Below are 72,089 nucleotides of genomic sequence, written 5' to 3'. Positions count from 1 at the left end.
CTTCACTTTCACCTACATTACAAGCAAAAGCAATTCCTTTTCCTTTTTCGATTTTAGTTTCGATTTCGGGTGCTTTTGTTTTGAAAATCATTTCATGTGTGATCAAGGACCCTATAAGTTCATCTAGGTTCAAAGTGTTCATGTCCTTGGCTTCGGTGATTGCGGAGGTTTTGGATTCCCAAGACAAAGGTAGGGACCTAAGAATTTTAGTTACTAAATCTCTATTGGAAAATTGTTTTCCAAGTCCCCTTAATCCATTTACAAGGTTGGTGAATCTAGTGTACATGTCGGCAATTGTTTCATCGGGTGTCATTTGAAAAAGTTCGTATTGCCGAAAAATATGGTTCATTTTAGATTCTTTAACTTGATTGGTTCCTTCATGGGTGACTTCTAGAGTGTCCCAAATTTCCTTAGCCGAATTCAAATTTGATACTCTATTGAATTCTCCGGGAGATAGAGCACAAATGAGAGAATTCATGGCTTTGGCATTATAATTCGAAGCTTGTTGTTCGGCTTCGGTCCAATCATTTAAATTTCTTGTGGGTAGGATATATTCATTATTAATTGCTCTCCACATTTGATAGTCTTGAGTTAAAAAGATTTTCATTTTAGTTTTCCAAAAACCATAATTTGTACCATCAAAATAGGGTGGCCTAGTGTTTGAATAACCTTCATGATGTTGAGGGTAGTTTGCCATTTTTGAATCTTTACTCTAAACCGGTTAGGGTTTTCAAAAAAAAGGGAGACGAGGCTCTGATACCAATTGAAATAATCAAGAGGGGGGGTGAATTGAATTTAACTCAATATTAGGCCTTTTGAAAATTATCTATAAACCCTAATTGGAATTTTTCTTCACTTGAATAAATATTTGGTTAGTGCAAATATAATTGAAAGAACAAAGTGAAATGCCAAACCAAAACAATAATGGAAATGCAAGAGTGAGAAATTGACACACCGATATATAGTGGTTCGGCCAACGGCCTACTCCACTCTACTCAAGGTCGCACTTGAGGGATTCCACTATAGGAGACCTCCACGATGCCCGGCTCCGAGGCGGTTACAAATCCAAGGGATATTAAACAAGGATGCCCTTACACCTTTACAAAGACTCTCCTTCTCCGCCGAGTTCTAAGCGGTTGCTCTCTAGGGAATTAAAAAGGGAATGCCCTAGCCACCTACACTAGATTTGAAAGAGAATAGCTTGGCTTCTTCTTGAAAGCTTGATGCTCTTTGTAGACCCTTGATTGCTCTTCAAAGATGGTGATTTGCAAGTGAAAGCACAACTATATCCAAACTCAAAAGATTCACAAGTGAAAGGCAAGTTTGGGATGAAAAACAAAAACTCAAGCTAAAATGGATTGCAAATGTTTTTGATGCTTAAGGATGTTTTTCAAAGATCAAGAGAGAGTGAAAAACTTCTCTACATGTTGTATATATAACCACACCAAAGAATATGACCGTTTGGGGGTGGAAATATCAAAAACCAATAATTAATTTGAATCCCAACGGCTATTTTTTAGTCTGTCGCGAGGTTCTCGGAGTTCCGAGAACCATTCTCGGAGTTCCGAGAATTCTCGGAGTTCCGAGAAATATTCTCGGAGTTCCGAGACAACGGCCAGAAGAAATAAAATTTCTACTGGACCATTTCTCGGAGTTCCGAGAAATTGTCTCGGAGTTCCGAGAAAGTGTCCAGATGCTACTGGACCTTTTCTCGGAGTTCCGAGGGAACTCTCGGAGTTCCGAGCTCGGAGCTCCGAGAAAAATTCTCGGAGTTCCGAGAAGCCTAAAAATCCGCAGATTTTGATTTTTATTGCAAATTTGATTTTTAGCTTTTGGAACTCAACTCCTATGGTTATTTTGGAATGTTTATGAGGGTCCCAACATGTTGGTCCACCACATAACCATTCACTAATGCATTTTAAGTTCTTAAGTGTTCTTTGAAAAACAAGTTGAAAACACTTTGCCTTGACTTGGAAATCTAAAGAGAAAGGATGTACAATGATACCTATGCAATCTTCAACTTCTCTTTAGTCTTGGTCTTCAATTGATCTTCCATCTTGTGTATGCTTTGCTTGAGAGATGAGGTGAGCTTCACTTAGCTCCTTTGACTCTTGTATGGGATATCTCCAAGCATGACCATGTTGTGTGTTGGTTTCTTCAATGATCAATCCTATCTTAAACACAACACTTCAAAGCAAATTGATTAGTATTCAAAAACACAATCAATTATGTTTAGAATCATCAAAACAAGATAGGAGAGTAGACCCTTGGGCTTACAAAGGTTCTTTTTTATCGGATCTGGTCAACCGGAGCAATAATGACAGAGGTTAAGATTCCGGTGGAAGTAGCTGATAGCTGATGGTAAAACTTGATTAGAATCTTGGAGAGATCGACCGGTTTTGATGGAGATCTGCCGGAATCTATGGAGTTCTACCGGAAAAAAAAAAATTAAAGAAAAGAGGACGGATCTGCTCGGGGTTAGGGTTTGATCTACGGATTTAGGAGTTTATCTCTAAGGTTTGAGATGCTGAGAAGAAGAAATAAAAGAGGCAGAAACTAACAATAGAAGGAAGAGAGGCCATGGCTGGAAGTTTGCCGGAATCCGGCCGGAGCTCCGTCGAGATCTGCCAGAGGAGAGGATCGGAGGAAGTTAAGGTTAGAGATTTGGGGATTTTTCTCTTTCTCTCTCTAATTTCTGGAAAATGAGATCTCTCCTTTAAACGAAATTTTTTTTCATTTTTATAGGTAATATGGGGTGCTGATATTGGCACTCCAAAAATGATGGGCGCGCGGTTTTTTTATAAGGCGCGTGGAAATTGATGATTGCACACCCGACTCGTGTCCCATTTGGACCACAATCTAAACCATTCAGGAGAAATTCACCCCCCTTTTCTGGTTTACACTACGGTCCTCTCTTGGCTCGTTCGCTAAGCAAACACGCTCAGATTTTGACGAAATTTTGCAGGGACCTTAGTAGGATCCTACCCTAGCTTAGGGTGAATTTTGGGAAGTTAACTCATTGGTTTGATGGGGTTTTACTCAAACACGGGAGGCTTAGGGCATGGTCAAAATGGGTGTCTACAGATGCCCCTCTTTGGCAGAGCGCGCTTGTCGCACGAATGCCAAAGCTAACAAGACAACACATTTTGGCTGACCTGAGATTCCGGGTGAAACAAAAGGGTATAGTGAAAACGGTTCCAAGAAAAGGGTTATGGATGGCGCTATTCTAGCGTCCGATTGAAAAACTTTGGAGGGACATTGCTATGGCATCCCTTGCAAAAGGTTTCGACAGGATCGATTGGCTGCGAATGAGCTGGAAATATTGAAAGCAACGATTTAACTACGAGCGAGCTTTGAAATTGAAGAGAAATAGGCTGACTGCGAGCGAGTTAAGGTTGAAAGGTTAATTTGGCTGCGAGCGAGCCGAGAAGGATACTGGTTTGGTTGCGATTGAACCAGAAGACGGGGAATTGACTTGACTGCGAAGGAGTCAAAGAATCAGGGATGTTAGCTTGGTTGCAAATGAACCAGAAGATCGAATAATGGACCTGACTGCAAATGAGTCGGAAGGTCAAAAATTTGCTTAGTTGCAAACGAACCGAAAAGCAATGGGGTGACTTGACTACGAGGGAGCCAGAGTCAAGGATATTGGCCTAATTGCGAATGAACTATAAGACCATAATAATGACTTGGTTGGAATGAACCAGAAAGTTAGGAATTTGATTTTAGCTCTGAATGAGCTAAGAATTGGAAGATTGACTTGAGTGCGAGTAAGTCAAAGTCGGGGAGATTAGCTTGATTGCGAATGAATCAAGAAATCAGCAAGAAACTTGACTGCGAATGAGCCGAAGAATCTAAGATTTTGACCTGGTTGCGAATGAACCAAAAGGCCGGAATGATGACTTAGATGCGAACGAACCGAAGTCAAAGAGATTAACTCGACTGTGAATGAGTCAAGAAATTAGAAAATATACCTGACTGCAAATGAGTCAGAAGCCTAAAATTTTGGCTTGGTTGCGAATGAACCAGAAAGGTAATAACCTAACAAAATCAGAAGTTAAAGAATTAGCTCGGTTACAGATTAACCGAAAAGCTTGACTGTGAAAGAGTCCAAAGCTCAGAGATCAACTCGGTTGGGAATGAACCAGAAAGTCGAGGATTGACCTGGTAGCGAATGAACCGAAAAGGTCGAAACGATGACTTGGTTGCGAATGAACCAAAAATGTAATAGCCTGACAGAGTCAGAAGTTGAAGGATTAATTCGGTTACAGATTAACCGAAAAACTTGACTACGAAAGTCAAAAAACTCATAGATTGACTCGGTTGCGAATGAACCGAAAGGTCGAGAATATGAGCGAGACTGTGAATGAGTCCAAGGCTCAAAGGATTGACCCGGTTGCGAATGAACCGAAAGGTCGAGAATATGACCGAGACTGCGAATGAACCGAAGGCTCAAAGGATTAACCTGGTTGCGAATGAACCGAAAGGCCGAGAATATGAGCGAGACTGCAAATAAGTCAAACGCTCAAAGGATTGACCTGGCTGCGAATGAACCAAAAAGGTCGAGGATATGAGCGAGACTGCGAATGAGTCAGAGGCTCAAAAGGTTGACCCGGTTGCGAATGAACCAAAAGGTCGCGGATAAGAGCTAGACTGCGAATGAGTCAAAGGCTCAAAGGATGGTGAGACAGACTCTCAAAGGAATAATGAGACAGATTCTCAATAGAATAACTATCTCTTGCCGAGAATAATTGGGAGTATGAGTTCTTTACTGAGAACCAGACTCGGATAACTTGCTGGGATTTGGGTATTGACTTTCTCTATTCTTTTCTTTTTTTACACAGAGAACTGTATTCTGCTGGGGATTGAAGGTTGTGGGAGCAAATGCTAGACTCCGTTGGGAAAACTGATTTTCTTGGGAAGTTGACTCTTCAGGAGAGTTTAGAGGTTTGGTTCGAGATATACTCGTGCCTCTCTTATCTCAACTTGCTATAGACATTGGCACTTATTGCCTTTTGTGTGCTTGATATCTTTTATGACGCAAGTCACAAAAGATGCCCCTAGTATGTTGTGATTCCATGACAAGAGTCTTAAGGAAGCGGAACCAGGATAGGTAAGGGAAATTTGAATTTGCATGGGTTCTTTCTTTGAAATAGGAAGGACAATCTCTACAATGGCTGGGTCAGAGAATTCCTTCTGTCGTTGCTCACTGCTTGAGGCCTTGATGTCTCTGGTAGGTCTGAACAAGATGTCTCTTGCCTCTCTTTGATTCCTAAACCAGGATTTTCTTTGAATTTTCTTCGCATTTTGGAAGGTGTACTCTCGCTCTCCAGTTCCAGACAACTTTAGACCTTGAGAACTTTACACCTTGAGAGAAACATGGATAAGAATGAGGAATAGACTTCTAATGACTCGATCAAAGATAATTTATACGATTCAAGGGACGACTCACTTTTGATTCACCCTTAGATCCAATGTATTATCTTTTATGGTAAGGCTAGCCGCTCTCAGAGTAATTTCGAAAACCATGTCAAGAGGCACTAATTTCCTCCATCGGTATTTCCGTCATGGTTATTACCCCTCTTCGGATTGCTCAGTTTTAATGCCCCTAGTTTAGAAGGGTATCAAAGTAAGTCTTGCCGACACTACTTAGATTCCGGGATCCTGCCCTGTTTGAAGACTGCTTCTCCATCTCTTTGATTCTCCTTCTCTCCAGGAAGTCAAACTGATGTCTTCCAGGTTTTCAGTCTTGCAGACCACTTGTCTTGATTCTTGCTTTGAGTTCTCATTCTAAACTCAATTTCTGAAATTCTCCATAACTAATGAGCTCCTTCGGTATCTCACCAACTTTCTGTCTGTGGGAAGTCTTTGCTGCTGACTAGATTGCCTTCTTGAATTTTTCAATCTAGCAAACCGCTACCCTTACTTTGCATAACCCAACCTCTTTGGTTGTTGACTTAGCAAGAAAAATGATTCTCACTTTTCTCTAGGCCGCCCTTTCAGGTTTTCAACCTAGCAGGTATTCATACTATCGTTCTTCTCTTTTCTTTCTGTTTTTATTTTTGTTTGCCTTGAACATTTGCTTGCTTTACCAGAAGGACTTTCTAAGTAGGCTTAGGTTCAAAGGGGTAGGATGTTTCTTTGGTTCAAATGATTTGGACCGAATCTGGTCTAGCCAGACTACCTACGTACCTCAAAAATGGAGGATCAGATCCGCGTAGTTCGCTTTGGGGTTTAACAAAGAATGGTTTAGCTTTTTAGCTTCAAAATTTTGAAAGGGGGATGATTTAGCTTTTATCCCCAAGATTTGACAGAACCTGAGTTGATCAGGTTGCCTACGTACCCCCGAAGAGTTGGGGATCAAGTCATGACGTAGTTCAGGTGTATAAAATGCCCCTGGTTTATAATATGGTTGAAAGAATTGTTTGATTTCAAAGTGTTGGCTCAAAGGGCTCACAAAAAGATTTTGTTTTTTTTTAAGCGTTGGAACTTTTGCTATAAAGGCTCAAACGTCCAAAGATGGCCTCCTGGTGTGTTGACGTGCAAGCTTTTGAATGTTTAAGGTTCAAGACTTTGAATATTTTTGTCGAGTAGTCTGGCGGTATTTGCAAGCAAGACTTCAACCACGGTGCTACACTTAAACTTATGCGCTTCTCAAATATCTTGAATTTATGCTCAAGGTTATACAGCTCTCGATAGTCTCCAAATGTTGGAGACAATTCTGATATTCAATCTATCCCATAGACTCCATCACTTGGGTCTTTAATTTTTCTAAGATGTTGTGTTAGGGACACATTCCCTTCTCCTTCGTGTCTTTCTTTGCTTTTAGACATTAGGAATGTCCTTACTCTTAAAGTATTCCACCTTGGAATCTCATTGAAAATATGTAGCTCAAGTGCTCTTTTCGGGCTCGAATTGATGATTTCATTTTCTGAAAGTCTTCGCTAAATTTCTCATCAGCTCGACTGGGATGTCTGATGTTTCACTCTTTTGAATTTTGCTTTACGACTGATATCTAAAGCCGATGGAGTCTTGCTTTTCATCACAACAAGGTATTCACCTGGTTTAACCTCATAGGATCAAGCAAGACCACCTCAAACCCCTATAAACAGGTTTATCAATTCCTCGCTCTCCTCGAGAGATAAAGTTTTGCCAATCCATTTTTCCTGAGTTTTGGATTTCGATACCACTATCAACAGCTTTGATTTCTTCTTTGAGTGACTATGCTCGACGTTCTTCCTCTCATTTGATCATGTTTCAGATCTCGAGGGGAATTTCGTCTGCATTCTCATCCGAGAAGGGTGTCTTTAGTTATTTAAACATTAGATCTAAGAGTGAATCGTTGAATATTGAAGATAGAGAACCAAACTTTATTGAATTGAAAACTTTCAAGTACATCAATAGTTCTCAACACGCCTCAATGGGCTCTACATCAGACTTGACAGAAAGCAAAATACTGACTCTAAATGAGAAAGACTGACAGACATGACACACACATTTTTTTTTTTGATATTGACACTATGACTCACCAACTTTCAACACAAGAGTTGGTATACACTTGATAGAAACATCTTGAAATATGACACTTGGAACATGACTTTTGAACAGAGACAAGGGTTTGGCACTGGAATTCGCGAGTAGCACGCCTTCCTCCATGATATTGTCGACTAAGGAGTTCGACCCTGGTTTAGGAACCTTGGAAGAGGCAGTCCCATGTAATTTTGTCTACTGGCCCAAACTGCCCTTGAAAACCTGCTGGTGGCATCATACTCTCTGCCCTGACATTCTTCAGAGGTTCAAATTCTGACATCTTTCCTTTTCCTTTCGATTCATTTCTCTGCTTTGAGGCGGCATAAGCGGAGGTGGTGGACCTTTGAAGGGTTGAATGGGTCTAACCGGTGCATAATTCACGAAAGCATAGAGTTCAGGAAGAAGGGAAGAGTCTCCATCTATCTCGTCCTGAATTTTGTGTTTCAATGCCAGGCACTTTTCTGTTGTATGACCAATACCTCCGTGGTACTCGCAATACTGATCTCTTATCCAGTGTTTGGGGAGTGGGTTAGGAAGAAGCTTCGGATCTAAAAGTGTCAAACGACCTTCACTGACCCATTTCTTCATGATGACTTCCTAAGAATAAGGTAGTTCAGTTTCTGGCCCATCCTTTCTTCCACTTCTGTTGGCTTCTTAAGGGGTTGGTGAGATGGTTCAATATTCTTAACCTCACTGGAAAGAATGACAGGCTTTGTCCCACTATGCAAATCAACATATCTGTCAAGAATTAAACTCTGAACTGATGCTTCTTCTGTCATAGTACCCATATCGGCAAACTGCTTAGGAGCTGAATCACATCCGATAGACAAATATCGTATCTGAGTTTTCATCTCCCTCACTTCTTCAGTTAGCATGGCCATCTGACCAAAAAGTTTAACCATCCAGTTTTCCATTCTGATGAGGGCCGACCTTTCAAATGATTCCTCTATTGGTCGAAAGGTTGATGGAACAGGTGGTGTATCTGAAATAAGACGAATAAGGGATGCAGGATCCAATAATGGTTCGTCCATAGAGATAGCTCCTACCATAGGTAAAGGGCCAACTGATCTTCGCACTGGTTTTCTGGTAGCACTAGGTTCTCCAACAACTACCGTACCATCCTTGATAAGTTTTAGGATCTTGTGTTTCAAGGCTTGACAACTGTTGGTTGAATGTCCATGAACTCGATGATATTCACAGAAGTCTTGTTCATAAAAGTTGCTAGGAAGAGGATATGAAGGAGGAGAAGGTTCAGGAAGTTCAAGTTTACCCACTCCGACCAATTCTCTCAAAGCTTTTTCAAGATTCTTTGGCAATGGAGGAATCTCTTTATTTGGTTTCTGAATAGGCTTGTTTCCTTTCTGGGTCACCTTCTTGAAAGGTTGACGAGAGGTCTCCACATTGCTGATCTCTTTAGCTGCTACCATAGTCCTCTTTCCGTCTCTAACATCAATTGAGGTCCTTGTCTTTAGGCCTTTGGCCAGTGCATCCTCCACTCGGGTTCCAATTTTGATAAGGTGATTGAAGTCAATGAAATACTGAATGGCCATGTGATGGTAATGCTGCGGAGACAGATTCTAAACCACAATCTTGATCTGATCTTCATCGGACAATCTGTGGTCATCTGAGCTGCTTTCCTTCTCCATCTTCGGATGAAGGAAGTGAAAGTTTCATCATGCCCTTGTTTCAACATTTTCAGATCCCTTTTGGTTACATCTATCCTTCCTCCATGGAAAACTGTTCCACGAACTTGTTGGCAATGTCTTCCAAAGTTCTGATCTCATCAGACTTCAGACTCAAAAACCATTTTTTAGCAGTTCCAACCAGTGACCTAGGGAATACGAGAGCAATCTGCTCTAGAGAAAGTTCATGTTGCTACAGAAGAGGAATGACGGATTTCAGATGACTTGTGGGGCATCCCGTCCCATCATACTTATCAAGATCAGGTACTGTGAACTTCGAAGGTAGAACGACTCCCGGGACTATCAAAAAATCGGCCATGTTCAGCTTCTTAGGGCCTTGGAACCTCATGCTTTCCATTTCTCGGGTTAGCTTATCCAACCTATCTACAATCACTTTGCTTTTATCAGTTCTATCCAGATGGGGAAGACAATTCTCTTCTGCGTACTGCTCTTCATCAAAGTCATCCTCAACTGGAAATACAGCAGGCCTAGCTGCCACCGGGGGTGGAGGAGGTATAAGCGGAATTTGATGGGGTGCAGGTCCTTCAGAAGCAGAACCTCTATCACTTTTCAGACGGACTATCTCCTCACTCATATTATTCATTTGTTGGAGCATAGACTTCATCAATTCATTCATTTCAGCCAGAGTATTTCCGGATTCAGCCATAGGTTCTGGTGTGGGTTGAATAGAAATAGGTACTGGAAATGAGTGAAGTCAACAAGGTCAGACTCGCGCCATGGAATTGACAAACACTAGAGTTCAACATGGGGTAATCAAATGAAAATCCCATATGCAAGTTGAGACAAGAGATGATGTGAATATATCTTTCCCATGGATAAAATCCGGCAGCATAACATCTATGCAAAGAGATATGGTAAGATAAGCACACAGAGTTTATCAACAAGTCTAAAGGATAACGACTAAACTCAAGGTATTTGGAGAATAGCAGATATATAGAGAGGGTCTAAAGCAGCTAATCACAGAGGGTATGCCAACAGGGTTAAGATAAAGTAAGGCTCTCGACAAGAACACACACTCGAATGAATGTCAGCAAGATAAACTCGCAATCAAACAAGTGGAACATAACCATATCAGAATCAATCATAAGAGAAGGATACAATAGGCAACACTGAATTTTTCATCCATGATCAAAGATGATCAGTAGATTAGAAAAAAGACCACGGCCACAAAATGACAGAAGTAGGTCATAGACCGGGTCTAAATCTTGAAGATGGATCGATAGGATTGATCGAATTAGATAAGAAAACCTCATTAAATATGAAGGTTCTAAACTAATAATCAAAATAAATAGGCATATATATACATATATATATATATATATATATACCCTAACCATGGGCACCATCCCTAGTCTAATCTAGTGGAGTCAAAGTGGTCTTGACTCATGACAGACTGGTGAGTGTACGAAGATTGCGTCTGTAGCCACATAAAGCGAGCTACCCTAGTCTAAAAATAGGATAAGGCCCCTAACTCTAGGCTCCACATGTGTAAGCAACACATATGTTCGTCCATAAATGCAAACAAAAGGACCATGCAATATATAGAGAAAGTAATGTCGCGAGGTCCACCTGGCCGGGTGCATAGTTGCTTGTATGCTGTGACTATCGCCCAGCATACGAACTATGTCCGTTTTACACACAAGATGTCCAGGTGTTGAGATACTACTGGTGCGGTGGCACTAGAAGGCGGGTATAGCCCTCACGGCTCCTACTTATAGTATCTCTCCGAAAGTAACCGGATAGTATATCCACAGCAGAAAAGTAACCACAAAACAGATAATATATGTAAGGGATGAAAGTGAGTGTGTGAACCCTTGTTTTATTTACGCACTTATTTGGTGCCCCTGGATTCTAACGGAAAAAGTTTCCATTTGAAATGATTTTAGCCCAAATTTCTTCAAAATTAGTAAAAATGGCATTTTTACAGAGTTAGGCAATGTTCCAAGAACTCCCCAGCAGAGTCGCCAGCATGTGAACCCCGATCCGAGAGAGGCGGGGGACGGGACCCACACGAATCTCAAGATCATCCACGTGAATGGAGAACTCTACCAAGGAACTCTCGAAAAAAGTGTCTCTCACAACATGATTGGCGATATAAGGTGAGATACCTCTCGAATCAGGGACTAGCCCAGATTCGAGGCGTACCTTAAACAAAGAAGAGTCGTCATCCAAGGAAGTGGGCCCTGGATCCCATACTATGCTCTGTTGCAACGGATAACCAGAGATATAAAAGAAGGTTCGTGCCTGGTTACGAATTTGGAAGATCCGAAGAGCACCTCATCCGCCCAAGTGCAAACACCTGGTCTCTTATGCCATTTACTTATTGATTTTGAAGAGTTTTTGGGCGAAAGTCATATGAAATAGGAACGAATATCTCCGAGAAGACGTCTATCTAATCATGCATGTCTCGGAGATGAATAATAAGCACACACAAAATAAATGAAAGTAGTGTCGCCTAAGAATAGCTAGGTTATGAGTTTCATACCTAATTGGTGTCTAAGTTCTGGTGTGCAAACACATGCATGCTACAGCTAAAAGTATAGGATCTGTACATGAAAGTAAGAAAACACAACAAAACACACAACACAATTCAACTCTATACACGACTCGACAAGATGAATCCTAAAACTCTAATGCAATGCTTGACTCGGACCAGAATGGCCATCCACCCTGGCTGCTCTACGTATCCCGGCCTCGGGAAGAATCGGAGTCAACGTCGTTCGATGACCTATTCTAAACTACGATGCCTAACCATCTAGAACCGCTATCCTAGACTCGATCCACTAGACTCGACTGATTTTTTTAAGCTTTGTATAGGATTGCTTAAATTCAAGTGAATTGTAATTTTTTAAGACTCTCTATATGCCCTAACTAATGCAAGTTGATTAGCCTTAAGCTAATGCAGGTGGGCCCTACATCCTATGTGTAACTAGGTCGTGCATCCTAAAGAAAACCAAGGGCTGACTATATGCTTCTTAGTCTAGCTATCGGTTCCACTAAATGTCTAACCGATCAACTTGAGGCCTCCTAACTCTAGGGACACTCACACGACAGGACACACCATATCAATACAAATCAGGACAGCCTCCTAACTCTAAAACACCCCAAATATCTAGGACAGACTCCTAACTCTAGGGGAAGATCTCTTTGAAAAAGGTTTTGAAATATTTTTGCATTTTTTTGAAGGTTTGAAATGTTTATTTTTGAAAGTTTGGCTGGACCTGGGATAAAGATCCCAAGCTGCACTACGTACCCTGTGGAAAGGGATCAAGCCAACGTAGTTCGGAAAAGAAATTCCTAACTACTCCTAATGACTCAAGATTTTTGAGATTTTTGGTTTTTCAGATGTTTTTGATTTTTTTGGAACTTTTGACACAAGAAGACAGAATCCTATCATCATAAGGGTAGGACAAACTCCTGAATATCCCACAAAGGTTGGACAGCATCCTATGCTTTGCGGGGAAAAAGAACAGAATCACAGCTCTGCAAGGGTTGGACAGCATCCTATACCTTGCAAGGAACTGGATAAAATAACATGACTTGATGAGGTTGGATGGAATCCTAACCCCTATGACGATAGGACTGACTCTTGAAAGAATGACTCTCTGACTAACAGATCTAAGGTTTTTTTTTATCGGATCTGGTCAACCGAAGCAATAATGACAGAGGTTAAGATTCCGGTGGAAGTAGCTGATAGCTGATGGTAAAACTTGATTAGAATCTTGGAGAGATCGACCGGTTTTGATGGAGATCTGCCGGAATCTATGGAGTTCTACCGGGAAAAAAATTTTGAAGAAAAGAGGACGGATCTGCTCGGGGTTAGGGTTTGATCTATGGATTTAGGAGTTTATCTCTAGGGTTTGAGATCCGGAGAAGAAGAAATAAAAGAGGCAGAAACTAACAATAGAAGGAAGAGAGGCCATGGCTAGAGGTTTACCGGAATCCCGCCGGAGCTCCGTCGACATCTGCCAGAGGAGAGGATCGGAGGAAGCTAAGGTTAGAGATTTTGGGATTTTTCTCTTTCTCTCTCTAATTTCTGGAAAATGAGATCTCTCCTTTAAACGAAATTTTTTTTCATTTTTATAGGTAATATGGGGTGCTGATATTGGCACTCCAAAAATGATGGGCGCGCGGTTTTTTTATAAGGCACGCGGAAATTGATGATCGCACACCCGACTCGTGTCCCATTTGGACCACGATCTAAACCGTGCAGGATAAATTCACCCCCCTTTTCTGGTTTACACTACGGTCCTATCTTGGCTCGTTCGCTAAGCAAACACGCTCGGATTTCAACGAAATTTTGCAGGGACCTTAGTAGGATCCTACCCTAGCTTAGGGTGAATTTTGGGAAGGTAAATCATTGGTTTGATGGGGTTTTGCTCAAACACGGGAGGCTTAGGGCATGGTCAAAATGGGTTGTCGACAGATGCCCCTCTTTGGGCGAGCGCGCTTGTCGCACGAATGCCAAAGCTAACAAGACAACACATTTTGGCCAACCCGAGATTCCGGGTGAAACAAAAGGGTATAGTGAAAATGGTTCCAAGAAAAGGGTTATGGATGGCGTTATTCTAGCGTCCGATTGAAAAACTTTGGAGGGACATTGCTATGGCATCCCTTGCAAAAGGTTTCGACAGGATCGATTGGCTGCGAATGAGCTGGAAATATTGAAAGCAATGATTTAACTGCGAGTGAGCTTTGAAATTGAAGAGAAATAGGCTGACTGCGAGCGAGTTAAGGTTGAAAGGTTAATTTGGCTGCGAGTGAGCCGAGAAGGATACTGGTTTGGTTGCGATTGAACCAGAAGACGGGGAATTGACTTGACTGTGAAGGAGTCAAAGAATCAGGGATGTTAGCTTGGTTGCGAATGAACCAGAAGATCGAATAATGGACCTGACTGCAAATGAGTCGGAAGGTCAAAATTTTGCTTAGTTGCAAACGAACCGAAAAGAAATGGGGTGACTTGACTCCGAGGGAGCCAGAGTCAAGGATATTGGCCTAGTTATGAATGAACTATAAGACCATAATAATGACTTGGTTGGAATGAACCAGAAAGTTAGGAATTTGATTTTAGCCCTGAATGAGCTAAGAATTGGAAGATTGACTCGACTGCAAGTGAGTCGAAGTCGGGGAGATTAGCTTGATTGCGAATGAATCAAGAAATCAATAAGAAACTTGGCAGCGAATGAGCCAAAGAATCTAAGATTTTAACCCGGTTGCGAATGAACCAAAAGGCCGGAATGATGACTTAGATGCGAACGAACCGAAGTCAAAGAGATTAACTCGACTGTGAATGAGTCAAGAAATTAGAAAATAGACCTGACTGCAAATGAGTCAGAAGACAAGTAAGGATCTAATCCTACTGAGTGATGTATACATAAGATGAATTTATGATACAGCCAAAGAATGGATACATAACCAAAGGGTAGCTCATAAATTGTGACCACAAGAACGACCCGTACAGGCCACTAACCCAGTAAAACTGAAAGGGATACAAATACAACTGATCAAACCAGAGTTTTCACTAGAAATGGGTTTTAAGCTAGTCGAGACTATACATGGGAATTGAGGCAAGGTAAACTGACTCTAAAGAATAGCAGTCATGCTCAAAAACATTGTGCGAAAAATTCAGCAACATAACAACTAGACAAGAAAGTCAAGATAAGGCAAACTCATGGTTTTCGTAATTCTAAGAAATAGCGGTTATGCTCAAAATGCTCTGGATAAAATCCGACAGCATAACAACGCTAGACCAAAAAGTAAGGTAAGGTAAACTCATGGCTTTCCTAACTCTAAGAGATAGCGGTCATGCTAAAAAAATGGTCTGGATAAAATCCGGCAGTATAACGGCTATACAAAGGATTCCCACAGCTAAACCAAAGGTATGTGAATAACGGTGGTAAGATAAGCTCGGAATATGGTTACTAGAGAAAGGTGACCAAATGAATGACCGACCAAAGGTGAGAACATATATGACAACGGGTCAAATCCTATAATCAACAGATCAATGGACAAAACCCGGCCAAGGAAATGGCAAGCAAAATCCACTGACTAGATCCAGATGTGAACAGAGAATGGATATAACCAATTGAAGTGAATAAGGAACTCTAACTAAGAGGAGAACCCTAATATACATAATCAGTATATATAGGTATATATACATACACACAAATCCTAACCAGGGGCACCAGCCCTAATCTAATCTAACTGAGTCAAGGAAGTCTCGACTCAAGACAGACTGATGAGTGTGCTGGGACCGTGTTGTAACCATATAAAATGAGCTACCCTAGTCTACAAATGGGACAAAGCTCCTAACTCTAGGTTCCACATGTGTGAGCAACACATGTTCGACCCTATATGAATGCAATATACTTATATAAACACGGGTACTTCCTAGTTGTGTTTCACTAAGTCAGTAAGTATATACATAATATATAAAACAAATTAGGGCTCCGGACTCAATCTATCGGGTACTATGCGTATGAAACATACTTAATATGTATAACTCAAGTGCACCGAATGTTATACATAGTATACTTCATTGCTCATCGGCTGCTGTAAACGCACCGAGTGTTTACAGCTACAGCGCTGGCGCATAGCTTGGAAATAGATTCAACCGTACCATCAGGGTAATGACATCCCAGTCGAGCACACATTGAATCTATCCCGTGGAGCCAATAATAATGAAAAATAAAAAGAAATAAACAATAAACAATATGATAACATATGATGTGCAGTGTGTGAATCCCTTGTTTTAATTATGCACCTATCTGGTGCCCCTGGATTCTAACGATAGAGTTCCCATTTAAAATGATTTCAACTCAAATTTCTCCAAAGTTAGTAAAAATGGCATTTTTATAGAGTTGGGCAATGTTTCAAAAACTCCCTAGCATAGTCGCCAGCCTGTGGACCCCAATCCGAGAGCGGTGGGGGAACGAGTCCCTAACACCCTCTGGATCATCCACGTGTGAAGGAGAGCTCTACCAAGGAACTCTCGAAACGGATGCCACCCTCATAGCATAGCACGAGTGGGGATATAAAAAGAAAGAGATATGTCCTGATCCGGAGCCAAGGCTCGAAACCAAGACATACCTAAAATAAACTCAAAGTCACCATCCATGGATATGCCATGGAACCCTAAAATCAAATCCTCTGTGCAATGGATAACCAGAAATATATATGGGCTCGTGCCCGATTACGAATGGGAAAGGTCCAAAGAGCGCCCCCAATTCGTCCGAGTGCAAGCACTTGGTCTCTTATGCCATTTTCATTAACTCCAAAGAAGTTTTGGGTAAAAATCATGTGACATGGGAACAATCCTCAGGAGTCGTCTACCTAAGCATGCATTTTCTGAGAATACGAATAATAAACACACATAAAATAAAATGAAAGATGTGTCACCTAAGCATAGCTAGGTTATGAGTGACATGCCTAATGAGTGTCTAAGTTTTGATGTGCAAACACATGCAAGCTATAGCTAAATGTATAGGATCAGTACAAGAAAGTAAGAAAACACATCAAAAAAATACAATAACTACACAACAAATCCTAAGACTCTAAATGATTAGCCCGAGTCTTCGGATGGTCTGGTATTCATCCAAAGAAGCCTACGTATCCCCGCCTCCGCAAGAATCAGAGCCACGTAGTTCTTCGCGCCTATTCTAAACTATGATGCCTAAGACACCTAGACATCTATCCTAGACTCGATCTAAAAGACCGGACCAGTTATTAAAATTTCTTGTATGATTATTTAAATTCCAGTGAATTGTGGATTTTAGGACACCCTATATGCCCTAACCAAATGCAAATTAGCCCTAAGCTAATGCAGGTGGTTCCTACAACCTATGTGTAACTAGGCTGTGTTTCCTAAGAAAAACAAATGGTGGACTAGCGTATCCTACTCTAGTCATCACTCGGCGATGTGGATCGCTGACTGACCGGACGGATGCGCTCCTATAACTCTAGGACAGACCCCTAACTCTAAAACAAGCACACAACAAACAACCTATCAAAAGAAACTGCTAACTCTAAAACTCTCTATCTAGGAGAAACTCCTAACTCTAGAGGAAGATCTTTTGAAAACAAGGTTTTAAAGGTTGCTTATTCAAAAAGATTTAAAATGTTATTTACAAAAGTTTGGCTGGACTTGGGATATAAATCCCAAGCTGCACTACGTACCTCGTGGAAGAGGATCAAGCCAACGTAGTTCGAAACGAACTCTCCTAATTACTACTTCTAAAACACTCAACACTTTAGGCTTTTTTAAGGTTTTTCAAATATTTATGATATTTTAAATTTCTAATGTTTTTAAGTTTTAAAACATTCTATGTTTTTGGATTTTAAAACCTTTTTCAATGCTTTTGAAGTTTAAAGAGTTTTCACTCTTTTGGTCAAAAAAGATCTAAGGGAATATACAAAGCAAAACCCTAGGGCTAACAGGGGAAACCCCTAAACCAGGTAAACTAACGCCAAAGACGAGGGAATGATCTAAGATCACAAATAAGAAAAGCTCTAATGAGACTGTGCTAGTCTCTAACAAAGAAGAACGGCGACAACACTAAGGAGAAACTCCCAACTAATAACACTATCAAGAGCGAGGGTAAATGAGTCAAAGACTCTCTAAAAATACCAACAAAAGAACGAATGAGTCAAAGACTCTCTAATAAAACTCCTAAAAGGACAAATGAGTCAAGGACTCTCTAATAATAGCACCTAAAGGACGAACGAGTCAAAGACTTTCTAATAAAGCCACTAAAAGACGAATGAGTCAAAAACTCTCTAACACTCTATAAGGGGGGACAAATAAGACATAGCATCTCTTAGCACAAAAGGGAGACAAACATGGGAGGTTCTATAAATGAGGCATTGTATGCCTCCTATGGGTACCTCTCTATTATAACCAAGGTTAACTTCCTAAATGGGAGGCCCTAAACAATGAGGCTTGCTTCCAAGGGAGCACGGCCTAATGAGATATAGCATGTCTCCTAGAATGGTGGGATTAATGAATAAGGGTGTCTAAAAGACTAAGTAAGTCTACTGGTTGAAAGAGAGGAGTACTACTCAGGCTAAGCAAGTCCCCTAAAATAATGGGCTTGGGCTAGCGCCTTCATCGCCCCTGCAATGATAAATGGTCCGAGAATTTAAAAAGGACATTTGACTTATACAATTCATATAAACAATTTATACCCATGAAGACAGTTATACTGAACTACTACCACTACACATTATGAAACATGTGGAGGTGAATTAATTTCAGAGCATAATCATAAGACCAGATAAATGCATTGGACATTATAATGAGTGCTATCTAGTGATTAACAATATTTTTCGAAGCATAGCAGTAAGACAAACAATTGGATTCTATTAGCAAGTATGAAATTTTGAGGCAAAAGTTATACAAAATCCAAGGTAAAATTACATTATATTCCATGACTTTTTCCAAAATCATTCAAAGTTTCAAAATGATATGGAGAAATATAAATTGTAAAATGCACATGCTGATGGCACAATGGACTATTAACATACATGCATATTCACCTAGGGAATCTCAGTTACAAATAACCTCTGTCACAATCAGAATTCCAAACAGTCATGACTACAAGCTATTGAGTGAGTCTCACAGAGAGAATATTAGAGATCTTGAAGCTATGGCTATAAATCACTCACAGAAAACACAATCGTATGCTGTTGGATAAATTTTCAGAATAACTTCCCACAAGTCATGAAGAACCACAATTGATCATTAGCATAATCATAATCTTGTGCAAGCGAATACACATCCAAAGAAAATTGCAATGAATCCCAACTAAAACCGTGATTATATATCATCTGAATGTATTACTAACCTGAAATTGCAGATTAAATCATCGGACTATGCAAGATCGCCAGATTTTGGTGTGAATTACCGGAGAAATGAAGGTAAAGTCCAAATCTTATTCTCAATGAATCCGTAGCTATGCCGTTGATGAAGAGATAGCTGAGGAGCGGCGGTCGATATCAGCAAGGTTGCCGGAAAGAAAATCTAAATCCCTTTATCTGTCTTTTCTCTCCTCTGGAACGATATCCCAATTTTTCTCTTCTTTCTTCACAAATTATATACCCTAAGACAAAATCTACAATGATTGGACTAATTTGAGTAGGGTCGAAACTCTAAAGGTATGCTGGAAATCAATGGAGATCAAAGTTGGATCTAGCATCGGAGCTTTGCCGGAGCATGGCCAATTTTTTGTCCGGAGACTCTCAGAGAAGACGAAGAAACGGTTAGGGTTTCTAAAGCTAGGGTTTCGATTTTAAATCTAAGATTAAAGAAAGAAAATGTCCCCAAAAGAGTTGAATTAGTAGAGAAACTAGAGAGGAATCAGAGATTTGGCCAAGATCTGACCGGAATCCGGCAGAAAATTGCCGGAGAAGAAGATATGAAGGGAAAGAAGGTGATCTGTGGCAAAATTGGCGGATATTTGACCAGATTCTGGTCGGATTCCGACGAAATCTTGTCTGAAAGTGTGAATTGATTGGAGAAAAAATGAAGAGCTAAGGCTAGGGTTTGGAAGAAAACAAGCTTGCAAAAGAAAAGTGAAGAAACTTACGGATGATTATCGGTTGGATCTTGATCGGAATCAAGTGAAGTTTTGCCAGATCTTCCGATGAATCATGCCAGAAATGAAGAATCGGAGAAGAAATAGGGAGGAGAACTAGGGTTTCTAACTTAGATCTAAAGCTTTTTAAATCTTTGAATCTAAAATCAGAAAAAGGAAAAAGGAATCAAAGAGTTAGGGTTTAGGGAAGAAAAACCTCTCTCCATCTCTCTCTCTTCTTTGCAAGTCTCGGGAATTCTTCCAATATTCCAGATCGGGAAATGGACCGCCGGATTTCGGCAAAATATGCCGGAGAAGATGAACGCGAGATCCCCTTTCTCGCTCTCTCTCTCTCTCTCTCTCTGTTAGAAAACGAAGATCATCTCCCCTCCCCCTTTTCTTTTTTTTAATCTCCTTTTTATACCATGAAAAAGCTACTGATATTGGCACACCTCAAAATTGATGGGCGCGCGGTTTGATAAGGCGCGCCCGTCAATTTTGTCTTATTACAACTCCGCTCCGCCCATTCTAGGATAAATCACCCCCCTTTCAGATTTGTACTACGCAGACTGCCTTGGCTCGTTCACTAAGCGAACACGCTCGGATCTCGACGAAATTTTATGGAGACCTACGGGGGACCTTAAGCTACCTTAGGGTGTAATTTGAGGTCTTAATTCACGGATTTGATGAGGTTTTACTAGAGCAACGCGAACTTGGGTCTGGTCAAAATGGGGTGTCTACAGTACCCGATGCTCCCTTCTGATTCTTTCTACCTCCCCCTTTTTAAGGGTGCATTCAAATAGCATTACACCCTATGGACGGAAGGTGTCCCCAGCCAATATTTTCATAACATCACTCTTGTGGGCAAGAAATACTAGAGGAGAACTGGGTAGAAGGGCATCGGACCTCATCGCTTCGGAGGATGCCGGTCCCCCCCCCCCCCCCCCGATATCCTAGATCCATCTTCCGATTCTTTGGATTGTTGAAGGATCCGGGATGTCCCCCCTCTGCCCTTGTCCTCAGCCAGGATCTTCTTTTTCTTATGTTCTGCTCTCTTCGGTTTAACCTTTTCCACCACTACTATCGATTCACTCGAGGGATTTTGGGAATAACTTGCATCAGACATTTTTAAGAATACGAAAATCAGAATCTATTAAATTAATTATGGTACTCACCAGAGGAAACGACGATGAGGAACGAGAACCTTGAGAAGAAGACGAGAGATGAATTAAATCCCAGTCAACGACGTAGAAGCTTAAGAAAAACGGATGAGAAATCGATGAACAGTTGCCGAAAAACTTCTGAAAAAACTCGTCGGAAAGCTTTTCCAGATAACGAACCCTATTTCTGTGAAAAAGTGAAAAAGATAGTGAAGCAAGTTGAAAAAACCCCTTTTAGGTTAAGGTTTCGCCACATGCAGATCAACATTCCCGTCCTTTCAATAGGGTGGGACCCATACACGTGGTGCGAGTGTAGGAATTTGGGAAAAAAGGTTCATTTAAGGCATCGTTTCTTTAGGAAAAGACACGAATGCTACTTTTAACTTCTGAAACAAGCAACCTTCAAATCTTTCCCGCAAAAAAGGGGGTCGGATATACTTTAGAAATTCCGCCCGCACATTCTGATTCCAACCCCCATTTCTAGGTAAGAAAAGGGGTTGGATTGAGTGAAAGGGGTCGGATTTACTTCAAAAATTCCGCCCACACCTTCTGATTCCAAACCCCATTTCTGGGTAAGAAAAGGGGTCAGGTTGAGTGAAAAGGGGACGGATTTACTTCAGAAATTCCGCCCGCACCTTCTGATTCCAAACCCCATTCCTGGATAAGGAAAAAGGTCGGATTGACTGAAAGAGGTCTGATTTACTTCAGAAATTCCGCTCATACCTTCTAATCCTAAACCCTATTTGTGGGTGAAAATGAGGCTGGATCAAGTGCATTTTTGAAGAGTACTTGAGTTCTTGCCTTTAAAAAACATTAGAACAACAGAGAATATGTTTTCAGCATCTCCAGATCCGAAAGAAAAATGAAGTACCGATAAGTACTCCTCGCGAATTCTGCTGGCACATCCTATCTAAATAGTTAAAGAAAAACCCATTTATTCAACCGAACTGAATCGAAAAAAGATAAGAGAGCAGTGCAAGGAGATAAAAACAATAAGTTTTTCATTAACTAGATGGCCTTTCGGCCTACATTTTCCAGCCCGAAGCCCCCCCCCCCCAAAAAAAAATGGGGGGGAGAAAAAGAAAAAAGAGGTTCTAACCAATAAAACCTTCATTACTAAAAGTTTTCTTACAACCAGAAGAAGAAGTTCCCATTGAAGTGCTGGCTCGAAGCCCCCCTCCCCCTCAATCCGAAGGGCTGTTTGGAGAGTTCTCCTCATCGAAGAGGTCCTCGCCTTCCCTCCTCTCCTCAGAAGAACTCTCCATGAGGTAATCCCTCATGTATTCAGCCAATTCGGCATTGAGTTCACCGACCCTCCTCTCCAAACTATGGTTCCTTAGCCGAAGGTTTTGAGTTTCCAGATTCAGTTCCAACTTTCGATCACAAAGTTGTAGCTGTAACTCTCGCCGGTGAACCTAGGAGAAAAACAATTTTTGCTGAGCAACGTAGGCTTCCACCGACACTCGAGGAGGAGGAGGAGCATCATCAGAATGGACTTGAGAGGGACCTCCCTCCTTTTTCCTGGCCTTCTTCGATCGGGAACACTTTGGCATGAGATCCACATTGGATTCTGAGTTGCTTGAGAAACTATCTGCCATGATCACCAAGGCCTTGCCCTTGTTGGAGGAAAAACCAATAGAACGTCTAAACATTTTTTAAAAAGAAAGCAAAGGGAGAGAAAGGAAAGGTTTTGTGGAAGGATACACAAACCTTTCTCTTTTTCCATAAAAAATAAACTTCTAAAGGAAGAGAAGCACGGACTGAGAGGCCACATGGCACCTTCTGGTAGGGGAGTCAACTGGTGCACCTAATGAGTATGAAACTTCTCGATGGAAGTAGCTGACTACCTGTCCCGTCTTTTCATATCCATAGACTTTCATAATTATTGAGAATATCTGAAAGAATGACAGGAGAAAATCTTACTCCCTTGGTCCACTCAATGGAGGAAAGGAGTAAGGGGTATTAAGATGGGATAAAAATGAGGTAATCGTAGGATCGTGCCATGTGTCCCATGTTTATCCATGAAGATTCTCTATCATCACCATTTATCCCTTATCAACACGCATAGTTTGCCCATAGTTTACTCTACTGGGCCCTTGTGGTAACCTTCACATCACCCAATTGCCATATCTTGAACCGCTCCTTCAAATGATCAAAAGAATCCATGTGGCGCATGAGTATGGAAAGATTACATGCAACTGATATATAAGGAAACATGCAAAAGAAACAAACATAGACACAAACAGAACAAAAGAGAACTATGGTTTTCAACCTCACGAAGGTAGGAGAGAAAAACCAGAAAAGGTTGCATTAACAAAGAGTAACCTTCATTACTCCATAACATTATTCCAAACCAGAAGGAAGGAAGAAGAAAGGGTTCCCATAAGTACCCACACTTTCTTTCTCTTCAGTTTCCCATTCGACCTCAATTACCCAAAACCCAGAGAAAACCCATCGTTAAGCTTGGTAACATAGTTATCTTCTCCTTTATCTTGTTGTTTCAATTGTCTGGTTGGGTTAGAATCTGACTTGAGTATCGAAGTGATCGCCCGGGACCAAGCTCGGGACCACTGACCACATTCTCTGTGATTGTAGATACCAAGCGGAGAGCCTCTACCAACCGCACGATCACAAATCCAGATTTTTGCACCATTAAGTTCTATCCATGTGCTTTTATAACGGAAGAGCGGTTTAGCTTCAAAATTCAAGGATAAGTGGAATTCTACCTTTTCAGCAGAAATTACACCTAATCCTAATTTTTCGAAGAAAAAGTACATGTCCGATAGAGTTTATCTTGGGTTGTTTTGCAACTAAAAATGGACAAACATATATAGTAAACGTGTTTCTTCCCCTCTTCATTGGTTTTCAATGAAACTTTTTACTCTAAGCTTTTCTAGGGTTGATTTTTTTAAACTTCATGCATAGCATGGGTGGGGCCCATCATTTCCATCACATGTTTTGATAAAGTATGGCACATCATTTTATACCGCTGCATATTATGGGTGGGCCCACCATTTTACACCTCATGTTTTAATATGGTAGAGCCCACCATATCTCTACCCATACCCATGCATATGGTGGGGCAATATTTTGATAGGGTCGGTCCCAGCAACTTCATTCAAACCCATGCTTCGGATCGGGCCCACCATTTTACCTCATTTTGATGGAGTGGGTCCCACTCTTTACACCTTGTTAGGGGTAAAATCGGCATACACGGTACCGACCCTCAAAAGCCATTCTCCACTACCTGACTAGTTCAAGTCAACCGCCACAAGCAACACTCGTTAACGAATCACGCCCTCAACATTTCTCCTTTGTACGGTAACAAACCTCAAAGGGAGCCAAACACAATCGTGGGAATCTCGCCATTATGCAACCAATCCAGATTACCGTTATACGAATGACACTCTATTTAATTCAAAACGTCCTGCCAAAGCCATCACCCAAGATCTCCGCCCGGATTACACATATAGCACTCTATTCAAATTCAAAACCTCCCGCCAAGGCCATAAGCCAAGATCTCCGCCCGGAATTACAGGAAATCAGATCTCCACGATCTTATCCCCCATCCGTCATGCCCCACGTGGGCTAAATCAAAGGTTTGATTGATATCTTCAAGATCGTGGGCAGCCACCCCTAGATAGAGGGGTCTACACACTCGAGCATGGGCAATTCGAAATCAATTCTCCTCCTTCTCCTTTGGTCTGGTAACTTGTCTTGGCCCTCCTCCCTATCCATCATCCATTGTCTGTGATTGCCTATCTTTGACTCGATTGTCGAAGTGGCCGTCCGGAGCCACAACTCCGGGTCTGCTGACGCTTTTTCTGTGAGCGCAGGATTACAAGTTCTGCTAGGCCAGTTCATGCGGTCAGATTTTGGGCGTCATCACACCTCATGTTTTAGTGGGGGTGGGGGGTGGATATTACAGCACCTGCCAAGAAAGCTAGTATTGTACTAATATGTATCATTCTGAACATTCTATCCTACAATCAAATAGCATCAGTCTTTTTTCAGCCCAGCCCTGACACATTACACAATAATGCATGCTCAAAAACACATCCGGTGGTTGAGAATCATCTATTCATTGCTGAGTACCAATCAACGGATAGATGAGATTTTTTGGAAATCCCCCACCACGTTTTGGGGTCCACAGTTGAACGTAGAAAAAGGGCGATGATAAATTTGCTTCCATCGTAGGATAATTCGCACCCTTGAAAGGAGGGTATGTGGCAGACTTTACCGCCTTTTAACGCCAATTATAGTTCAACTAGTAAAAAACCCGTGTGATGCACGGGCCGACAAAGAACGGTACGGACCACGTCATAGGTTGATCCAAACCGTCCATGTGATGGAACACAACATACATAAGTTGTGCCCCAAAAATCATTTCCATAGGCTGTTCCTAGCCCTCCAATCTATAGATGTTTCCATAATTCCTCTTATCTTAAATCGGATGGTTAAGATCACCCTATAATTTTTTAATTAAAAAACCATAAAGGAGGGGGGTAAGATCGAAGTTATACGGCTTTAATGGGTGCCTTTGTTAAAAGCATAAAGGAGGGGTAGGATTGCAATTATATGATTCAATGGGTGCCTTTGTTAAAAGCATAAAGGGAGGGGGTAGGATTGAAATTATATGAGTTGAATGGGTGCATTTGTTCAAAAAAGTTAAAAAATGTGAGGTGTAATTCTCACGTAATTTTCAAAAAAATCGAAAAAACTCTCCTCTTTTCATCCCCTTATTGTATTAGACTAGTAAAAAACCCCGTGCGATGTACAGGCTGGCAAAGAACTGTACGAACCACGTCATAGGTTGATCCAAACCGTCCATGTGATGGAACACAACATAAATAGGTTGTGCCCCAAAAATCATTTCCATAGGCTGATCCTAGCCGTCCAATCTATAGAGGTTTCCATAATTCCCCTTAAATCGGATGGTTAAGATCACCCTATAGATTTTTTATTAAAAAACCATAAAAGAGGGGGGTAAGATTGAAATTATGTGGCTTTAATGGGTGCGTGCGATGCACGGGCCGGCAAAGAACTGTACGGACCACGTCATAGGTTGATCCAAGCCGTCCATGTGGTGGAACACAACATAAATAGGTTGTGCCCCAAAAATCATTTCCGTAGGCTGATCCTAGCCCTCCAATCTATAGATGTTTCCATAATTCCTCTTAAATCGGATGGTTAAGATCACCCTATAGATTTTTTATTAAAAAACCATAAAGGAGGGGCGTAAAATTGAAATTATATGGCTTTAATGGGTGCCTTTGTTAAAAGCATAAACGAGGGGGTAGGATTGAAAATATGTGAGTTGAATGGGTGCATTTGTTAAAAAAAGTCAAAAAAAAGTGATGTGTAATTCTCATAGAATTTTAAAAAAAATCGAAAAATTCTCAACTTTTCCATCCAGCTTATTATAGTAGAATAGTAGAAGTAGATTAGATGGGAGTGAATAATCCTACAAGGGTTGCGAATTTAATCGCCCAGAAAAAATCCTATCTCTATTTCCTTCTTAACGTCTTCCCTCCTTTGCCCGTAAAAACTGAAAGCGGGCATTTCAAATTCTAGGGTTTCTCAGAGCTCCTTGGTATTTCTCTAGTAAAATGATATTTCTCTGATTATTGGAGCACAAGAAAATTTCAGAGATATACATGTCTTCACCTTGTCCTTTCTGTCATCTATCCATCCCTTTACTGGAGCTTGAATTGTATGGTCTCTTTTCTAGCATATTTTTCTGATGTTGTTTAAATTTTTACATGACATCAATCTATATTTCCGTCATTGAGAGGAATTGACTGCTTATAGATTCAAGATTTCAGAACTTTGATTATTGCTATTACTTTATCGAAGTTTTCTCAACTTTAAAATATTCTAGAATATTGAGTAATTGATTTTTTTTTCTCTTCGGATTTGGCATTTGACACCGGAGAAACATGGACAGGCATGCAAACAATCACCTTGTGGAGGATGAACTAGCGAAGGACATGGAACTAGCGCAATGTATCGCATTGGCTCCAAGCCCTCTTAGAGTTGCTGTATGGTGTTTTTCACATCTTTTAAATCAGTGGATTCCATTCACAAGTATATATCAATTGGTAGACGTGTGTGACTGATGAAATCTGTTGTAATTTTATAGAAACTGAAGGATTTGCGGCTGTAATCCATTTGAATTTTGTAGTTGAAAAAATCCATATATTTGGGTTTTTTTTTTAACTGGATAGCGCTCGCCACATTTTAGGTGACAATTTCCGCGATTACTATAGTGAGATTGTGATGCTAAATTCAGCATTGGACATGGTGTATATTTCGTTGTATTTTCTGATTTTATTTGTTAGGGTTTTTTATGGTGTCAATCTCGACTTGGCTTTTCCTCACTTTCTTCTATATGCTATTTAGAAGTAACTTTAATGGAAGAGAAATTACCTTATCCTGCCGTCTTTTTTTCCGTGTTAATTTCTGCATAATTTTAGGGATGGGTCTGCATATCTCCGGGGCCAGTAACAGTAAAAATGGTACATGTACCACTGACGTGCATAGTCTTTCCATTTTACCAACCATCAGTTGCTCCAGACTTATTTGAAAGCACACTTTCCAATCATTATTTGCAATTTATTGTTAAGATCTGCATGCAGATTTATTAAATGTGGTTACATTTTTACCTATTTGCAGGATAAAGGAGTGTATTATGGTGAGTCATCACAATGTTTTGCTGAAGGGGCTCTGGAAACTAGTACCTCATGGTTTAATAGCAACTCTACTGATTGTGGAGAACGAAATGATCAAGAAAAAATCAGTTGTTTAATCGCTATGCAAATTAGGAGTATTTACTATAAAGTTGAAGGTGGCCTGATGGCCTTGTTGAAGAAGTGCTTGGAATTGGAGAATGAAAATTCAAGGAGTATCATTTCCTGTCATGTTGATCACTTTCAGAGTATTGAATCCGAAGACTCCGGGTGGGGTTGTGGATGGCGTAATATTCAAATGCTAAGCTCTCATTTGTTAATGCAAAGACAAGAAGTGAGGGAAGTTATGTTCAGCGGTTCAGGATTCATTCCAGATATCTCTTCACTCCAGAGATGGCTTGAGATTGCTTGGGAAATGGGTTTTGATACGTTTGGCTCAAATTCATTTAATCATAAAATTTATGGCTCAACAAAATGGATTGGAACTACTGAATGTGCGGCACTCTTTCGCTCTTTTGGGCTTCGGGCAAGGATCGCAGATTTTGGTTGTAAATCAATTGACACACATCCAAGGGCACAAGCAATGGGACGAAATATTAGAGGCAAAAGAAAATTAAAACAGGTTAATGGGCCAATGGACAAATTTCTGATCAGTGCAAATCATGGTATTTTCCCTGTGGATCCCATGAAGCATGAAAAACCTAGGCATTTAACTATGCAGAGTGAGGAGTATTTGACTAATTCCTTTCTCAAGAGCAATCATCCCATGAAAGGTCATGATACATTAAGTAAAGTTATTGCAAAGAAAGTCAATCGTCATCAATTACTTGTTGAATGGGTGTGGGATTATTTTGGCGACAGAGGCTTTAACAGATCTGGTGATTCACAACATGTTATTGTCAGTGAGAAAACGTGAGTAGTGATTCATCCCATTTGGGTCAGATCTAATATCACATCAATTACAATAAAATGGTGAACTGTGATAAACTATAGAGCCTAAGTTATGCTATATACATGTTTTTACTAAGAGGGTGGGACAATGCCTTTTTTTTTTATATGGTTATAATTTCATGGAGGTGCCAATAAACAGGCCTTTGTACTTCCAGCATGACGGTCATTCAAGAACTATTGTCGGGATTCAAATCCAGAAGAGACCAGACGGAATTGCAGAACGATACTCCCTTTTAATTTTAGATCCTAGTCAGGTACGTGATTATTTGTGTCTTTTAGTTTGAACATGATACATTTGCTTCTTATGTTAGATTTGCATTTGATGATTGGAAATAATTTATGTATTGGCAAGTCCAATGTTCGATAGAACATGGACTTGGTTTGAGTGGATCTTGTGTATTTTAATCTTGACACCATATTCTCAACGAAGATTGTCCACTATTTTTTGTTGGCTTGATATTTTGTAATCCCAACAAAATGCTAATTCTTATTGGAAGTTGCGGAAAAGATATTTTGAAATAAAAGAGTGTTTCATATATTATCACCAGGAAAAGCCTTTTGAATGCTACTAAAGAGTCACATTCCTAATTTCCTACTAGTTGTTGCTTTAGATGAAACACATTGCTTTGGGAACTGAAGATCTTTATTTTTTACCTACTAGAAGAAAAGTGGAGCATTTGAATGCTGTAAACATTTGATCACTTGGACATCAGTGATTCTCAATAATCAAGGAAGTGGTAATTGACATCCTTTTAAAAGCTAATTAACATCATTTTAAAAGCCGCAGTTGGCATATGCCATCAGGAATAATGCAACTCCAATTCCTTGTGTCATACACTTCAAGGTAAAATGCTCTTGGAGTTGAAACACATTCCTCACACCTTCCTTCTCGACTTTGTTGGACACATAACGCTTGGTTACAGTGGAATGGAATTGTGAAAAGAAGAATTTCTTTCGTGTTTACACACACACAAATATATATATATATATATATATATATATATATATATATATATATATATATATATATATATTATTTTATATTTTCTATCTCTCTTCAACTTAGATAACTTAGTCATAGCTAAGGGGTTGAAATTGAATTGGTTCAAATTTGAATTTGGCCTATGTCAACGGTCAAATTTCTTTTTCCTGACCGTTCGAGAGAACTGCTTTTCCTTTTCCTTCCTCTTTGTGGAAATTTTTTTCCTTCGGTTGCAGTTCACCGGAATACCGTTGGCCTTCATCGCCTTGAATGCTTTCGTTGCACATAGTGAAATTAATATCCTAGAAATGTTCTTCATTAATGCCATTGTCCTCAGGCACAACCTTAACATCCACTAAATAGCTTTTTCCTTCTATCTTTGTAACGACCCAATCTGGCGGGTCGCTACGAGCAACTCAACCTGACAAAATCACCATTTTATTTTTTATTTTTGAAAAGAAAAGACTTAGCAACATGAACTTATCATCTACAGTATTATTCGAAATAGAAATAGTCTTAACAACGATTAATTAAAAAAAATCATAGGTAGTATGAAACCTAACATAAACTCAAAGTCTTAAAACAAGCATATGAAACTCCACTAGCAAAAGAAATAAATTCGAGGGAAGTTGACGGATATCGTCATCTCCCTCTTCTTCACTATTTATTTTTTTCGACCCACTCCTTGGACTCAGGTTTCCTCATTTACGAATACTGCCTCTTCCACATTCTCCAGGGAAAAAATTACACAGTAGTTTGTGATAGAGACGGTACCAGTATTAGTTACCAATTAAGACAATAGATTTAAACAAATGTGTATAACTGTATATGCTAGAATTAACAAACCAAGATAAATAATAGAAATAAATGCTGAGTAGACATGCTGGAAATAGTAAATCCATAAGGCACAAGAATCAATTAAGGAATATTAAAACCATAAGAACGAAATAAAATCTACTATATCATCATAAAGAAATTTGAAACTTATTTAATCCATCTCTGGTTGATCATTATTGACATATCTTTTAACCCAAGACACTTCAGCTCCCATTAGCTTGTTGTCTTTGCCCACACGGTCCATTCCGTGGAGACGTTTTTCGATAGATCATATCACCTAGAGACTTATAGTCTTCATAGGATTCCGACATCAACGAGGGAGTTGCGCGATCCTCCCAAGTTGTATATTTATTTACTTATCTTTTCTTAATTATCCGAGGATGACTCTACGGCCTCCCATCACCCTTCCCCATTTTCATCTTTATTTCTTCTTTTATGTATTTCTTTCTTTTGACTGCTTAATCTTTTCATATGCTTAAATATGGGTGGTTATTGGGTTCATATCTTAATAAGCAATTAAAATTCTAGATGACATATGGTTGTACAATTTAAAAGAATTTAACGAGAAGTAAATAACATCTAACAACACACACAAGTCTTTACCACTATTGAATTAATTGAAATACCATACTAACGAGGTCTAGCTATCGCCTGCCTTTTAAACTTACGAACGTGGAAGAACACAACGGTCTCTGTTAGGGAGTAGATTAAAACAGTCCTGAAGTCAAATAATAGAGTGTAACAATGTGAGTTTAATTAAATCTAAATTTTCCAAACACCCACACACCTATACTACTAACTGCTGCCCTGTTTTGGGGCACCAATACACACAGAACACTAGGAGCTGCTACCTAGTTTTGAGGCATAGAACACACATATAAACACATAGAAAATCGTTAAGGGGTTTAATAAGAATTTCGCTGTTGGAATAGGCAACACGCACAAGTGATGAAATCATTTTTAAGGGTCCTTCGCATACCCACATCAAAATTAACTTAAAAGTCCTTTGCGCATAACACTTTAAAGTCTTACGAGCATAGTACTGATGAGCTAAGAAATACATACAAATCATCTAACCCACATGCGCATACCACAATGGAATAAGAAATGAAAGAAAATCATTTAAGGGTTTACACCAAGGTTACCAGGGTGGGAATCGAAAGCGGGATTCGGGATTCGAAAGCGGGAATCGAAGGCTCCGGGGATGGTTGGGAGCGGGAATTGTGGGTTCGCCGGAGAGTTGTCGGGGATTCGTCGGGGATTCGCTGGGGATTCGTCGGGAGTCGCCGTGGAGTTGGGAATCGCCGGGGATTCGTCGGGGATTCGCCTGGGAATCGCCTGTGGATCATGGTTCACAAAATTGGGAATCGGGGTTCCCCTAAAGTGGGAATCGGGGTTCCCATAAATTGGGAATCGGGGTTTCGACGAATCCGAGCCACGATTCCCAATTTTCAGGGACTCGATTCGATTCCCGAATCTGATCCGCGTTCCGGGGAATCGGGATTCCCCAGTCCAGGGAACGAATCTTGCTTCCTTGGTTTACACGCATGTCACTGATGAAATAGGGAATACACAAAAATCATTTATTGGCTTACACACATGTCACTGATGAGATAGAGAATACATAAAAATCCTTTAGTGGCTTATGCGTATATCACTGATAAGTTAGGGAGTATATAAAAATCATTTATTGGCTATGCGTACATCACTAATGAGATAGGGAATACATAAAAATTATTTATTGACTTATGTGTATATCACTGATGGAATTAAAATAATCTATTGGCTTAACCCTATGTGCATGTTTCTATTGAGATTAAATAAAAATATTTACGAAAAGTATTGATGTATTCTTATAGGCATACTACTGAAGAGATATAAAATACACTATAAATCATTCCTTGACCTTATGCACATATACACTGATGGAATCAAATACCATGTTAAAATTTCATTCTTTTGTAACCTTAATACACAAACTACTGTTGGAATAGAATTACAATAAAAATATATATATATTTGCAAGCCTGCATACATACAACTGTTGGAGATAAGAAGACTATATAAGATTTTATTTTTGATACTCTACACACACTGTTGAAAATAAAAAAACCATAAGAATCTCATTTTTTTTAAACACTCACCACTGTAGAAATCTAAAGCTATTTAAAATTTCCCCTTTTTTTATTGCTCTATGTACAAAATCCAAAATTATTTAGAATCTCCTTTCCACAGCCTATCTGTATAGATCTGATTTGAAGAAGTAACACACAAGCACACACTCATACATGGATTTTTGGGTTTGATAAATGACAGGGATAGATTGGGTACTTACTTGTTTAATGAAGAAAGAAAACAAAGAGGTTGAGTCTTCTCCTAAATCTCAAGCCAATCATTCAATGGAACTTCTCTTCCCCTTCTCTCTCTCTCTCTCTCTCTCTCTCTCTCTCTCTCTCTCTCAAAACTGGTGGGGGAAAGGAATACGTATATTTTTGTTGTTACTATTCTTTTTTCTTTTTTTTTTGCTTCTTTGGATGGGTTGCCCAATAAATGACGAGAGATATTGAAAGTTGCCAAAGATCCAATCTTTTTTGGTCTTATCAATAAGGTAATGTAGCTAATTAGTTGGGATTTAATTTTCAACAATAGGAAAGACCAAAAAAATGCGCACAATTCAAAATTTGAGTTGTGCGCACGATTCTCCCATCAGTGGAGAATCTGGAGATCGTGCAAATGACCACACTATTAGGGAACTTCCTATTTTACTTTAGATTTTTTGATCATATTCCAACGAATCAGAGAGTATAACTTATTTTTAGGTTTTTAAACAAATTGGAAGTGGGCCCACACTCCATTTAGGAGTGTACGCATGTTTCCCCATAAAAGGGAAAATGTGGGCCTCTTCCTCTTAATTATAGCCTTTTGTTTTCCATACTTTAAGTGAATTTTTCCATGAAAATTAATTTTTATGAAAAGTTTTCTATCCTTCCGTCACTTAGAGAATTATGTTTGAACCTTTCAATAGCCATTGATTCTAAGATCAATGGATCTAAGTTAATCAATGGAAAAAAGGGCTAAAATTTAAGATCGAGGGTTAATCAAAGGTGGATCTATGATCTCCACCCTCGAAAGTATGATCTAACTATCCAATGGCCTAAATCTTAAGGTTTCAAGGGAGAAGTTGAATAGCGATCATTACATTCTACCCCCTTAAAAGAATTTCGTCCCCGAAATTCCTCTCTTAATTCAAAAAACAAAAAAAAATTTACTTCAAGGGTTACACAACAAATTTTGGTATGGTAATATCTAGCAATGATTGTAAACACAAACGATATTACTAAATAACCAAGGGCGTACCTCCACATAACTTTGGAAAATTTTTTTGAACATCGGATTCTCGCTCCCAAGTAGCCTCCTCGACGCCATGGTGACGCTAAAGTACTTTGACAAGCGGAATCCTTCTATTCCTCAGGACCCTTTCTTTGCGCTCAAGAATACGCACCGGTCCTTCCGAGAAGGACCAATCCTCTCAGAGCTCCACCTCATCCTCCTCCAGTATATAGGACGGATCAGGGTGATAAAGGCGAAGCGTGGACACATGGAATACGTTATGCATCCGATCAAGATTTGGAGGCAACAACAGCTCATAAGCTCGAGCTCTGATCCGCCTAGTAATGCGATAGGGCCTGATATAACGAGGGCTTAACTTTCCTTTCCTACCGAATCGCATGACTGCCTTGAAATGCGAGATCTTAACAAATAGCATATCACCCACGGTAAACTCGAGCTCACGACATCGCTGGTCGGCGTAACTCTTCTGCCTACTTTGAGCTGTATTTAATCTTTCTCTGATCAAGGCTACCATCTCAGCAGTCTCTTGCACTAACTCCGGTCCAAGCAACTGCCTCTCACCAACTTCCACCCAACACAACGGGGATCTACAGACACGACCATAAAGGGCTTCAAAAGGAGCCATCTGGATGCTCTGCTGATAACAGTTATTATAAGCGAACTCATAAAGAGGTAAGTGTCGCTCCCAATCTCCCCCAAAATCAAGGATACAATCCCTCAAAAGCTCTTCTAAAATCTGATTTACCCTCTCCGTTTGACCATCGGTCTGAGGATGGTAGGCAGTGCTTTAATTCAGTTTTGATCCCAAAGCCTCATGTAGACTACGCCAAAAACCCGAAGTGAACCTGGTATCTCTGTTTGAGACGATAGATGCAGGCACACCATGCAATTTGATAATCTGCTCAACATAGATTTCTGACAACTTGTTCAAGGACCAAGTCTTCTTCACGGCAATGAAGTGGGCTGACTTAGTGAGACGGTCTACAATCACCCAGATACTATCAAATCCGTGCTTTGACCTAGGCAAACCCATGATGAAATCCATAGATATACTATCCCACTTCCACTCAGGGATGTCCAAAGGATTAAGAGTGCCTCCAGGTTTCTGATCTTCAATTTTTACTGTCTGGCACGTCAGACACTTGGAGACATAGTCAGCCACTTCCCTCTTCATTTCATTCCACCATAAATTCCTCTTCAGATCCCGATACATCTTGGTGCTACCCGGGTGAATGGTGTAGCGAGATTTGTTAGCCTCGTCCAAGATGTTATTCTTGAGTCCCTCTTTCGCTGGTACACAAGTCATGTCCTTAAAATACAAACAACCATCTGTCCCAACTGTAAAATCTGGTCTGGAATCTACTTCACTTTTCAGCTTCACAATCTCCGCACCATCAGCGTGGGCCGCTTTAATTGACTCCAAGAAATCTGATTGAATTCGAAGGTTTGCCAAAATTGACCTTTCCCCACTCTGCAAGTACCAAGGGTCAAGTCTCGAAACTGCTCAAGAAGTTTCCACTCTTCCAACATCAAAGAGGCAAGTCTAGCCCGACCTTGCCGGCTGAGAGCATCAGCCACAACATTGGCTTTCCCCGGATGGTAGCTCAGTGTAAAGTCATAATCCGTGAGGCTCTTGTGATCATTGAAGACCTCAAATTTCACTCCATAAAGGTAGTGGCGCCAGATCCTGAGTGCAAAAACTACAGCTGCCAACTCTAAGTCATGGGTGGGGTAGTTCACCTCATGCCTTTTTAACTGTCGAGATCCATAAGCGATCACCTTGCCAGCTTTCGTAAGTACACATCCCAGCCCTTTTTTAGAAGCGTCACTATAACTCACAAATTCCCCTCCTTCCGAAGGAAGTATTAGTACATGTGCAGAAGTGAGTTCCTTCTTCAACTCTTGGAAGCTACGCTCACATACTTCCGTCCAGACGAATTTTGCGTTCTTTCTAGTCAGTTTCGTCAATGGACCAGCCAATGTAGAAAATCCTTCTACGAATTTCCGGTAATAACCAGCCAATCCTAAGAAGCTCCTGATCTCAGTTGCACTGGTAGGTTGTTTCCACAATGTAACTGCCTCTACGTTTATAGGGTCGACTGAGATACCATCCTTAGAGACCACATGACCTAAGAATGTCACGCTCTCCAACCAGAACTCGCACTTGGAAAACTTGGCAAACAACTGATTCTGCCTTAATGTCTCAAGTGCTTGCCTCAGATGATTTGCATGATCCTCCCTGGACTTCGAATAGATGAGGATATCATCGATAAACACCACAACAAACAGATCCAGGAAGGGCTTGAAGATTCTGTTCATTACATCCATGAATATCGTTGGGGCATTTGTCAACCCAAACGGCATGACTACAAACTCAAAATGGCCATAACGGGTCCTGAATGCTATCTTAGGAATGTCCTCATCCCTGACTCGCAGTTGATGATACCCTGATATGAGATCAATTTTTGAAAAATGGCAAGCTCCTTGCAGCTGATCGAAGAGATCGTTAATCCTAAGCAGAGGATAACGATTTTTAATAGTCACTTTGTTCAGCTGCCGATAATCGATACATAGTCTGAGGCTACCATCCTTCTTCTTAACAAACAATACAGGTGCACCCATGGCGAAGAACTGCGCCTGATGAATCCCTTCTCCATTAACTCGGACAACTGTTCCTTGAGTTCCTTCAACTCGGCAGGGGCCATCCTATACGGTGCTTTGGAAATCGTCCTGGTCCCCGGCTCAATATCAATCGAGAAGTCAACCTCTCTGTGAGGAGGTACCTCAGATAGGTCTTCTGGAAAAACATCCAGAAACTCATTCACCACAGGGATGTTGGCTGTTGAGGGTCCCTGGCTGTCGTCGTCCTTCTTCACATAAGCCAAGTAACACACACACCCTTTGCTGATCAGCTTCTAAGCCTTAACTGCCGCTCTCAGTCTGATCCTCCGAGGGCGCTTCACACCCTCAAATACAAATTCATCCTCCCCAGGAATGCAGAATCTGACCACCTTGTGGAAACAGTCAATGTTGACATGGTATGAGGCCAGCCAGTCCATTCCTAGGATGACCTTGAAGTCATTCATGTCTTACAAGGTCTCCCAGAAGTTCCCTATCTCCAACTTTGATCACACAACCTTTACAAACAACTTTAGCAAGGACCACATCTCCTACTGGTGTCACCACCCTTAAGGGGTAAAATAAGGGTACATGTTTTAAACCTAATTCCTTCACAAAGGTATGAGATATAAAAGAGAGTGGAACCAGAATCAATCAATATATCAGCTGATATGCCATTAATAAGGAGCTGACCTTCAATGATGGCGTCAGAAGCCGCTGCGTCCTGATGAGTGAGAGCAAAGACTCTGTTGGCGGGGCTGGAGGAGTACTCTTCGTCTGATTCTGAAAACAGCCCTGATTCCCTTTCCATTGAACCTGCTGCTGTGGAGGGGGGCGAGGCTGAGCCTGCTGCTGTGGTAGTAGAGGGCGAGGCTGAGCATACTGAGCCTCCTTAGGACAATCCTTCCACCTGTGGCTAGGATCCCCACAGGTATAACACACACTCATAGTTCTCCAACATTGCCCTGCGTGCGACTTCCCACAATGAGGACACAACACCTTTGTCTGGTTTGATCCTCCTTCAGTTTTGGGCTTTTTCGTCGGGGTCCCTGATTTCTGGGAGCTGAAGGCTGAGACCTGGCTGTCTGCAAGATCCTCTCTGTCTCATCTGCCACCTTGGCCTTCTCACAGGTCTCTACTAAGGCGCGCACTCCAAGATTAACGATACTCGCCATGATGGGAGGGCGAAGACTGTCAATAAATTTTCTGACCTTATCCCTTTCTATAGCGGCATACCCAGGCGCATAGCGAGATAGCTCTCTGAATTTGGCCCCATATTGAGCCACGGTCATGCTGCCCTGCTTCAAGTTTGCGAACTGCCCTGCTAGCCGATCCTTAAAATGTGCTGGAAAGTACGGCTCGTTGAAAGAAGCCTTGAGCTGAACCCAGGTCTCTCCTCTGATAGCAAGGTAAGCCTGCTCCATAGTCTGCCACCATATGCCTGCCGCTCCCTGCACTAAAAAGGGGGCAAGTCTAACCCTCTGAGCATCAGTACACTACAGGACAGCGAAGATCCTCTCTACTGCTACCAACCAGCGCTCTGCCTCCATTGGATCACCTGACCCATCAAACTCAGGGGGATGGAAATTCTTGAACTGTCTATGGATCTGCGAGGCCTCATCCCGAACCCTGGGCTCCTGTCGAGCTGCCAAATTTGCTGCGATGGTCTGCAAAGCTGTTTGATTGGCAGCTTGGTTAGCTGCTTGAGCCTGAGCCTAGCCTCTCAGAAGCTCTGCAATCATTTGCAATGGGTCCTGACCCCGACCCTCTTCACTCTGGTCCTCAGCGGTACTAGGGTTTCCCCTCCTATGATATGTTCGGGATGGTTGCATCTGCAAGATGAACAAACTCAATGTTAGTTGAAAATACCAAAGAGTAGGTCCATAAATTTTAACTCATAGCAATTAAGTAGATTGGAAGACTTTATACACACACACACACACACACACACACACATATATATATATATATATATATATATATATATATATATATATATATATTTGATCCTTAGGAGGGTTGTGTTTTTATTTGAGGGAGATTTTAGTGCACTATGAAGGTATATGGCTCTTAAATTTGTTATGTGCTGCCCAATTAATAAATTTCCTAGACATAACCAAGACTCGCACACCAGGGTTCTCACTGACTGAACCTGGCGGCTCTGATACCACAACTGTAACGACCCAATCTGATGGGTCGCTACGAGCAACTCAACCTGACAAAATCACCATTTTATTTTTTTATTTTTAAAAAAGAAAAGACTTAGCAACATGAACTTGTCATCTACAATATTATTCGAAATAGAAATAGTCTTAACAACGATTAATCAAAAAAATCATAAGTAGTCTGAAACCCAACATAAACTCAAAGTCTCAAAACAAACATATGAAACTCCACTAGCAAAAGAAAAAAATTCCAGGGAAGTTGACGGATATCGTCGTCTCCCTCTTCTTCACTATTTATTTTTTCACCCACTCTTTGGACTCAGGTTTCCTCATTTACGAACGCTCCCTCTTCCACATTCTCCATACCTGGGGGGGAAAAATTGGGTTACACAGTAGTTTGTGATAGAGACGGTACCAGTATTAGTTACTAATTAGGACAATAGATTTAAACAAATGTGTATATGCTAGAATTAACAAACCAAGATAAATAATAGAAATAAATGCTGAGTAGACATGCTGGAAATAGTAAATCCATAAGGCACAAGAATCAATCAAGGAATATAAAACCATAAGAACGGAATAAAATCTACTATACCATCATAAAGAAATCTGAAACTTATTTAATCCATTTCTGGTTGATCATTATTAACATATCATTTAACCCAAGACACTCCAGCTCCCATTAGCTTGTTGTCTTTGTCCACACGGTCCATTCCGCGGAGGCGTTTTTGGATACATCATACCGCCTAGAGACTTATAGCCTTCATAAGATTCCGACATCAACGAGGGAGTTGCACGACCCTCCCAAATTGTATATTTACTTAATTATCCGAGGATGGCTCTACGGCCTCCCATCACCCTTCCCCATTTTCATCTTCATTTCTTCTTTCATGTATTTCTTTCTTTTGTCTGCTTAATCTTTTCATATGCTTAAATAGGGGTGGTTATTGGGTTCACATCTTAAGAAGCAATTAAAATTCTAAATGACATATGGTTGAACAATTTAAAAGAACTTAACGAGAAGTAAATATCATCTAACAACACACACAAGTCTTTATCACTATTGAATTAATTGAAATACCATACTAACGAGGTCTAGCTATCACCTGCCTTTTAAACTTACGAACGTGGAAGAACATAACGGTCTCTGTTAAGGAGTAGAGTAAAGCAGTCCTGAAGTCAAATAATAGAGTGTAACAGTGTGAGTTTAATTAAATCTAAATTTTCCAAACACCCACACACCTACACTACTAACTGCTGCCCTGTTTTGGGGCACCAATACACACAGAACACTAGGAGCTGCTGCCTAGTTTTGAGGCATAGAACACACATATAAACACATAAAAATCGTTAAGGGGTTTAATAAGAATTTCGCTTTTGGAATAGGCAACACGCACAAGTGATGAAATCATTTTTAAGGGTCCTTCGCATACCCACATCAAAATTAACTTAAAAGTCCTTTGCGCATAACACTTTAAAGTCTTACGGGCATAGTACTGATGAGCTAAGAAATACATACAGATCATCTAACCCACATGCGCATACCACAATGGAATAAGAAATGAAAGAAAATCATTTAATGGTTTACACGCATGTCACTGATGAAATAGGGAATATACAAAAATCATTTATTGGCTTACACGCATGTCACTGATTTGATAGAGAATACATAAAAATCCTGTAGTGGCTTATGCGTATATCACTGATCAGTTAGGGAGTATATAAAAATCATTTATTGGCTATGCGTACATCACTAATGAGATAGGGAATACATAAAAATTATTTATTGACTTATGTGTATATCACTGATGGAATTAAAAAAATCTATTGGCTTAACCCTATGTGCATGTTTCTATTGAGATTAAATAAAAATATTTACGAAAAGTATTGATGTATCCTTATAGGCATACTACTGAAGAGATATAAAATACACTATAAATCATTCCTTGACCTTATGCACATATACACTGATGGAATTGAAAATCATGTTAAAATTTCGTTCTTTTGTAACCCTAATACACAAACTACTGTTGGAATAGAATTACATTAAAAATATATATATATATATATATATATATATATATATATATTTGCAAGCCTGCATGCATACAACTGTTGGAGATAAGAAGACTATATAAGATTTTATTTTTGATACTCTACACACACTATTGAAAATAAAAAAACCATAAGAATTTCATTTTTTTTAAACACTCACCACTGTAGAAATCTAAAGCTATTTAAAATTTCCCCTTTTTTTTACTCTATATACAAAATCGAAAATTATTTAGAATCTCCTTTCCACAGCCTATCTATATAGATCTGATTTGAAGAAGTAACACACAAGCACACACTCATACATGGATTTTTTTGGTTTGATAATGATAAATGACAGGGATATATAGTGTACTTGTTTAATGAAGAAAGAAAATAAAGGGGTTGAGTCTTCTCCTAAATCTCAAGCCAATCATTCAATGGAACTTCTCTCTCTCTCTCTCTCTCTCTCTCTCTCTCTCTCTCTCTCTCTCTCTCTCTCTCTCTCTCTCTCTAAACTGGGCGTGAGTGGGGGAAAGGAATACGTATATTTTTGTTGTTGCTATTCTTTTTTTTTTGTTTCATTGGATGGGTTGCTCAATAAATGACGAGAGATATTGGAAGTTGCCACAAGATCCAACCTTTTTTTATCTTATCAATAAGGTAATGTATCTAATTAGCTGGGATTTAATTTTCAACAATAGGAAAGACCAAAAAAATGCGCACAATTCAAAATTTGAGCTGTGCGCACGATTCTCCCATCAGTGGTGATTGTGCAAATGACCACACTATTCGGGAACTTCCTATTTTATCTCCCATTCACTCCTTTTTGATTGGTCAATAAATATTCCCAATAATATCTCAATATACTTTAGATTTTTTTATCATATTTCAACGAATCACAGAGTATAACTTATTTTTAGGTTTTTAAACAAATTGGAAGTGGGCCCACACTCCATTTAGGAGTGTACGCACGTTTCCCCATAAAAGGGAAAACATGGGCCTCTTCCTCTTAATTATAGCCTTTTGTTTTCCATACTTTAAGTGAATTTTTCCGTGAAAATTAATTTTTATGAAATGTTTTCCATCCTTCCCTCACTTAGAGAATTATGTTAGAACCTTTCAATGGCCATTGATTCTAAGATCAATGGATCTAAGTTAATCAATGGAAAAAGGACTAAAATTCAAGATCGAGGGTTGATCAAAGGTGGATAGATGATCTCCACCCTCGAAAGTATGATCTAACGATCCAATGGCCTAAATCTTAAGGTTTAAAGGGGGAAGTTGAATGGCGATCATTACATTCTTCAAGCTAAAAGATGGTGGCAAATTTTTCCAGTTTGTGGTGAGGACTTTTATAGATGCAAAGGCTAAGCAGTGGTCATGGTCCCCAGATAATTTAACTTATAGGACCTGACCAAGGTATTTGCCCATAGCTTCAAGAGATGGAGATGTCCATGCATGTAGAGGAATATCGTAAAATCTAATCCATATAGTCTTTGTTCTTGTATTGAGAGCTGGTTTCAATGTTTGGAGGGAAGAGACATGACCCCCAAAAGCGTCTTCTCCATGGCATAACACCCGAGATGCTTGGGCTTTTGAGTCGAAGGAGAATAAGACCTCCACTAGGCTGATCTTAAAAGGTTTCGGGAGATCTGGAATCTCCCAGGATTTTTTGGCCCATTTCCAGACCACATCAAGGTTCCAAGAGTTGCCTTTCATACAACCCACTAGACATCTCCTTAAAACTACCTTACGCTCCACTGTCTCAGCTGAGTTGATATGAATTATAGGAAATCTGCTATAGATTCCGTCACTTCGGGCTCCCTCCTCCCTGCTAGGGTCCAGAGGAACACCCTTTCCAGGGGTCCTAAATTTTTGCTCATGTTGCACTTCCGGCAATAACGTCGTTGACCAAAATTGAAATATCCACCTCATAGCAGCGCCAATCACGACCTGTTCGCAGTGGGTGGATTGTCCTTCTATTTTCTTCATACCATCTATCAGTTGTTCTCCAATTGCCTATTGGAGTGGTGTGGCCCTGGTCAACCCTATCGTACCCATGGTTACGCCGCGGCGAGGTTTGGGCCGATGCTTTAATATTTTTCCTTTTCCGATAAGTATAAGACTTTTTCTGCAGCCATCCTTCTGCAATTTCAGCGCTTGAAGGGCATCTAGAACTGAGTATCCGGCGTTAATAAGGTCTAGATATTCATCTTTCAATCCCTCTATTCCATACCCACAAACACAATTGCCCCTTCCGTTAGAGTTTCCCAAGTAGGTCACACCCGGAGATCCCCCCTTGCGGTGACCAAATGTCTACTCTGGCAGAGCATGACTCCTGCCATTTCATCCACTATGATACTCCTCCCGACTGCCAAGGAGATCTGGGATCACACTGCTGTCACCTATTCTGGGGTTGAGAACTCACCTGTATCTGTGCCACTTATTCCTAGTGGATGCGTCTGCGACATGGTGACATGTCCCTTGAGACTCACTATGGGTAGTTTTTCTCGTTATGTCAGCAACTTGACATTTTTTGCCTCTCACTTCTGATGTGAATGTTCTCCGTCGACAGCTAGAACAAATTCGAGTGGTGCATTATCCTGAGAGCCTGGGTCCTGCGTTTACGCACCTTCATTATCAGATTCTTGGCTCCGGCACTATTTCATCGTTACGTGAGGCCTATTCTCGTGCGCAGCTGTGCCTTGGTGAGTCACCATCCAGCCTCTCCTTTGATAGTTCGGCTGTCGTAGCTTCTAATGGTATTGGTGGTTCCAGGCCACCGAGAGGAGGTGGCTCCTTTTCCAGAGCTCGTGGTGGTGGCCGTGTTGGTGGTGGATGTGGCTGTCCTTATTGTACCCACTGCCATGGTGATGGCCACCAGATTGAGACGTGCTATACGCTTCATCCAAAGATTTGCCCACGTTGATCAGCTCATCTTACCGCTACTGGCTTTTCTGACACCGTGACTTCTGCCCCCGGTTCTACTTCAGTTAATGAGTCCTTCAGCTTTACGAGGGCAGATTATGAGGAGCTGCAACGCTTTCGACAGAGTGCTTCCCAGCCCACTGCCGGGTTTGCTCAGCCAGGTAGTTCACCCACGAGCTTACTCTCTAGCTCCGGGTCCTAGATTATTGACTCGGGAGCCTCCAATCATATGACTGGTAACTCATCTCAGCTATCTTCTTTTCGCTCTTTTTCCACTGGCTCTCAGACCATTACCCTCGCTGATGGGTCCACTTCCCCCAAATACTGGTATTGGTATAATATGCCCTTCGCCTACTATTTCATTATCATCTGTACTATGTGTCCCTAAATCTCCGTTTAGTTTACTTTCTGTCAGTCAATTAACGAAAAATCTTCAGTGTTCTATCTCATTTTATCCCTCTTATTATTTGTTTTAGGATCTTTTGACTGGGAAGACGATTGGATCGGGTTGTTTGGTGGATGGACTTTATCTCATTGACTGTAGCTCTTCTCCTACCGTTTTGCATAGCTCTGTTGACGCCTATCAATGGCACTGCCGTCTTGGTCACCCTTCTCTTCAGCGACTTCAACAGACTTCCTTTGTTCCTACTTCTGTCTCTTCGTGCCAGTGCGAGTCTTGTGAACTCGAGAAGCACCACCGAGTGTCCTTTCCTTCCCGAGTCATTAGTCAAGTTGATAGTCCTTTTCTTTTAGTTCATTCAGATGTATGGGGACCCTCTAGGGTCGCGTCCAATAATGGATTTAAGTATTTCATAGTTTTTATTGATGACTATTCGCGTCTGACATTGGTGTATTTGTTGAAATACCGCTCTCAGGTCTTCACTGCTTTTCAGAATTTCCATGAAATAAAGAATCAGTTTAATTGCAATATTAAATGTCTTCGTACTGATAATGCTCGGAAAATTTTCTCTTCCACGCATGAGTTTCAGGATTATCTTTCATCTAATGGAATTCTTCACCAATCCTCCTGTGCCTACACGTCACAGCAGAATGGTGTCGCTGAAAGGAAACTAAGGTATTTACTTGAAGTTACTCGAACCATCATGTTTCAGATGTGAGTTCCTAAGTCATTTTGGGGGGAAGCAGTCTTAACATCATGTTTTCTTGCGAATCTCCTTCCATCTTCTGTACTTCGTGGATCCTCTCCCTTTCAGGTCTTATATCCTCAGCAGGATCCGTTCCCTCTCACACCTCGGGTCTTTGGGTGTGTTTGCTTCGTCCATCATCTATGTCCTTGTCGGGACAAACTCGATCATAGGTCAGAACGGTGTGTCTTTTTGGGTTACTCTAGAACTCAAAAAGGCTACCGTTGCTATAGTCCTCGACTACGTCGATGGTTTGTGTCAGCTGATGTTAACTTTTTTGAATCTGAGGCATTTTTTAGCCCTTCATCTGCTCCTATTACAAGTCCCTTGGAACCTGAGGCACCATTATCTCTTCCTTCGATTCCTGACTCGGTTCCGATATACTCACAAGTCACAGCCTCCCACTATGGATGTTATGCTGCCATCACCTTCCATACCAGTGGCTCCACCACCAGTTACCAAACACTATCGGCGACGTTTGCAGAAAGATGGACCTCCACCTCCTTCACTCGAACCATCGCCTTCATCTGTCGAGGTCCCTGACTTGCCTACTCAGGTATCTTCTTTACCCTCCTCTGTCATTACTTCCGACTCTCCTATTGCATCTCGCACTCGTTCCCATTCTACAGCACATCCTATCTCTCACTTTGTTTCTTATGATCGTCTGACTCTTTCTTTCCAAGCCTTTGTGTCATCCTTGTCTTCTGTTGTGTTACCACAGTCATTACAGGAGGCTCTCTAACATCCTGGCTGGCGCGCTGCTACGGATCTAGAAATGGGTGCACTCCGTTCGAACCAGACATGGGATCTTGTTCCTCTTCCTGCTGGTGCTCGATTAGTAGGCTGTCGTTGGGTGTTCTCCATCAAGTATTTACCTGATGGGACGGTTGAAAGGTTGAAGGCCCGTCTGGTTGCTAAGGGTTATACTCAAACCTTTGGGGTTGACTACCATGAGACATTCTCACCAGTTGTGAAGATTCCTTTAGTGCGAGTTATACTCTCCATGGCAGTTAATAATGGTTGGGCACTACATCAGTTAGACGTCAAGAATGCCTTCTTACATGGCGACCTCCATGAGGAAGTTTATATGGAGCAGCCTCTAGGGTATGCTGCTTAGGGGGAGATGTCCTCCTTTGGTTGCCGCCTTAAGAAATCACGTATGGCTTGAAACAATCTCCACGGGCATGGTTTGGTAGATTCAGTGAGGCCGTCATGCGCTTTGGGCTTAGACAATGTGCAGCAGACCATTCAATGTTCAGTCATCAGTCTTCTGCAGGGTGCATTCTGTTGATTGTGTATATTGACGACATCATCATTACAGGTAGTAACTCAGTGGGAATACAGAGGCTGAAGACTTACTTACAAAAAGAGGTTGCTACAAAGGACTTGGGCCGTCTTAGATACTTTCTTGGGATAGAGGTGGCATATTCCTATCATGGGATATCTCTATCACAGAGGAAATATGTGTTGGACTCACTAGAAGAAACAGAAAACCTTGGGGTAAAACCTCTATCTGCACCTATGGATCCCAATGTAAAGCTAATTGCAGAGGAAGGGGATCTGTTGGAAAACCCGGGCAGGCATAGAAGACTGGTAGGTAAACTCATATACCTTACAATCACTCGCCCAGATATATCTTATGCTGTAGGAGTGGTTAGTCAATACATGAGATCCCCACGTACCTCACATTGGAATGCAGTAATACAGATTCTTAAATACCTAAAGGGTGCACCTGGAAAAGGTCTATTATTCAAGAGACATGGTCATATGCGAATTGAAGGATTCTCTGATGCTGATTGGGCTGGGTCTCCTGCAGATAAGAGATCAACTACCGGGTACTGTACCTTTGTAGGAGGTAACCTTGTATCGTGGAAGAGCAAAAAAGCAGGACGTCATTGCCAAGTCTAGTGCTGAGGCAGAATATAGAGCGATGGCACACACGAGTACAGAGATTATCTGGTTGAGATCGCTTTTATCTGAGATCGGGGTCGTATCTACATCTCCTTCACAGTTGCATTGTGATAACAAGGTTGCTATCTACATTGCAACAAATCCGGTCTTTCATGAATGCACCAAACACATCGAAGTCGATTGTCACTTCATTCGTCAGAGGATTCAGAAAGGAGAAATTTGTTCTGTCTTTACTCGGTCTACAGATCAGTTGGCTGATATGTTCACAAAGCCATTAAGTAAAGCAAAGTTGAGTGATATCTGTAAAAAGCTAGGAATGTATAATTTATACATTCCAGCTTGAGGGGGAATGTTAGAATAAGTATAGTTCATAGTAGAAATCAATAGTATGGCCCTCAATATGACAATGGGTACAATAATGAGGCCCTTGTCCACCTGTGACACGGCCTCCCTCTAAATCACGACCACCGCCACGGCCGTGACGCCCACGACCCCGGCCAAACCGATCTCTACCACCGCCAGAATGATCACCCCAACATAAGTGGCAAGAGCTAAACCATCAATGCTAGCCTCGCTGGTCCCAACAACCCTCATGGAGCGCTGTATTTGGGAGAAGACCTTAGTGTGAGAGAGTAGGGACACCGAGCGAACAATCGGCCGTCGAATCGGTAGAAAGTCAGGGCCCAATGCATCAAGGAATTTGACAACTCGTAAGTCCTCTTGACGCTTGGCAAGGACGACATGATCCACTGTAAGGGGCATATATAAATCAAGTTGTTGACATAGGGCGACATACAGACTGTAGAAGTCTGCCACAGACTTGTCCCCACGCTGGAGGCCCATCCACTCAGAATAAGCGTCACAAATACATGTGAGATTATTAACCCTAAAATACAAGGTCCCAGCATACTGCCAGATGTCCTTTGATGACTTAAGATCCATCATCGTTCCTGTCACTTGTGGTTCCATACTATATCCATGGTTTTAAATTTTGGCCGTAATGCGAAATTTCGGATTTTGGTAGGGACTGAAATTTAAAAATTTCGGCCGAAATGACCGAAATTTCGGTTTTAAATTTCAGATTCGGTAGATGTTGAAACCGAAACTGAAACCGAAATTTCAATCCTCGACTATATCACAGAAGAGTCTTGATCAGCACATCATCCTGGCGCCACTTAGCATAGGATAATTTATATCGGCAGAATGGCGGTCACGTTCAATAAAATCAACCTTACCATGCGCAAGTAGATAGGTCTCAACAACCATACACCAAGGAGGGTAATTTGACCCATTAAGCTTGATGGAGGTCATCTGTGGGAAAGGAGCCTCCACTGAAGAACTAGAAGAGGGAGCAGAAGGTGGAGTCGTCATGATGACACCAACCAACAAGGTAAAAGAAAACGAAATGCAACAAACGACAACAAAGAAAAGCAAACGAATAGAGGAGAAGGGCGATCAGCACTTGAGCCCACTCACCATGACGCGGTTCCGTAACATAGAACCACGAAAAACAATGAGGAAGGAGATCACCATACTGGATTTTAGTCGCAAAACAACGAGGAAAATGATAGAAGAGAGAATTTAGTTCATTAAAGAGCGAGTTGTAGATGTAAAAGCAATCAAAGGATAGGGCTTTGGAGATTTACAGCAATAGGGATATGATTTAGGAACTGATTTTTAGAGTTTTAGAGTGTTTATGGCAATGGTGAGAGATGTAGGTTAGAGTTAGGGCTGAAAAAGAATGTTAGGGTTAGGGTTGAAGGAATGGGAATGGGAATGGATGGAGTGGGTTAGGGTTTGGGATTTGGGCATGGAGAATGGGATTTGGGGATGGATTTTTTTAGAAATGGAAGAGTGGGTTAGGGTTTGGGATTTGGGAATGGAGAATGGATGGAGAATGGGATTTGGGGATGTGCGCAAGTTGAAAATGGGTTTTGGGGGTGTGCGCTAGTTGAAGATGGGTTTTGGGGTTGTGCTATAATGGAGGGTGGGGAGGAGGGTGTACGGTAATGGTAGAAGGGTGTCTTCAAGAGGGATGCGCTGATGCAATGAGAGGGATGCACTGATGCGGAAGTGGGAGGGGATGTGAATGGGAGAGTTACGCTAATGCGTAAGATAGAGGAGTGCGGAGGGTTGCGCTAATGCACAAGGCGCTGATGGGTGAGGGTTTACAGGGAGGGTTGCGCTAATGCAGCAAGGACCGTAGGTGGTGGTAGAGGCTCCCAAGTGGTGGTCCCTAGGGTATCAAAACCCTAGGGCTCTGATACCATGTTGCGTGGAAGATAGAAGAAGAGAATAGAGAAAAATGAGAGAGAGTGTCGTCTTCCCCTCGCTAATGTGTGTGTGACACCCACAAAGCATCTAACACCCACAAAGCATCTTATTTACCTGATTATTTCATGTATTCACTCAATCTTTTATTTTGCTTATATCACTAAAAAAGATTTTTTGTTTCATGTATGGCATAACATGGTCTCTTTTGTCTGAACTTTCAGAGAACCGAAGCTTTGGAAAGATATCTTAGAGAGAATTCTGGATGGCAGAAACTTATAAAACGAGGGGTGCACACACTGAAGAAGCCTCAGTACCAGGTTAAACTTCTCATATTTTGTTTCCTTCAGTGTACTTTAATTCGACAATTAGTTATTTATATGTTGTTTCTGGTCTTTAGTTATGTTATGTTGATCCTGGGATTGCCCATGGAGAGGAGATGGAGCAGCTTAAGACCATAGATAGCATCTTCTTAGAAGCGTAGGAGATTGGAATTTCAATCAATGAACCCATGCAATTGTGTAAGGTAATATGGCTTTTTGTTTATATTCAGTTCTATGTCATGGTTGGAAATAATTGTCATTGTCTCCATTGTCTGCTCTTTTATTCATTTTAGGGAAAGTTACAGAATTCCCTAGCATAATGTTTAGTGCCTAGGTGACATATATAGACAACCTATCATTTACAAGTTTTAACTTCCAGTCAATTTTTACATAATGGAAGAACCTTAACATAATTATCTATCACTTAGCTCTCTTATGTACTGGAGATGGAACAATCTTTCATAAACTCCCTCAGTTGCTGCAGTTAAGGTTGAATGCATAGTTTTGAATTTCAGCCGAAATCCGTAATTTCAGCCGAAATATTTCGGTTTCGGTTTGGACCGAAACTGAAATTACATTGAATCGGATTTTTACATGATTTCCTCGAAATTTCTGCCGAAATTTTGTTTTTCACCCTTATTTACAAAATTTCTACAGAAATGTTAAAAGATTTCCACCGAAATGGCAGAAATTTCCACTGAAATTTTATACATTTCAGTGGAAATTTAAAAAACAAAAACCGAAATTTTGTCAAAATTTTACATGATTTCGGCCGACATTTCCACCGACGGTGGTGGCCGAAACCGACACCAAAAATGACATTTAAAACCTTGGTTGAATGATGACCCATTTTTGACAACCTCTCCTTTATCCTTCACCACAATTTTATCTGAATTCATTACAGTGGAAAGCTTACGTGCAACTGTAATGTGGATGCTTTTAGACAATAATGGAACAGACTTCGTTGTTGATCCTAAAGCAATCATTACTCCTCCTTCAGGCACTGCATCAACTGCAGTTGTAGCTTCATCTAGCATTAAAACTGCACCATCCCTACTTGGGTTCTCAATAATCTCAGGTTAAATTCTTTTATGTACTTCCCATCTACCGTAATTCTTCCTTTGCGAGGATGATAAAACCTTAGCGAATGAGCCAAAGCGGATGTTTTCGCTGCTCCACTGGGTCCGACCAGTGCTACCTTCAATCCAGCTCAATTGATAAACTGAAATTATTTAGTATAAACATTTCTTGCCTCAATGTGAAATTGAAACTGACCTTTTCAAACTCCATTATGCATTCAATTCTTTCCTAGTTTGAATTTTCCAGCATATCTGCGTCAATGTCAGTCCTCTGATCAAGTGTTGGGAATGAGGTGTTAGTGTGTTACTATGCAGATTGTGAAGACTATTGTGGGGATTAGCATGCATAGCTCTATGATCGAAGGGACCGAGCGAGAAAATCTGATATGACCTTGTTTCGTTCTCGAAGGTGGCTTGATTATTATCTACCAAAATGGTGGTGGTGTAGCACAAGGCAATGGCATGGGTAATGTTCCATAAGCAAAGTGATAACCCTTGACTAATCCCGCACTTAATAGTCTCAATCCTGCTAAGAGATAACCCTTGATTAATCCAGTACTTAATAGTCTCAATCCTGCTCCTCATCATCGGCTTAGCTTTCTCGATTATTTGTTCTTCGTGGGTAGATTCAGAGGTGGGAGAGACAAGTTCTTGATGAGTGGCAGAAAAATCACCTGAGAATCCTTTGGCTTGCTTGGCTTGAATAAGGCCATTAATAAAGACAAAATGCATGACAGCCCAAGCTACTATTCCCATTCTCCAGTTAACAATAACGGTCACATCTAGAATGGAAAAGATCCATTGAATGATGTCTGACATAAGGTCAAAGACTATGGTTTTGATCATGGAGGTGTCATTGATGATCCATGAAGTAAGGAAACCCGCATTGTTTTTGGATTTCTCAAACCATGCTATCTCATTATGGAGCCCCTGTTCGAATGCCTTATCAGATTATCGGGATTATGACAGGAAGACCAGAGCCTATGATCTTAATCAATACTCTATGAGCATTAGAGACATCAAGATTTTATGGAATTACTAAACAAGAATGTCTTGATAGAGTAGAGCTAGAAGAATTGGATTCTTATTTATGACATCATAATTTAGGGGGCTTGCCTTAGATTGGTGTTTAATATGGAAGCAGAAATAACGCATAAAGGGAAAACCATCTCTCATTCGTTGAATTGATATGAGTAATCATTTTGAAAAAGTTCGTTGCAAAGACTTTTTTTCAGTAGTGTAAAATACTACAACCTAGAATGATTCTGGAGGTGAAAGCCAAGAAAGCTAAAGCTTGTGTGATAACAAGAGACTAAGTTACTTCAACCATCCAGATCAAGGCTTGTATGTGATGATTGATAGCACGAAAAGTGCTCAATTTGAAGCAAAAGACGAGGGCTGTACTTGATATTCAACGATAATTTCTGCAGTATCTGGCTCACTTACGTTACTTAAGAATTAAGAAAGTAACCATCATGCTTCAGAATTAGTTATGTCAGATGATGACCCATGAACATTATGAGGATCAAGAGGGCAATAAACATTATTGCTTATTCAACTCGCCTAGAAGAGGTGAATGGTTTGACAGTCAGTAGGAGCTTCAAATCACGACAACAAAGTCACCGATCGGTGTGTTTTGATCCCTAATGAATTTTTACTACTTAATCAGGAACACATGCGCAAGAGTCTACAAATCTAATGAAAATGAAAAAATCAGGATTTTTCTTCCCAAGTTGTTTCGGTATACGGAGTACATTGAAGGCGGACCTTGTGATCAGATTACTTCAAACCAACAACATAATTGCCCAAAACTTCTTGTGCGTTGGAAATACTTAGTCTCCTATTTGCAAACTATGCAAGGATCAGAGCCAACAGACTCCTACCCTTCATGCCAATCATTATTTGATGGGGTTGAGTTTTTTTTACAACGGGAGAATATGATAGGGACCATCATACAACCCATATTTAAAATTTAAGTGTTTTTAAAGTGTTTTTTTAAGTCTTTTAAAGTCATGGTGGGGTGCTAGAGTCGTTTTTCATCAAAATCTCTTGAGTTGTTTGAGTTATGAGTATTTTAAATAGGCCCCATAGATTTATTATGAAAATTTTAGACGAGGAGAGTCTTTAAGTCATTATAGGGTATTTTAGTCGAAAAGGTATTACGTTTTTGTTTAGAGTTATAACTTTCTAATTCTCTTTCTTTTCTTATATATATTTATGTAGCCTCATGGCACTTTTATTTGATGCTATGCAATGATGAAATGAATAAATATTTGACATTTTTTTCTCTCTTGTGTGGATGTGATGCCTTTTCTGAAGTCCGATGCTTCATATAGTTCAGTTTCTACTCCTAAACTCTTGACTTTCTTTCTGTTATCTTTTCCTCTCTCCTTTTTTTTTTTTTTTGAATGGTTATCTTTTCCTCTCTCCTCTTCCCCTTTATCTTCTCTCAATTGGGATTACAAGCCGGCACCACCTTATCCTTCTTACTTCATGTATCATTTTCTCCTTCTCTCCTCTTTCTTCTCACATCCCTTTCTGTCCAGTTTCATTTCTCTTTCCTTCTGTTTCTTTCTTCACCATTTCCGGTTGGGTTCTATTAGAAATGGAGTTAGGGTTTGAAGAGAGGAAGAAGAAGAGGAATAGAGATATGGAGAGTCTACACTAGGGAGCTCCCATGTAAATGATGTATATATAAGGCCCAACTAGGGCAACCAAGTACAATGACTACAATACCCTCTCTCTAACATGTAATGACTAAACTACCCCTATTACATATTATTCAACACTCCCCCTCAAGCTAAGTGTATATACGATGAAGCTCCTGCTTGTTACAAAGAACTACATCAACAACTAAAAAAGTACAATAAGCTCATACACATTCAGCTTGGTATAACACTCGTCGTCAAGCTGGTGTGGTACATACATAATGAAAAATATAAACAAAAGACAAAGGCCACCATGAACATCATCGAGATCTATGGCCATAAAAAAAAGCAGCTCCCCCTGAGGTAGCACAACGGCGAGAGCAAGCACAACTGGGTCTCCCCTTGAAGGAGAACCCGACAATAAGTCTAGAACCATGAAGGATCGAACTGAGGCACCTCGGCAGGGGAATAACAACGATCCATCGAGCAAAAAAAGGGAGCACACCAATGGGTGCGCACAATAAACATCGGCGAAGTAGCAAAATGCCAAGTGAAGAGGATAACAACCGATGGGGAAACCATTGGAGACAAGGTCGACAGGAACACCGTCGCTTGGAGAGAAAGGAAGAGAGAGAGAGAGAGAGAGAGAGAGAGAGAGAGAGAAACATGGGTAGCCAACAAACGATGGGGAAACCATCGTCTGGAGATTAGGTCGACGGCATGAACATTGTCGCCTGAAAAGATAAGAAGAATGAAAGAGGATAACCAACCAATGATGGGGAAATCATCGTCTGGTGACAAGGTCGACGGCATGAACATCGTCGCCTGAAGATAGGAAGAAAATGAGGGAAAAGATAAACCAACCAACGATGGGGACACCATCGCCTGGAGATTAGGTCGACGACATGAACATCGTCTCCTGAAAAGAGCCGACCAACGATGGGGAAACCATCGCCCGGAAAAGAGAGGTCGACGGGAAAAGACCGTCGCCTATAAGAGAGTCGACCAACGATGGATATGGAAGCCATCGCCCATAAAAGGAGGAGTAAGATAAGGCATAAGGCGGAGAAGACAAAGATTGACTAGGAGCACAACAACACTCCCCTTCGAGCGAAACTACATGAGCTTGGAGATGACAAGACAAGAAAATACAATAAGGAAGATGATAACAATCACCAAGGGGACAAACGAAGAACATAAAAAGAGGACGATAACACTCTCCCTCAAGAAAAGACACAACCACAAGAGAAAGAGCAACACTCCCCCAAGTAAAAAATACTAAGACAACACTAACACTCCCTCTCAAGAAGACAATACTAAGAAAAAGACAACACGCCCCCTAAAAAAAAGACACAAAGAACTACATGAGAACACTCCCCCTCAAGTTAAAGCCAAATGCCTTCATCTTGCAACGAAAAGATGACAAGCAAGGCGCAACACTTCTTTCGGACATTTCACCAAACACTTGGTGTGCGCCTTGAATAAGAACATAAAGAACAAAGAAAAACACAAACAATACAAATGTCATAGAAGACAATGGAAAGAAAGAAATAAGAGATGACAAGAAGACAACATAAGCAAACAAAAGAAAATAAACAACACCAACAACTACAAAAGAAGACTTCCATCACACCATAGCTCTCTCGGACATTTCAGCAAACACTTGGTGTGCGCTATGGATAACAACCCAAAGGAAGAGAAAATAAAGAGATTTGGAGGGAGTTTGGGTGTATTGGGAGCCATTTGGCTTACCCAAATGGGGTGGTGGTGAGGAAGTATTGTCTAAAAAGGGATTTGGGATTGTAAGTTGAGATTGGGATGTTTGAGTGGAGAGCCAAAGAGGCCAAAAATTATAGAAAAGAGAAAAATAGGTTTATGAGGAATTCAAAAGAGAAAGAAAGTAAAGATTGAGAGTTGTAAAGAAGGAATAATGGATTTGAGGTTGAGTTTTGATCTAAACCCAAAAATATAGAAAAGAGAAAATAAAGGAATTTGGGATGGGCATTGGGGATTTTGGGTGATATTAGAGGGAATATGGGGGCTGGGTTTACGGCAACCCAAAACTGGGTTGGGTTGCGGGAAGGGGTTACGGGAAAGGAGATACGGCAAGGGAAAAAAAGTAGAGTGCAAGAGAGATCTGTGGAATAGAGTGGAGAGTAAAAGGAGGAGAGAAAAGAGGAAAGGAGACCTAGGGAGAGATATTTTAGGGTTTTCTGAAAAAAAGAAACCATGGCCCGCGGGATAGTGAGAGAGAGATTGGAAAAGGTGATGGATAGACTCTTCTTCTTCATTCTTTCCTTTCCCATGCATCTTCACTCTGATACCATGTTAGAAATGGAGATAGGGTTTGAAGAGAGGAAGAAGAAGAGGAATGGAGATATGGAGAGTCTCCACTAGAGCTCTTATGTAAAATGATGTATATATATGGCCCAACTAGGGCAATCAAGTACAATGACTATAATACCCTCTCTCTAACAAGTAATGACTAAACTACCCCTAATACATGTTATTCAACAGGTTCATAAACCGCTCCTCTTTTCTACTTTTATCATTTACCCGTCTTAAATCTTTCTTGATTATGATCTTTCTTGTTCTTAATCTTTCCTGTATATTCTTTCTCTTTTTCTTTGTTGTCATAGATTTACATCAGCACATCATCCCGTTAGGGGTCCGATCCAACCAGTTTCTTATAGCCTACCTGATGCATAAGGAAACCACAGCGGAACTGCGGAAGCTAGAGGAAGCAAGTAAAGTTAAAAGGATTTAAAATCCTACAGGTTTAAGTATTGAAACCTGAAACTTTGTGGCCTTAGATCTATAATTTTTTATTAGATCTGAGCCAAACCTTAGTAGATCTTGTAGATCTATGGAGGAGGAAATTCGGGTGTGAATTAGGCACAATATTTGTAGAATTGAATCAAGAAATTGGCTCAAATAAGCAGTCAACTTGCTTATGGCTGCAAATGCATAATTTAGTGAGCTAGCTTGCTAGTTCCTAAATTTGCAACTAGAATCCAAAGAATTTGGATGAGGCTTTCGAGATTTATTTGATTTGGAATTCAAGGAAGAGTTTTCCACGACATTTCAGCAAAAATGTCAAGGGAATTAAGCTGGACAAAAGTCGTGGCAGCAAGCATAAAAATCTTCTCCAGATTAAAATTTTCATCTAGGAAAACACATGACGGACAGCTTTGTTCCACTTGAATTCTCAGGTAAAAATCATTATGAACGATAAATCTATGAATATGTGATGTGTGGGGATAGATCTAAGTTGCTAGATTGCTAGGAAGGTAGATCTAAACAAGGATCTAGGTGCATGTGCAAGACTAGGCTGCTAGTGATGCACAAAAGGATAAATGGAAGAACAAGAGAAAGGAGGTGGATCTTACTTCAAGATCTGCTTCTACTTTACTCCAAGCTCTTATCCATGGAGGAAATCTCAGGGAAACTCCTTCCCTTTCCCCAAGAACCACTCTCTCACTAGGAAAAAAAAACTCAATTTATTAGCTGTCGAATCTCCTCTATTTGTGTTAGAGAGAAAGAATGAGAGAAAGGGTTTGTGCAAGTTAGGGATGTCTCCCCCTTACACGTGTATTTATAATAACAAGAGGATAGTACAAAGACAGTTATGCCTTAGGCATTCTACATATTCTAACACTCCCCTCAAACTGGAAAGTATATGTCATACATTCCAAGCTTGTTACAAATATCACTCAACTTAGCTTTGCTTAAAGGCTTTGTAAACATATTTGATTGCTAATATACGGATCAAGTGAAGACTGTGGATATCTCTCCTCTCTAGATTCTCTGACGAATAAAATGACAGTCCACCTCAATATGCTTCGTTTGTTCATGGAAAACCGGATTGGTAGCAATATGTATGGCAGCGTTGTTATCACAATACAACCTAGAAGGGAAAGAGGGAACAACATCAATCTCAAACAATAGTGAGCGCAGCCAGAAAACCTATGTACTCGTATGTGCCATGGCTCTATATTCAGCTTCAGCACTGGACTTGGCTATGACGTTTTGTTTCTTGCTTCGCCATGACACCAAGTTCCCTCCTACAAAGGTACAATATCCTGTAGTCGACCTCCTATCTGCTAGAGATCCTGCCCAATCTGCATCAGAAAAACCTTCAATTCTCATATGACCTTGCCTCTTAAACAACAAGCCTCTTCCTGGAGCACCCTTCGAGTACTTGAGAATCTGGACTACTGCAGCCCAATGAGAGGTACGTGGAGAGCTCATGTACTGACTAACTGCCCGTACAACATATGAAATGTCAGGACGAGTAACTGTAAGGTATATGAGCTTCCCAACCAATCTCCTATATCTGCCAGGGTCATCCAACAAGTCCCCATCTTCAGGAATACACTTCACATTAGGATCCATGGGTGTAGATGCACGTTTCACTCCAAGATTTCCTGTATCTTCTAATAAATCCAACACATACTTCCTTTGTGATAGAGAGAGGCATCGAGAAGAACGTGCCACCTCTATCTCAAGAAATTACATTACGCGACCCAGATCATTAGTAGAGAATTCTTTATGCAAGAATGTCTTCAATTTCTATATACCCCCTAAATTACTGCCAGTGATAATAATATCGTCCACATAATCCGGATTTGCCATTACTAAAGCAGTTTCCGTGCTCATCCTCCCACTAAAATAGGCCTTAACTAAAATCGTTTCCTGCAACTATTTTAGTTTTGCCAATAGTGTATCCCTAAACAGCCGAGCTTTCCACTACTAAAACAATTTCTCTTCAATTCGGTTTTCTACTAACGTTAATTTATCGCTCAAAACTAGGTATTCAAAATAATCAAATTGTTTTAAATGGAAATAATGGTTGGACAGAGGGAAAAAATTGAACAGTTCCCTTCAACTAGTTTTCATGCTAATTTATTCCTTAAAAAACTGCTATTCAAAAAATGGAATCGTCTCAAATGGAAATTACTGCTCGACTTAATCATGGGGGAAAGGAAAAATCAAATCTATTGTATCTTGAGTCTCCCCTTCCTCTCTCTGTCCATGATTTATTTTTTTATTGCCGTCTTTCTTGGTGTATCTTTGTGACTTTTTTTTACGGATGCTGAAAACATGTTTCACTAATAACCAGGGACAATTCTTGCTTGGTAATTTGTTTTGGCAGAGACGAGCAACAAGGAATGAAGAAAATCCTGCTGAGTTTTACCATTTTTTCTTGGCTTTATCAAATGGAACAATATCCAGACAGTGTGCTTCACGCTTCTTCAATTGGCCATATGAATGTGAGTCCTGTTGCTTTTCCAACTAGATCCAATGCTTGAAATATATTGATTAAATCATAAATATCATCCTCCATTAGTCAATTTTAAGATTTGGTGACACTGACACCTTCACCATCAAATGTTAAATGCTGATTTTGATCTCAGGGAGAAGTTTTGTTGTTCGTGGTTTTCAGGTATGGATTCTCTAAATGGGTTGCCCAATCTTTCTATGGTTCCTATAAATGGGTTGTCCATACTTCGATTCACATAGTTTTGGTTTTGTGGGTCATCTGTTTGGGTTCATTACTCTATTTTTCCAGTGGCATTATGAGCTTCAATTTCTTTCTTGCACTGTTATTTCATATATATCATGCTTAACTTCTGTCATTTTTTTGCGATAGATCCAGTGGATTAAGGATGTTTTGATTGGCAAACACAAGAACTATAAACTGCATCAATGTTTTTTATTGGGTGGGGCCACAATTTTGCACCCATGCATAGCATGGGCCGGAATACTAGTATTTGCTTAAATTTGAAAATCTAAAATTATATATATATATATATATATATATATATATATATATATATATATATATATATATCTTCGGTTCAGTTCTAGGTCCCATGACCCCAAACCCACAACCGAACCGAAAACTGACGGTTCCAAAATTTTGGACCCAGAATCGAACTACATATTTTCAACACTGAACCAAACCAAACCCAATAGGCCGGTTCTGTTCGCTTCTTCGGGTTGGACCCGAACCATGTCCACCCCTAACTCAAAACACAATCTGACCCAGAATTTTTTCGGGTTGAACCCGACTCGAGAGATAACTTGAATTGACCCTTTTCAATTTTCACATACAGTGACCTTCAATTTGTAAGAATGTCCTTCTAAATTACCAAAATCATATCATTTCTCTGCGTCTCAATGGAAAGAAAAAAAATTCCCAAGAAAATAATTCTGGCAATCCAAACATGGCCTCCTAAATAAATTTTAAGTTCCATATTCCTTGCAACGGTAGCATTGCACACCCTTTCCGCTGACCCTAGATCTTGACCTGCCTTTTATTGATCCCCTGTGAGATCACCTTCCTCTTTGATTCCCACCATGAACAACAAACTCATGCCCCTCACTTCCACCAAGAACAGGTTTCTTTCTCATCTGATTCGATAAGAGTGACGCGTGACTTCCTCGAACTTTATCGTATCTTTACCATACAATAAAGCCATCACCATGTTATCATATGAATCAAGAAGCGAGGTAAGAAGTAATAGGGCCTTGCCTTCCTCCTTCAATTTTTCATCAACTTTCTGGAGTTTATCCACAAGCCCATTGACACCGTAATGTGTTCTGAAAGATTCTCACCTTCGTGCATCTTCAGCTCATACAACTACCGCTTCAGATACAATCGGTTGGCCAAGCTTTTTGACATGTAAAGCTTTACCAACTTCTCCTATAACTTAGGTGCTTCATCTTCTTCCATAGCGTTAAACATAACGTTATCTACCAGACATAATTGAATCGTGATGACTGCCTTCAACTCCATGTCTTCCCACCTGACATCCATCGTTTTCTCCGACTTCCCATCATTTCCTTTCAACGCTTTAGCCAATCCTTATTGAACTAGGATGTCCTTCACCCTCATATGCCATATGGTGTTACTGCCCTTTCCGTCAAACTTGTTGATGTTGAACTGGCTAGAACTTGATTTTACTCCGATCTCAGATTACTCCGCACTTCTCGATGTAGCGCTCCACCTCGAATAAGAATCTTCTTGGACAATCTTTCTATCCGAAAGATTGCTCTGGTCGCAATCCAACAACAATGCCCACGATCACTCCACCCGGCCTCGACGATCGCTCCAACCACAGCTCTGACACCACTTGAGAAAATTCGCCGGGTAAAACAATCTGATCACGCACAAATTAATTAGAAAAATTAAAGTAACAAACAATCCACAAAATGAACACCAAGATTTTACGTGGTTCGGCCATGCCTACTCCACGGGAAAGAAACACGATCTTCCACTATGAGAAAAACAATATACAAGTTTTACAATGGATTTAACCCAAACCCACAACCCTTTCCTTTCTTCTCAACCCAAGACCGTGCAAGAGAGTAACCCAATAGAAAAACCAAGGAAGAACCCCAAGAGAACTCTAGAGGAAAATCCCCAAGAGAAAACCCAAGAAAACCTGTTCTTCCTCTTCTCTCTTTCTCTCTGTCTTCCCTTCTCTCTTTTTTCTTCTCTCTTTCCCTTTTTCTCACTTCACTCTCATGTTCTCCCACACAAGCCTTCTTTAGCCATTGTCCTCACACACAAGTCGGTGAAGAGGGCTTTTTGGTTTTATGTCTTATGTTTCGGGCGATGATTGAAATACCTCAAAACGTTGGAAAGTTTTTTTGGGGGGTATTTTTGTCCCGAAAATAATTAAATTTTATTTAATAAAGTAAAGGGAGATTAATTAGTTTCCTAGTTGGAATAAATTAGGGCTTCTAAAAGCCTGCTACTTTAGGAGTCTTAACAAGAGTCTATAAATACACACTTAAGCCACAAAAATCAGAATTTCCAACCCTAAGAGAGAAAACGTGTGGAGTTCTCAGAGTTTAGGAAGGAGAAGAGCGATAAAGCTTGGGTAAATCGTTTTCTAAAGGTATGTAGAACTTAATTTTATAATTAATTCTACTCTCTACCGAGATCCAAGATCTCCTGAGGGGAAGATTAAAAGTTTAATCCAGGGTTTGTTGGATTGGAACAAACAACCATAGATTCGAGGTGAAAATCTGTGCGTTAGTGCCCTAAAAGTCAGTGCAGTTTATATTTCCTTTCAATTAAAGTATCAATAAAGTTTCATTTCATGACATATTATAGATATCATTCAATAGAATGTATGTGATGTGCTTACTTTATGACACATATTCGTCCGTAGGTAGCAAAGTAGGAATGCCATGCTCAAGAATCCACAGATCCAAGGGAGCTGGGAGATATGTCATTCTGGTTCTTTGCAGACCTTAATAGTTCTAGGTTGGGGCTGAGATCGGACATCTCTTCCTGTATACAACTAGCACCATCCTTGCCTGCATGCACGTGTCGTGAGATGACTTATCTCGGTCATCTGGGTAGTAGACCCTAAGTAAGAAGAGTTGGTGCAATGATTGGATCGCGCACTGAATAGGATCACATTAGAACAACCTGTGGGTATGAGATTATAAGGTTGTTCTACCAGACAGGACCCTTTACATGTCCTTTGACCTAAGGCGTCATATTGGTCTATGAGCCCGTTCTAAGGTTTCAGTGTATCTTATAGTGGTTCTTATTTAGAGCCACATTCACATAGTACCGGATCCTAGGACAAACCCTCGAGATCAATAGGGATACTCAACATAGAATTTTCTGCCCTAAACTCTAGGGAAGGCATCTACAATTTCAGTCAGAGCGGTAGGCCTATTAAAATACCTGGGCCGGGTGGATTTGATAGAAGGTTTTGAAACATTAAAAAGTTTTAATAGTTTTGCAAATGCATTTATGAGGCTTACACTGCTTGACTGGAATAGTATATCATGAGTGGCCCATGAGGTAAGAGGTGTCCACCCCCGTAGGACACAACTCGGTAGATGTAGGTCATCTTCAGGGTGGTTAAGGGACTTGCACATACTAGATGTGGTTAAGGGTAAGATTATTTGACGGTCATCTTCAGGGTTATGTCTCGATGGAGGCCACTGACTCAATGCGATTGTAGTTTTAACTACAGAGCAAGATCGTAGTGGGGCCCACTATTGGGTTTTGCAGGATCGATCGTCGAATCCCTGCAACGATCCCACTCATAACTCGAATGACCCGATTACATTCTTATGAATGAGGGTCTCACATTTTATCTATAAGCACTTACAGATTTGATCTGATGGAGAATAAACGTTGGAAATGTTTAAAAGGAATTTAGAAATCCATTGGAGCCTTTTCTATTCCCATTGGATGGGATTTAATATATTTAATATATTAATTAATGAGAGGGTGGTGAATTATCCTGTATGTAGTTGACATTACAGAAGGGTAGTGAATTATCCTGTATACATTTGAGATTACAGGGGGTGAATTATCTTAGAGAATTCGGCCATGGGGTGAATTATCCTAAAAATTAGGGATTTGTTTCCTACAGTTTAGGATCTAGCTTTTGAGAGATATTTTCGAAGAATACATCTCCAAAAAGTTAGGAAAAGATAACCTACCTTCAAACAAGAGCAAACTATTGGTCTTTGTAATCCTATTTCATGAGAAAACTCAACATAGGATATGATTAAGGAGAGAAATTTTAGGGAATCAATATCCAAACCAACTACTGCCACCTAAACCTATTTAAAGACACCCTTGGTCGAATTTTGATGATCCCAACTCATCCTAAATTGAAAATTTTGGAATTCCCTCTCTGTAGTCTCTTACTAGATTCTCTCTGTACACTCTCTATAGGAAAACTAGTTCTATTTGATAGAATTAGACAAAGATTTCAAAAGATAAATTGTTTCTCTCAACTTAAAAGACTAATTTGTATCAGTTTCTTGCTGGAATAAGTCATTCCATCTCCAATTGTGCAAAAGAACCGAAATCCATTGATTCAACTTGCGGATTCGCGACGTTGAGAACGTGCGCGGATATTCGAGGAGTAGATCAAGCAGCATAATTCGTTACTTTGGGCAAGTATTGATCTTTGGATGTCTATTTCAGTCACCATATGATCATCTAGTTCTCTAGGATCCTGGGTTAATGGGCAAAATCGAAGAAAGTTTTTATTTTACGCGATTTCTAGTTCCGCTACGCGTAGCAATCGCACCTGAGGTGAAAACCCTTCCAACAAAATCTTGTATTCCTCGAGTAAATAACCATGGATTAGGGTCGTAGGAATTGATTTTCTGAAGATCTTCGTTGTTGTTTCGCATTGATGCCCCAATCGAATAAAGAATAAAAAAGAAAATCTATCAAGTTGTTTATTACTCTTAAAGATGAGGTAAAGGAAAGGTTTTCGGGTGACAACCAACGAAAAAACAGCAATCTCGCGGGTTTTGGAAAAACCCAACTCTAGAAATTTGGACGCCCGAAACAGACGTCTGAAGAGGTCCTCAGACGCTCGAAGGGTAACCGTCGGGCGCCCGAAGACACATATCCGAGAATTGCCAGAGGGGGAAAAATATTAGAGACGCCCAAAAAGGTGGTTTGGACGCCCGAACACACTATTTGGGGTCGATTTGGGGAATGTTTTGCCGATCAATTTTGAGGGCACAGATTAGCCCCGAATGACCTAGATATTAATCCAAAGTGTTAATCAAGGGTTAATTTGGATTGTAGGTGATACTGCACAGTGATCGAATGAGTTATTTCGTGGGAAACAAATCAAACCAATATCGAGTAGACTCGTTCTACCACAGTTATTCTAAGTCTTGAATATGATTTTCATGCAAAGTTTATACATGTTCTTGATAGACTATGATTGATATTGACTGTGTTAGTGTATACGAGGGTCAATATTCACGGTGTAGTGTGAATCCTAGTTCGGATCCACTATTGCATGTATATGTCAGTTAGACTTTTATGGTCACAGATTTGCATCAGGACATAGTATTGTTCGAGTGAAGATGCAACAGTCAATGTCCCTTGAAACGAAGTGTATGTCATGATTGTCCATGCGTGAGACTTTTCTAGGCGGTCGAAGGAAGGTCACGGATGAAGCCGCAGTAATGGCTCTACGCAGTATTTTCGAGAGTTCCACCCTACGCAGTGTTTTCGGGGGTGTAATCCTGTACGAGATCGTTGTGATTCAGCTTCCTACAAGTTAGTAGGCAGGTTCCGTTGATTACGTAGTCTAGCAATATTAGTCTCACCACACAACCGACTGATGTTGAAGAATCAGCGGATGAGTTGTGGTTAGGGGTGAATTCATGGACGTTGATAAGATCCTTCCATTTAGCAGCACCTTAGGATGGCATAGCATTAACGTGAATGGCCCTACAATATGGGGTCAAAAAGCCAAAATAAGTGATTCGTTGGGAAATCAAGCACAGTTACTGTCACAATTACAGATTTTCAGTTTCAAATACAGTGGTTACATGTTTATGCCAGTTATCACAGTTGCTAGATAGATTGCTATGCTAGTTACAGTTATTGCCTTGCATGCCAATTATTCGGTTATTTCTAATGGAATTATTAGTATTCATTAATTATGTAGACTTGTTTATGTCACTGGGCGTTAGCTCATTCCACGTATTCTATGTTACAGGTGAAGAACAGTAGGATGCGTTGATATGCGGGATTTTGGGAGTGACCAACGGCGCACATTTAGGAGATTTTCTATTATTCAGTTCATTTGAGACAGTAGCTTTAGTAGGAAACCTTAATATTTCATTTGGTTTGATTGATGGAGTCCATTGGACAAAGGGATCTTAGTTTCCACATTTAAAACCCTGACAGCTAGTTAATCATTTATTCATCGATTAGTTAATTTAGTTGCTCTGTTTTATTGCATGGTTCTTTCAAATGCCTTACGTATTCAAGGTCTATGAGAATATGTGGCGCTGCTACGTAACTAAACTGGAACTTGGTCTGGGCGCTTGACAATGATATTTTTGCGCCCCCCCCCCCCCCCCCCCCGCGGCAGTTTGCATTCGCCCCCTTATAACGTGAACAGTGGGCAACTTTAACTCTTTTCGGCGTCAAATCACATTAAAAGGGGGGGGCGAATGCGTACTGCCTAGGGGTGGAAATCGCCCTTCCCTAAAACCTAAAATGCTTATTTCTATTTTTACCTTTTGCTTCCTACTTATGACTTGGGAAACAAGGCAACTTTCCTAATAGGTTGTGCCTCAAAAATCATTTCCATGGGATCATCCCAACCCCTTGATCTATAGAATGTGTAGTCCCACTATAGATCGGAGGGTTAGGATCTTTCCATAGAAATGATTTTGGGACACAACCTGTTTACGTTGTAGCCCAACAAAATGGACGGTTTGGATCATCCTATTGAGTGAGCCGTACATTACTTTTTGAAAAAAAAGAGGCTTATATGCCACACGTATAAAATCTCAGAATTTCGGATCCAACCCACCTCTACAACGTTTTATATGTTTTCATTTGGCATTTTCAACCTAACCAATAACCTGTTACGAAAATGTATGCACCGGTATATGACCAACTTTAGGTGCCGCCTTGGTATGCATCCAGCGCTCGCATGTATGACCCATCTCATTGTGCTAACCGATAGATCTCAACCGTCTAACCAATTTGACTTTTCCACAGTTCCATCCTTTTGCTGAGCTTCTAAAAGCAATCTGTCAATCACTACCAGCCCCACGGGCATGCGCATTCATTGGACGGTAGAGATGGTATAGGGATTTGCTAAGGTACATCACAAAAGGCTTTTCGCGGCTGTCTGTCGCACGACAGACCAGCCACCTCGTGAATGGAGACAAAAGTTGTTGTCTCCAATCACGAGGTGTTTGGTCTGAAGTGCAACAGACCAGCCGTGAAATCAGGGACGGAGCCAGGAATTTACACTTTGGGGGCCGGAATAATTTTTTGGAGGCCGCTTACCATTACCGTAATTATAGTTTTACTTTTAACGGCGCTCATAAACGCTGGTAAAACCCTTTTGTGTTGTAGGGATTTTGCAAATCCTTGGGGGGGCTGTGGCCACCCCACGCTATATGTGGCTCCGCCCTTACGTGAAATGCCTTTTGCGATGGACGCTAGCAATTCCCAAATCTAAATTTAAGCCAAAAGCCAACATCAACACAAAAAAAGTTAGAAGAAAAAAAAAAACCGAGAAATGTTATCAACACAACCATATTTTGATATTTACACATGCCCAGCTGTCTTTGCTTCTTTAATTGGCTCGTGAGAACTTTCTGGGAAATGTAATAATAACCTTTGGACAGCTTAGATGCTAAAAGACAATGAAAATATCAAAATAAGGTTGTGCTGATATTATTTCCCCAGAAAAAACCAACTGTTGATCATTCTAGTGCAGTGATATCGGCCTAACAGTTTTCGTTACTTTTATGAAAGGGTGGAGAAGCAAACGTCAAGTCGAAACCCATAAAAGTTAACGATTTCTGTTACGCGGGGGCAATATCACTCTCCTCCTTCTGATGATGACAGTTCTCAATTAAAAAGCATATATACCCAAAACAAAAGGTCAGAGATAAATGGAGATGTGAGAGAAAGAGACATACGGGGTTTGATTTAAGCTATACAGGGGTTTATCGCTCCCCAAAGGCACATTCATCCCATCAATGGGATGGCAGTAAGGAAGCAACATAGGAATCTGAATCCAACATCCACTTGTACACCATAGATCATTTCCATAGGATAATCTTAACCCTCTAATCTGTAGAGGGACGGTACATTATAGAAACCTCTGTAGATCCGAGGGTTAGGATCATCCCATGGAGATAATCTACGAGGTACCACCTGTTTATGTTATGGGCCCAACAAATGAAAGCCTTGGAGCATCCTCTGAAGTGGGCCCTGTTGGATATATGTTCAAATATAAGCCCATAGATAATGGACCAGGTGTCTGGGCCCATATGGGCTGAAGCCCATAACCTCTTATTCTCTTATCCTTATCCCTTCAATATTTATACTTTGTATAAATAGGGGCTGGAGGCAACGTGTTAGCATTCCACTTAGATGCAACCTACGTAATGCTTCAAGCAACCAAGTTCCACCGACTCTCTATTTTTTCTTCTCTCTGCCACCAACAATCTTGAAGCAGCAGGCGTGATTGGTTTTGCTAAGGTCCTGGTGCATCATCAGTGGTCCTTGTGCTTTTGAGAGAGGAAGATCTACAAGATCAAAAAGAAGACATATGTTGCTCTCTTGAAGATTAAAGTGGGTTTCTTCTTCACCAAGTTTTGGGTGTGGAGGTAAAGCCTCTTTCAGAATTCTTCTTCCTTGCAGGTCTCTCGCCCACTTGCAGGTCTCTCTCAATTGGGTGTGGGTTTCTGTGTGACAGAACTCATTTGAAAGCCTAAAATCTTGTTTTTGTTGGTGGGTTTCCTCTCCCACAGAAGTTTGGGGATTTTTGAAACTCTCGATTTCTTGATCAATTGGGTAGATCTTCTGTGGAAATCGAACCCCTTTTTTGGGTCGTTTTGGTGGCTGCAATCCATCTTGCAGGCACGCTCTTTTCCATCTTTGTTGGCCGAACCCTCTTGTGGCTGATTCTTGTGTTTTTTGAACGTGGGTTTCTCTTCTCCCAATTTGGCCGTGGGTTGTGGCTGTTTATTGTGGCTGGCTCTCGGGTTAGCAAACATTTTTCGCGTTTGGTTTCACAGTTCGGTTTGATCCTCGCGATTCGGCTTTCGCGCAGTTCGGTTCGATCCTCGCGATTCGGCTTTCGCGATTTGGTTCTTCAGCTCCGGTGCACTCTTTCCAATTTATTTTATTTTTGTGATTATAAAATGGAAAAGACTGCTATTCCCTTTGAGATGGTCAAACTTCAATCGTTTGGCGGATCTGATTTCAGTTCCTGGAAGCGAAAGACTCAGTTCAGTTTGAAATATGTAAATGTTTTCTATACTGTTCTGAGTACCTTTGCTGATACGGGAGAAGATGTTGATGAATCTCAATGGAAAAAGGATGAGGATTTCTACAAAGACTTCTTATTAAATTGTTTATCAGATCGTCTTGCAGAAACCTACAACAAATTTGGCACTGCTAAAGAAATCTGGGATCATTTAGATGCTCAATTCAAGAAAGAGGAAGAATTGTCCAAGACTCACCTTGTGGACAAATTCATGGATTTCAAGTTCCAAGAGAACCTGAAAATCACTCCTCAAGTATCTGATTTAGAAATTTTGAGATCTAAATTGGCCAATGATAACATTCCTTTACCTGATGCTTTTCTGGTGGGTGCAATTATATACAAGTTACCATCTGCATGGTACTCTTTCAAAACAGAAATGTACAGAAAGAAAGTGCAAGTGAGACTGGATGATCTCAAATGATTCATTCGAATCGAAGATGAGAATAAAACTAGGAATAACTTGGAAATTGTTAGACAGCAACAGTCAGCTGCTAACACTGTGATATATCCCAAGAAATTTCCTAAGTCATCAAAGTCAACCAAAAGTGATACCCCTAAGTTGGAGGCCAAAAAACTTTTCTTTAAGAAGAAGAAGGGCAAGTGCCACAACTGTGGGAAGTGGGGTCACTTTGCTGCAGATTGTAGGCAACCTAAAAAGGTTAAATCTGACACACTACAGAAGCAAGCTACTATGATGGTAGATAAGGCTGAGCCTAAAAGTTTTGTTGCCATGTTGGACAAAGGAAAGGCCAGTACTTCTTCTGAGTGGTGGTTAGATACAGGTGCCACTTGTCATGTTTGCAACTCAAAGAAACTTCTCACTGATATTACCCAAGTAAAGGAGACTGTTACAGTGGCTAGTGGAGCAGATGTAGAGGTCACTCACACTGGTACTGCGAACCTGGCACTTTCTTTAGGTAAAATACTAACTTTAAAAGCTGTTAAAGTAGTTCCTACTATTCAAAAGAATTTGATTTTCATTGGTTTGCTTGACAATGCTGGCATGTGTACATCCTTCTTGATAGATGGTATGTATAGATTGAGTTTAGCAAATGAGACTGTTAGTCAAGTGAGTTCACCTTTGCTTGCTCCTAAGTTGTTACATAACAGATTAGGACATGTGAACTATAAGAAAATGGTCCAACTTGCTAAAACTTATAATCTACCTTTAGATATGTTAAATATTTTGACAAGTGTGAGGTTTGTGCTCAAACTAAGATTACTAGAAAACCTTTTCGTCAGGTTTCTAGGAGCACATAACTTCTTGAATTGATACATTCTGACCTCTGTGACTTTAAAAGTTTTACTACTAGAGGTGGTCGGAAGTATTTGATCACATTTATAGACGATATGTCAAGATATTGTCATATTTATTTGTTAAAATCAAAGGATGAAGCTTTTGCTAAGTTTAAAGTTTTCAAGAATCGAGTTGAATTACAACTGAACCTGAAAATTAAGAGAGTTAGGAGTGATAGAGGAGGAGAATACACTTCGACAGAGTTCAAGGAATTCTGTGCCTCTCAGGGCATAATACTTGAAACTACTGCTCCTTACTCGCCTCAATCTAATGGTATAGCTGAGCGTAAGAACAGGACGTTAACAGAAATGTTAAACTCCATGTTATTGACAGCCGGCATGCCTAATTACTTTTGGGGAGAAGCAGATTTGACTGCAAATCACATCCTGAATAAATTGCCACACTCAAAATGTTCCTCCACTCCTTATAAGTTATGGCATGAACATCCTTGTAGATATGAATCTCTTAAGACTTGGGGCTGTATTGCTTATGTAAGGATACCAGATCCTAGGAGACCTAAAGTGGGACCTAAAACAAACACTTGTGTTTATCTATGAGGTGCAGAAGATAGTGCTGCTGATCGGTTTTTGGATCTATCAACCAATATGGTTATAGAATCTCGAGATGCAGTTTTCTTTGAGAATAAATTTCTCAGAGATCAGGGTTTGACCATACCAGGCGATATAGAGGTGGTTACAGAATTGCCGGTTGAGTCTGAACTAATTACTTCTGACACTTGTCCCAAATTGATATCTGAGTCAGTTCCTGTAAGAGTTTCTATAAGAGATAGAGTACCCAAAAATTTTGGTGAGGACTTTGTGACCTACCATTTAGAGAATGATCCATCATCCTATAAGGAAGCGATGAAATCTAGGGACTCTTTGTTGTGGGCAGAAGCCATTGATGATGAAATGAGCTCTCTGTTACAAAATCTAACTTGGCAGTTAGTCGATTTGCCAAAAGGGGCCACGACTGTGGGCTGTAGATGGATATTGAACAAGAAACTTAATCCTGACGGATCTATAGCTCGATATAGAGCACATTTAGTAGCTAAGGGCTATACTCAAGTGAGTGGGATAGACTACTTTGATGTCTACTCACCGGTCTGTCATTTGGCTACGATAAGAATTCTTCTTGCTTTGACATCTATTGAGCATTTTGTTGTGCATCAAATGGATGTAAAGACAACTTTTCTCATTGGAGAACTGTCGGAGGAAATCTACATGAATCAACTTGAAGGGTTTGTCATGAAAGGTTTTGAGCATAAAGTTTGTAAATTAAACAAATCTTTATATGGTCTTAAACAAGCACCTAAATTGTGGCATCAGAAATTTGACAAAGTAGTAAAGAGCCTTGGGTTTCTGTCAAGTGACTCAGATAAATGCCTTTATAATCGTTTTGTGTCGAATAAGGTCGCAATTATTTGCTTGTATGTAGATGACATGTTGATTCTTGGTTCCGATCTCTCTGTAGTGAGTGACGTGAAACTAACCTTGGGTAAAGAATTCGACATGAAAGACCTGGGTGTTGTTGACACCATTCTTGGTATGAAAGTAAGTTTTGAGAGGCAAGGAGTTTCCCTTAGCCAAGCCCATTATATTGAAAAACTACTTTCTATATGGGGATGCAGTGAGTGCAAACCGATTGAGACACCATTTGATTATATTAAGAAGCTGATCTCTAATGAAGGAGACAGTGTGAATCAGTTAGATTATTCTAGACTGATTGGTAGTCTCATGTATGCTATGAGTTGCACTAGGCCAGACATAACCTTTACAATTAGCATGCTGAGTCGTTTTACTAGTAATCCTGGCCATGAGCATTGGGATGCCCTTATGAGGCTGATGAGATACCTTAAGGGTACTCAAAATTATGCTCTTTGTTATGGTGACCATCCTCCTGTTTTGGAAGGATATTCTGATGCATCATGGGGCTCAGAATTAAGAGACAGTAAGTCTACCAGTGGTTATATATTTACCCTGGGTGGAGCTGCTGTTGTGTGGAAGTCAAAGAGACAGACTTGCACTGCCTTGTTGTCTATGGAATCAGAACTTTATGCTCTAACCTCAGCTGCAGATGAAGCAGAGTGGATAAAGAATCTGATTATGGACATTCCACTTACTAGATTAAGGATTCATTCCTTAAGTGTCTTCTGTGATAATCAAGCTACAATTACGATTGTGAAGAACTCACTCTTTAATGGTAAGAGGAGACATCATAGGCTGAAACATGCCATGCTGAATTATCTCATTGAACACGGGATTATCACTTTGATTGATGTGAGATCGAAAGATAATATGGCCGATACTCTCACAAAAGGATTGAATAAAGCTCGAACATTCAAAATTGTAAAGGAAATGGGATTAAAATCTGTAAAGATAGAGAAAAATTAAGTTAAAGCCTTTATAGAAAAGACTTAACTTATATTATCCAGATTATGGACTTAATCTACATTCTCCATGTTAATTTGAATTTCTCGAATATTCCTTGTATGGCCCTAGATAAGCACTTGATATGTTTTCTTTATGTTTAAAGTTGTTGTATATCATTCCACACTTGATGATATACCCTCTTTTGAGATAGGTTGTACATTCCACATTTGATGATACAATTTAACTCAAACTTGGTTAGCCTGTTTGGGAAGGGTTGAACATTCCACACTTGATAATTCAACTTGACTCAAATATGGATAAGATGACTTAACATTTTATGAAAACATGAAATTGTTGTTTGTAAAAGAAACCAGCTTTTTGGTCTTGTTCTTTATTGCAACTTGAAAATTATATTGAATGGTTTTTTGCAAAACAAGCTATTTTGGTCTTCTTCTTTATTGAAACTTGACAATGATGCTTATGGTGAGAGTGATACTGATACTTTTTTAGCCATTCATGTGTGTAATTTATGTTTTACACAAATGGTTGGATTCATTCTCATGGAATCCATATTGTGGTAATTCACAGGGATTGGCGAAAAAGGAGGAGCGCATCTTGATTTTGACTTTGATGAAGATGACTTACTTGATGAGTAAATCTTCTAAAGTTGTAAAGACTGAGTGCCTTCTTTCAGT

General features: G+C 40.4%; 1 protein-coding gene across 3 annotated transcripts; it reads left to right on the top strand.

The window, feature by feature from the left end:
* Positions 1-26,430: 26,430 nt before the first annotated feature.
* Positions 26,431-64,664, top strand: LOC143882356 (Peptidase C78, ubiquitin fold modifier-specific peptidase 1/ 2). 3 transcript variants are annotated; one of them, XM_077385911.1, is made up of 9 exons: positions 26,431-26,677; positions 26,912-27,005; positions 27,640-28,565; positions 28,744-28,858; positions 49,072-49,167; positions 49,248-49,373; positions 58,053-58,170; positions 58,315-58,343; positions 64,420-64,664. In XM_077385911.1, exons 1-6 carry the CDS (start codon positions 26,622-26,624, stop codon positions 49,329-49,331), a joined length of 1,371 nt encoding a protein of 456 aa, XP_077242026.1. In that variant the 5' UTR covers positions 26,431-26,621; the 3' UTR covers positions 49,332-49,373; positions 58,053-58,170; positions 58,315-58,343; positions 64,420-64,664. The 3 variants fall into 3 exon arrangements, with proteins under 3 accessions (XP_077242026.1, XP_077242018.1, XP_077242033.1); XM_077385903.1 differs by lacking the exon at positions 58,315-58,343; XM_077385918.1 differs by lacking the exons at positions 58,053-58,170; positions 58,315-58,343; positions 64,420-64,664 and having other exon boundaries at positions 28,760-28,858; positions 49,248-49,287.
* The last annotated feature ends 7,425 nt before the right edge of the window (positions 64,665-72,089 follow it).

The sequence above is a fragment of the Tasmannia lanceolata genome, unplaced genomic scaffold (assembly GCF_043159265.1).
Source record: "Tasmannia lanceolata isolate RefF3 unplaced genomic scaffold, GAP_Taslan_0.1 ptg000002l, whole genome shotgun sequence".
NCBI classification, from domain to species: domain Eukaryota; kingdom Viridiplantae; phylum Streptophyta; class Magnoliopsida; order Canellales; family Winteraceae; genus Tasmannia; species Tasmannia lanceolata.
This window is presented reverse-complemented; position numbering and strand designations above follow the sequence as displayed.

What these genes read in the sequence shown, in the direction of transcription:
- LOC143882356 (XM_077385903.1), top strand. Translation starts at nt 26,622, where the DNA reads ATGTCTTCACCTTGTCCTTTCTGTCATCTATCCATCCCTTTACTGGAG. An exon ending in GTTATTGTCAGTGAGAAAAC is followed by an intron (nt 28,566 to 28,743) that starts GTGAGTAGTGAT and finishes GCCAATAAACAG; the next exon opens with GCCTTTGTACTTCCAGCATG. An exon ending in TGAAGAAGCCTCAGTACCAG is followed by an intron (nt 49,168 to 49,247) that starts GTTAAACTTCTC and finishes TCTGGTCTTTAG; the next exon opens with TTATGTTATGTTGATCCTGG.